Source organism: Rattus norvegicus, chromosome 3, assembly GCF_036323735.1.
Source record: "Rattus norvegicus strain BN/NHsdMcwi chromosome 3, GRCr8, whole genome shotgun sequence".
Classification (NCBI taxonomy): domain Eukaryota; kingdom Metazoa; phylum Chordata; class Mammalia; order Rodentia; family Muridae; genus Rattus; species Rattus norvegicus.
This window is the reverse complement of record NC_086021.1, coordinates 145,782,150-145,854,238: the sequence shown is the minus strand read 5'-3', so window position 1 is coordinate 145,854,238 and position 72,089 is coordinate 145,782,150. Positions and strand designations below refer to the sequence as shown.

Genomic DNA, 72,089 nt, shown 5'->3' with positions numbered 1-72,089 from the left:
GCATGATGTTGAGAAGGTGGGGGAGGCACTGGCCCGAGACAGATGGAGAAAATGGTGGATGGATGTGATCAACAGACACTGTATAAATGTATACATCTTTCAAAGAAAAAGAGAGTATGTTAAAAATGAGTGTTAATAAATAAATAAAGTCAATGAATTATGAAGAACAGGATATGAGGTTGGGAGAGAGATGTGCTGAGGGAGTCCTGGGAGGAATTAGAGGGGGAAAATGGGGTGAATGTAATTATATTTCATTGTATATATGTATGAAAATCCCAAAGAAAAAACCTAAAATCTTGTAACTTTTGATCATTTATATTCAACTGATAGTTCACTGTCTGTGACACACAAAACACCTATTGGTTGCCTTTTCCTTTTCTTCGGGTTATTATTGGTACATGTTAATTTCTAAGTTGGTATCTATTGGCATAAGTTTATGATTTTATTTGTTTCATGTTTTTCTGTTTAAATTCCGCATCAGCATTAAATGTGTTTTACATACACACCATTGTGATTTTATAATATTCTATATTTATTAATTACTAATTACAATTACATTTTCACAAGCTTTGATGTTTCTGTCAAGGATCCTTTCATTTCAATCTACAGAATTCTAGTATTTCATTCTAGGTAGGTTAATACATTATGCTTTTATTTACCTAAGAATGCTTTTGAAATTTAACTTACATTTTTAGTTTGGTGGCAGGGTCAGTGCATATGAGGCCATAAAGTCATATGAGGTATGCTCAGTCACTCTCAACCTTAGCTTTGGGATGGCTTGTCTCAATGACTTGACTAGCTTCACTGGCTGGAGAATCCATGGGATTCACCTGTCTGTGCTTCCCCAGAGCTGGGACTGCAAGCATATACTACACACGCAGTGTTGTGTATTAATTTTTAATTTTTAAACCTAAAGCCTTTCATTTTATTTCATGTGTGAGTGTTTTGCCTGCATGTATATGTGCCTCAGGCATGAGTTGGGTGCATGCAGAGATTAGAAGAGGGCAGCAGACCCACGAAGACTGGAGCTGTGGATTTTGTGAACCACCATGTAGTTGTTGAGATTCAAACCAAGGTCCCCTGCAAGAGCAAGTATTCTCAGCGGCTAGGCCATCGTTCCTGCTTAGTACCAGCTTTTAGTTTGAGTTTTTGAGATTCAAAGTCAGGTCTTTATGCTTGTCCAGAAAGTATGTGCCAAGTGAACATCTCCACAAGCTCTCCCTTTTCAGAGGACATTTTTGCCTGGTATATTATTATTGGTTAGAATGTTTTATTTCATTAGTGTTTTGAGTGTCTTACCTATTACTCTTAGTAATTTTACTTCACGACTCACTGTTCCTCTCATGGTCTCCGTATGTAATGGTGACCTTTCTGCTTCTGCTTTACTTTCAGATATTTTATCATAATAAATCTTAGTTTTGACCTGCGTAGGTCATTCTTTTCAATCTTAGTATCTGGTGGTTTATTCAACTGTTTTTCTGTTTTATTTCTCAAATGTAGAAGTTTTTGACTATCGTGTCTGAAATAGGTTCTCCCTCTGCTTTTTCTTCATCTTTCCATTACAATAACCAAAGTCTACGCCTACATTGGTCAGCTTGACATTGTTCCGTGAGTGTTTACTGATTCTTCTTTCTGTTTCTGGTCCACTACTAAGTACATCTGCTGCATTTCCAGATGCAGTCAATACACTTTCCTAATCGAGACTTTGACTGTTTGTTTGCTTTTCTTGTTGTTGTTGTGTGTGTTTGTTTGTTTGTTTGTTTTTTGTTTGTTTTTGATGTGGTGATTTGAATGAGACTGTGCCTCTGCCAAGCTCGTGTGTTTGAACACTTGCTCCTAAATTGTCAGACCTACTTTGGAGAATGGTTAGGAGGTATGGCCTTGCTGGAGGAGGGGTGTTCTCATGGGGGTAGGCTCTGAGGTCTCACAAGATCAGATGTAAGCTCACAGCTAATGTGCCAATGTCATATTATCCTCCCTGACACCGTGCTCTCATCATAATGATCATAGAGTCGCCCTCTGAAGCCAGCCCCCAATTAAATGCTCGATTTTATAAACTGCCTTGGTCATGGTATCTCTTCCCAGCGATAGAGTAATAACTAAGACACTTCGCAGTTCTAGTTCTTTCTTGATACTCAACTTGTTCTTGCTCTTCTGTGGATAGACCACTTAGGATGCTAAGCTCTCTCTCAACATACCGACCGTCCTTAATGTAACTGTTACTTGTAAATTAATAGTTCTTTGTTTCTTCATGATCGGTTTTGGGATGTTCATCTTATTCTTAGGATTAGGTCATAATTCCATCTTTCGTCATATCTATATTGATTTTTGGTGGTGATTGTACATTCAGGAAAATATCTGACTTTCACAGTATTGGATTTTTTACACAAGAGAAGAATTTCTCTAACCTGCCCAATTGGAGACTCTAGGGCCTTTCAAATCTATGAGGGAGGAAGTATGTCTTCTGTGGGTCTGGAGTATAATTTTTCAGAGTGCTTCTCTCTGTGTCTGTCTCCCTGTCTCTCTGTCTCTCTCTGTCTCTGTCTCTCTGTCTCTCTCTGTGTCTCTGTCTCTCTCTCTGTCTTTCTGTCTCTCTGTCTCTCTCTCCTCTCCTCTCCTCTCCTCTCCTCTCCTCTCCTCTCCTCTCCTCTCCTCTCCTCTCCTCTCCTCTCCTCTCCTCTCCTCTCTCTCTCATCAGCCTGTCAGCATTTCAATGCCTGCAGCAACTGGCTGAGCCCCAGTGTTCTTGCCAGCCTCTAGAACACAGTGTTTCTGTTAGAGCAGCATCCTTAGTCAGACAGGCAGAAAGCGCTCCTCCAGGGAGCTCCCTAGAAAGCTACATATTGTACTGTTTCATTTCCTCTCCAAAAGAAGCCAATGATCCATCATTTCCTCCGATTATAGAACTAAATGTCTTCTGGGCGCCACAAGTCCTGAACTCTTCTCACCAGTTCCCGTCTGCTACCCAGGGCTCTTAATGGGGAGAGACAAAGCCAGTCTCAGGCAGTTCTCCAAAGGCCAGAATGTTGGACTTTGCTTCATTCTTCTCTCCCTGGTGGAGAAGCCAAGAGCTCACACTCACTGCCCACTGCTTCATGCTGGGCTAGTTTACTGGAAGTACTGTCATGGGTAAAAGCAAGTGATATTTCCTACCCATTTGAGTGGGTCTGTTATTAGTTTTGAACATGCATGGGGTACTGAAGATTTTAAAGTGTTTTAAAGTGGTTCTTAGAGTTCCCCTGCTGTTTTTTTTTTTTTTTTTTACTGTTCAGCAAGTGGGTTTGAGGGGGATTAAGGTCTTGGGCACCACTTAACAAAAGAAAAGTCCTGTTAAAAAGGGGGGAAAGGAAAGATAGCAGCAGATTCTAAGGTCAAGGGGAGATTTTCAGAGACTGTAGATATGCGGACTTGTTTTGTGCTGCTGAGAATATTGCGGTATAGACGTGCATACGAGAGCAGTGTCTTTTAAACCTCCGTGTTCACGAGGAGCATATGGCAAGCCCATGGAAACAGATTGGCTCACAGAAGGTCACAGCTTCTGGTTCTGAAGGTGGTGGAGTCTGCGTGTCTAACAGGCTCCCAGGTGATCCCGGTGCAACTGACCACTAGCCAGCCTCCTGCTCTAGAAACTGATAGGTTGATTTCTGATGAAGAAAGAAAGAAAGCTGGACGCACAGAACATGAAGTTTGAGGCTTTCTCAGATTTACTGTTTTTTGCTTTCTTCAAAACATTGAGGGATACGGAAGTCAAATAGTTTTGCTATTATTTTTCCAGTAACCCGGTCTACCAAGAAGTGCTTTGGAAGGGCTCTGTAGCCCAGGCTGAACTTGGACCGGCATTCTTCTGGCCTTACCTTCCAGAGCGATTGAGATTGTCAGTACATTCAATTACTGACAAGAACGTCATGGCTCCCAGTAGACATCTTTAATTTTGGAGTGTTGGCAAACACTAATTTCATTCTTTTCTATCCTGTGTGGAATTGTCCACATTCTCCTCAGATTCCTTCCATGTTAGATGCAGGACCCAAACTCACTGGGCATTTTCTAGGAGCTCAAGATACTATCGTGATTACATGTTATTTGTCCATGCTTGATGCTTTCATTCACAACTTCTTCCGGTGCCTTTAAAGCCCTAATTGTCTCTCCAGGCAGAGGTTTAGAGCAGCTATACAGATTTCTCTGACAGGTTGAGTGAGACTTGAGAGAAACTTGGAGGACATGGGTCTCATCAGCTTGTCAACAGAATTCTAGCATCAGCTAGATTCTAATTTTTGCGGCAATTCACACAACAGGGAAACTGTGCCCTTGGTAAGCTCGCTTGAGTGCTAGAAGTTTTGAAACCATGGTAATAGCCCAGGGGTTTTGACAGAATCTGAGTATTGCCTACATGATCCACCATAGGAGGATTATGCTAGCTGGAAAAAAAATAAATACAGAAATAAAACAGCAAACCTGTGATGTGTAAAGAAAAATGTCAACATTTTTCACACTTTAAAACTTATCTCAAAGGGAAAGTTTTTTTCCTTCTTAAGAAAAATAAGCAACTTTTGGATAAAAAAAAAATAATCTCACTCTGTACAAGCTGCATCTGTTGAGGCGCCTGTCTTTTCTTGTCAGGTCTGCTTGAGTTAAGTTCCCAGTGTGGGAAAGTCAGCTTCAAGCTCTTTCGGGGTCTGAGAGTATAGAGCACACTGAACATTCAGACGCAGTTAACTGAACTGCAAATGAAAGGGGGTCCACTCTGAAGACTTTTCCTCTCTCTGTCTCCTGGTCCTTTGATGTGAAGAAAAGAATCTCGGCTTCCAGGGTGGTGATAATGGAATTTCTTTTCCAGTCAGACTCCTCATGTATAATCTAACCATGTCTTAATCCTTTTGACTTCCTTCAGGCTCCCTGATGCAGGCTTTGTGCTAACCACAGGGCCAGAACTAAGGAGGCAGTGTTGGAGAGAGAAAGCAAGCCAAATGTTTCACATAATAACAATGATAATAATAATAATAATAATAATAATAATAATAATAATAATAATGACAACAATAATCAAACAAAGCAATGTGGGGGTAGTGGAGGGTAAAATTTATAAAGTTTTATTTTATAAATTCTCTCATTACTCCAGTGGTATTCTAGGAAATCTCTGTTGATATTTTTAATTGATATTTTTGTGACAATTTCTACATACTAATGATAATGGGGATGAACAATTGTGAGAACCTGTAAAGTTTATATATGCATTAAAATATAATTTGCTTACAGTATAAGCTAATTTTATACTTGTATTATTTTCTATCAATCACGCTACATATCAGTTTAAAGTATGTTTGAGTAGGTAAAATAGTACCTAATGAAATAGCTAAAAGTGCACTTAAAACCAGTCCCTAAAAAAGCATTTATGAATGAAGATCTGAAAGTAAATGAGTTTGTTATTAGTGACATCTGATAAGTTATCCCGTTAATACCCTTATCATAATAGATAGAGTGCAGTGTCTCTGGAAAAATAAGAGATTCAATGATTTTAAAACCAAGGTTAAATCTTTCTAGAAATGTTAGCCCCAGTCAAAACTCTTAAGATTAAAACTATCAAAGGGTGGAGACAATCAAAAAGTCATAAAAACTGTTTCTGAAAACCATTAGGCACAATATAAACTCAACTGATCCTAAGTGAGCATCTATTGTGTACGCAATTCTCACTGAGGACAAGTGTTTCAGTGCAGTGCACTAAATCCACCACCAGACTGATGGCCCTTCATCAGTGCAGGTGTTAGCACCTGGATTCAAGGATGAGGAAGAAAGGGTTGGCTCTGAGAGGTAAGGTCAGGCCTCTATCATCTGCAGCACCCACAGTTCTGCTTCATGCAGGATGGAGAATGTGAAGTTGGAGAGTGACTTATTGGTTTGAGAGACAGAACTGGGGTAGCACTTCGAGTGGGTGGGAGAATGGGTACTGATGAGATTGAAAGATGTCAGAAGTAAGATAGACAATGACATCTCCTGGCAGAGGCTAGAAGCTAAAAATATGGCCCAGGACTAGAACTAATGAGACTCTTTCTCTTCTTTATACTCACAGAGACAAAAGGTGGGAGTCATCAGTACTAACTGATAAATTGAGATGTGTAAAAATCTTAATTATTTATGTCTGTGATTTTTCGTGGTCCAATGAAGTGACCAGTTATGCTTGGTGGTATTTCTGTATCACACACAGGCTCTTGAAAGGAAGAGAAAGAAATTACTCATTCATCATCATACGAAATAATAGGAATATGCAAGGCAGGTTTCTGAGGCCGTGAGCTAGTCAACGGTGTTTATTTATTTTCTCTTTATACAGGAAAGTATAGGGAACAGGGTCCTGGAGTCTGATGGCTCATCACTTGAGGAGTTTTCTGGGCACTGTCCTGGTGCTCAGTTTCTAGTATTCTTTTATCTCTTCTGTGTTTGTTTTGACTCTTTTGGAGATAAATTTTCCCCATTTTCATTTTGTTATTGCCAAGATAAAACATGTATTCTAGAGAAAATTGGCAGAACAGAAAACAATACCAAAAAGACCCTTAAATATTTTCATTTTGATATATATATATATATATATTACTGTGAAACATATGCATTATTATCTAAAGACTAAAGAGCTGAACACATTTTAGGAGTCTGTCAATTGGTAATGAATCTTGCTAGAAAAAAGTAATTTCAAGCAGAGTCTATCAGACATGAAGCGAAGAATGAAGTTGAAAATGTCAGGTCTCACTTGACTCCTCCAAAAGTTCCATTTCCCAGAATACAAAACAAGAGAATAGTCATGGTTTTACATCTGATATTTCACTGTATTTGCCACATACAGATAATTTGGAAGTTAAGATAACCTTGTGGGAATCTAGAAACCGTTTCCTGTCTTTAACTTTAGTTTTTTTTAGGAAATGTCTCTGAGGAATCATGTGTCCAGTTTAGTCAGCCCACCCAAGTGTATCATTCTTTCTTTGCTGCTATGAAGAATAAATCAAAGAAGGTACTAGGTGGGCTATGGTCTACTTCAGTCAAAGCAAGCGAAGGAGAGAGTCAGAGTAAGAAACAAAATAAATGTTTTTCAGCAAAAAGGTAAGTAAACTGATAGCGCCAGATATTTACAAAGGAAGCAAAAAGCTACTAGGAAAGAGCAGGAAAATGATGCACTGCACAGAAAGGAGAGCTGGACACAGCCTCTGGTATTGGAGCTGGGGCTGGGAGTGCTAGGAGCTTCTTTCAAAGTGTAAGCCAGAAGAAAGATGAATGGTACTATCTCAGATCAAGCCTACTGCCTTCGGCAGCCTCAAATCCAGTTGTGGGTTTGATAATACAGTGACTGCTCCAGCAGCAACAGAGAGCAGTCCCATTTGTCACACTTTACCACTGGGAGAGCAGCTGCTGGGTGCTGTCTTGAGAGATAATCTATTGTTACCTGAGGGATGTGAGGTCAGGGATTAACAACAGATCAAGGAAGCTCAGTTTGACCTTCTACATTCTCTAGGACAGCGAAAGCTCAGAGCGGCAGTCTCACCAAACAGGAGTACCAAAATAACAAGAGAAAGGTATACACAGTGGGAGGTGATATCAGACTACAAAGTGCATAGGGAGAAATAGCTAATCCTTGGAAACAAGAGAAGCTCTCAGTGGCTGAGAATTATCCAGGGTTTAATAGTTTTGAGCCTTAGTCAAGTGGGTTGACCAAAGTCCAGAGCCACCGATCTGTCCTTCACCATGGTTTTTTTTTTTGTTTTTTTGTAAATTCTTTAATTTATTTACTATGTATCATCATCATCATCATCATCATTATTATTATTATTATTATTATTATTATTATTATTATTTACTATTATCCATTCTTACTTTAAATAATTCTTAACTCCACAACACATTCTTTAGTAGTTTTGCTACATTTAGTTTTATGGACATTTTTGATCTATTTTTAGGCAGTAACTAATTTAAAGTGGACTTTTATACATTATGTGGTTTGTTGTCATAGCTGATAAGGTAGTTTGCATATTTCTCAATGATCCTGATGGATATAGCCTCCAGGAGTAGGTTGCTAAAGAAGAATATTCGCCTCTCAAAAACAACAAAAACAACAACATCAAAAACTTGAAAAAATTGTAAAAACTAACAGAAGCATAACCTATGACACAGAAATACAAGAATCATGAAGTCAAGCAGTACAATTCTGTTTCCATCAAATGGGTGAAAGTCAGGTGAAGATTTCTCAAATATTTTAGTAAAAATGATCAATGGTATATGAGTGCATATGAATGAGTGGGTGAGTTTATCCAGAAGAAATGAGACCAGTAAGATAGAAAAGGGCAGTAGAAAGGACTACAGATAGAGTCCAACAGAAGATAGAACATCAGGGTGGAGGACAAGCTTTTAAAATGCTATACTCAACATTAATAGGGCCTGATAGATGGAAAGCATTTCTACAGAGTCTAAGAACTCTGAGAAATAACCAAGAGACCAAACTGAGGAGACTATAGGATATAAGGCAGAATGCAGATAATCAGCAAAAATATAGAGAGTGAAGTTAATGGCATTAGAGCTAAATTTTTTCTGAACTCAGAGAAAGAAACAGGCATTCAAGTAAGGTTTAGAGCCCCAAGAGTCTCTGTATAACATATAGTCAAGGTGTCAAAAATTCAAAGTAGGGAGCCAGTGTTAAAAGGCAGAAGAACCAACTACCCTACAAAGTCAGAAACAGAAGAGCATCAGGTCTGCCTGCACCAACCCTGAGCGCTAGGAAAGCATGCAATAATGGCTCATTCTTTGAAGGTAAATAACTGTCAACCGAAATTGCTATATGCAGCAAACCTTTCCTTTGAAATTGAAGGAGAAATAGCATTTTAAGACAAGCACAAACTAAGGCTACTCCTGACCATTAGGTCAACACTGCACAGATATTTGAAGTGATATTATACATAGAGGAGGAGGGAAACATCCTTAAATTAAAAATAAGGAAAGAGGACATTTCATGAAAGGAATGTATGAACAAAAGGGAACTAAAAATGAGTTCATCATATTCAATATAGCCAACCAGCAAACTATCAAAACTAATAGAAAAGAAAGTAAAGAACAAAGACTAATCCAAGCGACCAGCAAAAATAGCCTAAGATTTACTAGAATGAACGAACATCTCTCAATAATAACTTTAAATGTAAGTGGCCCTAACTCATTCCTAAAAAGACACAGATATTCTTACCAGATTGAAATATAGGTCATAGGCCTGACAAAATTAGGTCAGTCAACATTCCTGAATGGAAGAGGGAACGGCTCAGGAGCCCCTACTCATATATAAAGAGTTATTGACAGTCAATAGTTTTGGGGGAATATGTAGTTAGTTTTATTTATTTTTTCTTTCTTAAAGTTTCATCCCTTTATAGATGTACTAGCCTCCAATAGATGGCCTCATACCCACTAATACATGGGTAACAGTAGTTGAACATGGGTTATAAACAACAACACCAAAAAAGATAAGTGGAAAGGGTAGGAATGAGGATTAATTTGGGAGGAGTTGAGGATTGTGAGTGAATATGATCAAAATATATTGTATGTGTTTATAAAATTCTCAAAGAATTTAAAAAATATATTTTAAAAGGCAAGCAAGCAAACAAACATAGAAAGAAAAATAGATCTAAATGCACACTCCTCTGCTAAAGTTACTCAGAGAATAAGAGTTAAAAGACAGGAAACAATTGTTCAAGTAAACAAAAGCTTAAAATAAGCTCAATGTAGTTATTGTAATGTTTAATTTGGTAGAGTTCAAACCTAAATTAGTCAGATGAGATAAAACAGAGAAAAGCTATCTTTTTCAGATATGTGAGTCATATATTAGGTCTTCTAATTCAAAATAAATGGACATTAATTGCCAGATAGGTTCTAAAATTATAATCATGAATGATTTTAACATCCATCTAAAACATACAGAATATCATTCCTCATAAATTAAAACAGAATTATGTATAATCTAGCTATATGACTCCATGCTTGGTGTGTATGTAAGTAAATCAATGTATCAGAGATGCATGCATAAGCAGGTTTATTCCTGCATGATTTGCAATGTCCAGGATTCCCAGCAAGAGTAAATGTTGCACATATGTACAGTGGAACTTTATTTCTAAGGGAGAGGGAGATAAGGCCAGTGATGGAGTGTATACAATACAAAAGCAGAGAGACTACCTAGGGAAGGACAATAAAGCAACAGGGAGAAGGGCTGTTGATGGAGTAGAGGAATAGAAGTGCTAGACAATAGGTCAAGAGCAACTTACATAGAAGCTTAAGGGAGAATGTTTAACTGCACTTGCTTAAAACAGGATACTGTCTGTCACAGTGGCATCACATGATGTGAAGTAACTGATCACATCACTCCTTCAAAAGGAAAGAGACACACTTGTGCTGAGCTTGCACTCTTCTTTTTATTCAGTCTGAGATCCCAGCCCATGGTGGTACCACTTGCATCTTGGGTGGGTCTTCCTTCCTCATTTAAATCTTTCTGTAAACATCTTCACAGATTCACCCAGAGATGTGTTTCTATGGTGATTCTAAGTCCAGTGAACTTGTAGAGAATAGTAGTGATTGCAGAGTTTCCTCCTCAAAGCCTAACCTTAGAAGCAATAGGCAGCTGTGGTAGATGGCCAATGAAAAATTCCTCCTAGCATCTAAAACTATTGCAAAACTTTTCTATCCCCCCTTCCCCGCCCCCGGAGCTGAGGACTGAACCCAGGGCTTTGCGCTTGCTAGGCAAGCGCTCTACCACTGAGCTAAATCCCCAACCCCAAAACTTTTCTTTTTTTTTTATTGGATATTTTCTTTATTTACATTTCAAATGTTATCCCCTTCCCTGGTTTTCCCTCCTGAACCCCATCCCATCCCCCATGCCCCTGCCTCTATGAGGTTGTTCGCCCACCCATCCACCCCCTCTCTCCCACCTCTGGCATTTCCCTACACTGGGGCAAGAACCTTCCCAGGACAAAGGGCCTCATCTCCCATTGAGCATCCTCTGTTACATATGTGGCATGGGTAGCTCCATGTGTACTTTTTGGCTGGTGGTTTAGTCCCTGGGACTTCTAGTGTGTCTGGTTGGTTGATGTTGTTCGTCCTGTGTGGTTGCAAACCCCTTCAGCTCCTTCCATCCTCTCGCTAACTCATCCACTGGGGACTCTGTTCTCAGTCCAATGGTTGCCTGCTGTGAGCATCTGCATCTGTATTTGTTAGGCTCTGCCAGAGCGGTTCAGGAGACAGCTCTATCATTCTCCTGTTAGCAAACCGTTGGCATCCAGGATAGTGTCCAGGTTTGGTGACTGTAAATGGGATGGATTCCCAAGTAGGGCAGAACTTTTCTTGGGCCACTATAGATGCTTTCCTCAAAGTCATTGAGACAGGTCATATTCTCAAGTCGTTACCCACAGCTACTGACTCATCAGCATAAATGTTCAGTTAGGAAATGACTCTTCATGTCCTGTTGCTCAGTTCTTCATGACCACACCTGAAATTGTGCTTAACAAGGTTTCCTTTCTTGTTCTGCTCACCTTCTATTGGCTTCTCCTGGAGCAACTTCTCTAACAATTTCCTCTCACGAGGTACTTCTGGAGAACTTACTCTAGGACAGGTGGTGTGGAGGAAACAAGAGAAGCTGGCATAGAGATTACCTTGCCTTGCCCGTGACCCTGCATACGTGCATCATATTATTTCCATGATCCACAAATAGGACACTTGTAGCTAGCAGCCAAGTCTTTGACTACTCCAAATAGGAGTAAATGAACAAAGTAGCTTTCCATTGAAATGAAAAAATTCTTTCTACTAATTTTGGAAGCTTGCTTCATGAAGTATTCTATATTTTTTAAGCATTAAATTTTTACTTTTCCTTGTTAGTTTTCTTAAAATTATACCATTGTTGTTCTCTGTGTTAAACTTTACTTATCCATTTTCAAGAATGGTGGAACATGCAAGGGATCAAGTTTGTGTGAGGATTAAAAATAATCGCAATAATATTAAAGGAAAAAAACTTATTAGACTCAAATTGCCTTAGGTCACAGCATTCAGAACTGTAACAGTGGAGATGAAAATTAGACTGAGGAAGAGGAAATTACATTATTTTTCAGGTGGAGAAATGCCACCACCTAGGAAGATGAGATTGAAGCTGAGTTCTGCTAGAACAGTCCCAATTAACTATCCCCATTTAAATATCCCCAGAAAAGTCTTAAGAGCATTACACTATAAATAAGATGTTTAAATTAGAGCCCAGGAAAAGTGAGAAGATAATGGAAGCAAGAAGCAGACTTAATCACAGCCTCTGTGCCTCCCCCTCAGCCCCCTTAGTATTTTGCATGTCAAGATATGAAAGGATAAAACGGAGCTGAGGTCAAGATTTTATTTTAGTTTAAAATTAATAGCTCCTGTAACTGTTAATTCAAACTGAGATTAGAATTGTTATCTGCTTGTTGCTGCTGATGCAAGTGGCAGGTACCTGAGCTGTTAACTCTTGCAGGAAATACTCCTTAGCTGCTCTTGCAAGGAACCTGAGCTGTTACTCCTTGAGGCATGGATTTTCTTGATCCTGGCTTCTTCTAAAGATGACATAAGTTCCAAGCCCCTCAGTTTCCTACTTCTTTAGAGATGAGAACTGACTCTGTTTCATTCTGTGGAAACTTAAGGAATTTACTTACCCTTTGTGTTAGTCAGCTTCCCGTGTTGTAGTGATAGAATTCAAGGCAAACAAAATTAAAGGAAGAAAGATTCATTTTGGCTCCTGGTTTTGATCCATGATGAGGCAGGACACCTTGGTGAGGAACATGTTGTGGACCAAAGATGTCAACCTCATAGTGTCTAGGAAGCAGAAAGAGCCTGCCAGCAAGGCTTCAGGAACACAGAGTAGCTTCCAAGTGCATGAATGCCCTCACTGGCCTGATGCCTGCACCTAGACCTGGTCTCTTTACATTTCCACTGACCTCCAAAAGCCTGTTAGGTTGTGAATCAGTAAGGTGACCAATCCACTGATGATATCAGAGTCCTCATAATGCAGTTACCCACCCCCTGAAATACCCCAACTGTATTTAGGAACAAATTTTCAACAGATGAATTTTGGAGGGCTATTTAAGGTCTAAACTATAACACCAATAAAGGATTTCTAGTATTATTCATCAATGTTGTAGACAAAAGTCTAGAGAAACGTGAATCTATGCAGGATGCAGTAAAGTCAAGAGTAGCATCCCTGCTACGGCGCTCTCTGTTTAATTAGAAGACAGGTAGTATTCTTTAGGAAAGCATTTCTCAACATGTGGGTCCTGAACCCCTAGGGTCAAATGACTCTTTCCCAGAGGTCACCTAACACCATTAAAAAACATACATATTTATAATTCATATCAGTAGCAAAATTCCAGTTATAAAGTAGCAAAAAATATAATTTTATGGTTGTGGGTCACCACAACATGAGAAACTGTATTAAAGGTTTGCAACACTAGGAAGGTTGAAAACTACTGCTTTAGGACCTTAGCCTTTTCCAAGGCCAGCTTATAACTTAGTACATATAGGGAATAGTTACCAGATAGTGAATGAATTCTGGCAGAGTTTGAATGGCAAACTTCATAAAGTAATAGAATACTATGAAACATCAGAAGGCTTCATCATCATCACCTACTTCATTGGTAGAAATAGCCAAGAATTTCATGGTAAGCAGTATTCAAAAGCCCCTTTTTTGTATCTATTCTTGAAAGTTAGATAATTGGCAATAAGTATGGTAGATAGGGTGGTTGGGTATAAAAACCTGGCTGAGTTGATACATCCTTCCTAAAAGTATAGGTTAATTTAGAGCAAGGAAAGACTTTCAAGTGAAAATAGTGGTGTAGCTAGTAAGCAAAACAAATTTTCAATCTGAACAAGGCAGGTTGTTAGTTAATTATGTTAATGACTTAAAAATAAGACTCTAGGGCTGCAGAAAATTGGGGAGATGGGATTCATAATTGACATGATAAGAGTTAATCCTTGAATAATCTCCTGACTGAGCAGAGCAACAAAAGTGTCCTATGGGGAAGGTATGGCTTTGGGATGCTGTGCCTGCTGGGACTATGGAGAAAACAGAAAAATGTGATGGGTTTTGAGGCAGGAAAGGACTAACATAGAGAAATAACCAGGCTTAGAAGTACAATTCCAAAGTCTTGTTAAGGAGTGCGTAGAAATGCGACTTCCCAGCATATCCAAAGCACATGTGTTGCCTTCTGCACAGTGAGATGGGAAATGGGAAAGCTAGGCCTAAGTCTTGTATGTGTTTATTTTTTTTCTTTTGGGAAAAAATATTCCTATTCAATTTCTTGAGGCAAAGAAATTACACAAATATTGAAAAAAAAGGGGCATAATCTTACGAATTTGCTTATGGGTACACATAAAACAGTGGTTCTTGAATTGTGGCCACTGAACCAGAAGCATCAGTAGTGGAAGCCTGAGACATGTGCAGTTTCTCTGGTCTTTCCCCTAAGTATTGAATCTGAGATTCTAACTTTCCACTCTGATGGAGTCTAGCCATCTGTAGGAAGCCTCCAGATGATTCTGAGGCTCACTGAAGTTTGACAGCTACTGCTGTCATAAACTAGCTCTAAAACTTCAGTGTGTGTCAGTTACCTGGAGATCTTGTGAAGGCTAGACTCTGGGTTCCCACTGTACAGATTCGACAGGTGAGGGCCTGGCCCTGTGGATGTGGATACTTCTCAAGCTCTCTGGTATGAAAACACTGGTGGTATGAGTTTCGCACATGGAAGGCTGGGGCTGAAGAAGGCACTGAATTCCCCTAATGCTTTCTACTGATTTGATGACCTACATTTTACAGAAAGCAGTAACTTCTTACCTCTTTTACTGAGGAGTTTTACACCTTACATTTGTCCATTCGATGCTGCTGCTGCTGGAGAAATGGCAGAAAAAGATCTGTGATTAGCATTAGATGAATAATGAATGGCTCGTGATTCTGGAAAAATAGTTAGGATATGGGAAATTTAAGATGATGAATAATCCTGAATTAGGAAGTCCAACTGAGACAAGATGGAAACATCTTCAATGGTCACAATTTCTAAGTTTTCACTCCCTGCTTTGTGATGAAGGAGAAAGCTGCTGTGAGGAAGTAGGATGGTCAAAGTGGATCTTTGAAAATGAATGGAGAGGTGTGGGCCTGTCTAGCTGCCTTCTCCCTTCCAGTCTGCAAATGTGTAACAAGAAATGAGCATTAACACAAACTTGTGAAATAACTTTCTTCTTATTCCAGCATTCCTTAAATGCCTGTGAGCAATATAAAAACATCATCCTTAGAGGGGGGAAGTGTTATTTCTGAAACTCAGGATGCTGATAAGGAAGAAGGAGGAGGAAAAAGAGGAGGAAGAAGAAGAGGAGGTGGAGGAGGGGAAGGAGGAGGAAGACAAGGAGAGGGAGGAGGAGGCAGCATCTTGTTACCCCTTGTAAGACACAACCCCGCTGTTCTTTCTCTTGACATTGTAAAACAGGACCCTTCCATGGCAACCTCTTCTTTAAGAATATTTGTATTTGCCTTGTGCTCAGTACTCTGACTTTTTGGGAAGCAAAGTGACCTCCTTTCTTTCTGATTCTGAGTTTTATTTACTTGTGTCATTGCTGTGATAAAATAACTGCTTTAAAAATAATGAAAAAAAATTTTATTAGCTCATAGTTTAAAGATACAGTGCATCATGGTAAGAAGCCATGGTTGGGAGAGAAACAATAGCTCTACCAGCAAGAGTAGCTAGTCACTGTATATGTATAGTCAGAAAGATAAAGATAAATGCTAATGTTGGATTGACTTTTCCATTACACTTTTTCTTGGTCTAGGAACTGGGCATATAGGATGGTGCCGTGTACATTCAGGGCTTACTCTGAATCCTCAGTTAAAATGTTTTTGGATACACACTCACAGATATATTCAGAGATATATCTTCTGGGATTTTTAGGTCTCCTAGGTCTCTTGGGTGAATTCTGAATCCAGTTAAGTTGCCAATAAAGATTAACCATCACTCTTGTTCTCCACAGGGAGAAGATCATAATAAAGAATTCAAGTTTCATAAAAAAATTTTACGTACCATACCAACCTTTACCCTAGGCTCAATTTTCTCATTTGTACAGTATAAATAATCATATTTTATGGGACATACCTGTGACTTAGAAAACAGCAATAGTTGATGGGCATGTAATTCTTATGTTTATTTCTAATAGCAATAAATACATTGTTGAAAGAACTCTGTTTTAATTTTTCATTTCTTTTCATTTTATTTATTTATTTTTATTTATTCACTATACATTCCACTCACAGTCCCTTTTCCCAGTCACCTCCTCCAAAAATCCTTCCCCCTCCTTTTGTCTTCTGAGAGGGTGGAGGCCCGCCGCTATGTATTATCCCACCCTAGTTCATCAAGTCTCTGCAGGATTAGGCACATCCTGTCCCACGGAGGCCAGAAAAGGCAGCCCAGGTAGAAGGACATATTCTATAGACAGACAACAACTTTTGGGATAGCCCCTGCTTCAGTTGTTTGGAACCCTCATACCAAACTGTATGTCTGTATGTCTGCTACATCTGTGTGTGGTGGGGAATGGTAGGTCTAGCCCACGTATGCTCTTTGTTTTGTGATTCAGTCTTTAAGAGCCCCAAGGGTCCAGATTAGTTGACTCTATTGGTCTTCCTGTGGAGTAACTGTCTTCCCCCAATTCTTCCTTAAGAGTTCCCAAGCTCCATCCACTGTTTGACTGTGGGTCTCGGTATCTCTCTGAGTTAGGTGCTGGGCGGAGCCTCTCGGAGGATGGTCATGCTAGACTCCTGTCTGCAGGCATATCAGAATATCATTAATAGTGTCAGGGATTGGTGCTTGCCCATGGGTTGGGTCTCAAGTTGGGCCAATAATTGCTTAGCCATTTCCTCAGTCTCTGCTCTATCCCCAGTCCTTGAGAAGTAGTATGTAATTTTGATAAACACTATTGTGTAGTGTGCATTATATAGTACTATATATAATAAAGAGAAAGAAGAAATCAGTGAATATTCTGGGCCAATTCTGACTCCCTGTGCCCTCCAAAATATGTCTCTTAATCTCAAGAACCTGTGGGTGGGACCTAATTTGGGGCAACAATCATGAAAGATCTAATCAGGAATTCTGAGATAAAACTATTCTGGATCATCCATTTGGATTTCCTGTCTAAAAGTAGCTCTCTCCCTGTAAGAAATGCAAAGTAGAAGAAAGACACAGAGACCCCACAAAGGCAAAGGCAGAGGAAGGAGTGTCATAGTCATTTACCCAGAAAGCAAAGTACAGATGACAACCACAGCAACCTGAAGAATTTTGGGAGGATTCCCACATCCAGCATTTGGAAGGGCCTGTAAACCCACAGGAGAATAATATCTGTTGCTTTAAGCCACCTCAGTTCTGGAAATTTGTTACAGCAGCCACAGGAAACCAATAGAGTGAGTACATGGAAGTAAGAACACCTCGTTTCCTTTCCAGGGAATTAGGACCTGGCACACAGACAAATCTTACAAGAAGGTGAAATTTGTTTTTGGCATTTTTCCATCTCCCTATGTGTAGTGGTGAGAAGGCAGACAGTTTTTTTTTTTTTAACTTCTTCCAGGATTTTTTTTTCTGTCAGCATTTATACTCTGTATTTTTACTTTACCTGCTTCAGCTTCTACCAAATCCTGGCCCAAGTTTTACTGTGACAGTAGAAGCATTTTGAATAAGTCAGCAGTAGTGTATGCCATGACTGCACCTCTGTCTTGGATTGATGCCTTATAAGCAGAGCCAAAGGTAAGATTATTTTGCCTAAGTAATTTCTAGAGAGGATAATCTTAGGAGTAAGGTGAGGGGAAAGAGCAGAGTGAAAGAGCTCAGCAGAAGGGTGTCCTGGACTGCCTAATCCCATCTGGAATGAATGGCTTATTTTTTTTCTAACAGAAACCTTTTTTTTTCAATCTAGCATCTTCAGATTGGCAACAAGACCCAGCAGAAAGTACCAAGAATGGTCACGTACTCTCTCCCCTCCTCTTAGCTTCTGCACCACAGTGGCACTTTCCTCTAACTGATGAACTTAGCTGACACATCATCACCACCAGACGTCCATAGTGGGCACCATGGTTCGCTGCTGCTGCTATACATTTAGAGGTTTTTGTGAATATACAATGGAACTTGAGTTTACCATTACTTCAGAATATTTTCGTTGATTTAATCCTTGTGTTCTGCTCATTCATTTCTCTTCCCTTCTGTCTTCCAGGGGGCACTGACAATTTTTCATAGTTTCCATAGATCTGTCTTTTAAAAACATCACACAGTTGAAATTATATAGCATGATGCCTTTCAGAATGGCCTTTCTCTCCACCTAAAAATATACATTTAATATATTTAAAAATCTTTTGATGACTTAATAGCTCATTTTCTTTTAATATCAACTAATATAACATTGTCTGCATACATCAAACTTATCTATTGGTGTACTGTAGGGTATTTTTGGCGGCTTCCATGTTTTACTAGTTATGAATAGTTCTACAGAGAACATACATGTTTAGTTTTGCATATGCATACAGCTTTTTAATTCACTTAGACAAAAACTTAGGATTTAGTGGCTAAGTGTGATAATCAAAGTCTGAACATCCCTTTAATGCTGATTTCCTAGAAGACTAATTTTTTTGTAAACTGTCTGGGGAGAAAGTCCTAAAAACTTCCTATTTCCATGACATTCTTGTAATTAATTGTCCATATTTGCAATTATCTGCACGAGACACTGAACCTTTTATCTAAAGTGCTGACAGGGAAAATTGATAGACTAACTAATACAGGAAACAAACAAATAATATCCATACTGTGTTTTTGGATTAAGGTTGGAAATTAAAAACAACCCATGATCCACACAGAACATTGACAACATTAATACTTTTGCTTAAAGTCACAGGGTAACTCCTCAGCCCAGAGAATGAGTGAGATTCTGGGAAAATGAGTAACAATCCCAGGGGAATATGTAACATCCTTCTGCTTTGTCATTGAGAATCATTAGTTGAACATTTATTATTAGTCAGGCTAGTTTCTCAGACATATCAGGTGTTTGTAAAGATCCAACAGCCTAGGGAGAGACTCAAACTGAGAGAGTAACTTTATTCACTGGCAAACTGAAGGCTGAAACAAGAAGTTTGAAGTCGGCGGGAAATTTGAAGTCGGCGGGATCACTTTGAGGTTAAGCCCAGAAATTGGAACTTAGGAGGTAGACTTCCCCTTGGGACTTAGCACAAACTGACATGAAATGGTATAGTAGGAGGTCATGAATGAGAAGGTCACGTGATCAAACTTAGAGTTTGGATTACGAGCTCAGCATTCTAAGGGAAATGGATGGGAGTAGAATATACAAGGTTCACATAAGGCTCCTAGGCATCCAATAACTATTATGGATCTACAATAGTAGCTTTGTCCATAGAACAAGAGACAGGGGTATTCAGGAAGCATTTGAGAGACAAACTATACAAAGAAAGGTGACAGATTAACTCTTCAGCTGAGGCAGAGGTTAATACTCAACTAGTAGGTTTCTAGTTTTTCTGGTGAAAGGAATTAGCTGTGAAAAGGACATTGAAGGTGATGTCATGTTTCACACTTAAGTCAATTTGTCCTTTAGTGATATGGTGGACCTTACAGAAGAATTTATCACCAGAAATTGAATCTAGTGATGAATCTGTGTACAGAAGCTATCAGAAACTACAGCATGGTGGAAATGCATACAGATAATAGCAAACACCATGTATTCAGGAATAAGGGCTCTTGGTGCTCTTAAATAATGACAATCCTAGAAATGAGACAGAGCAGGATAGAAGACAGTGGGGGAGGTGGCTGAGGAACATGTGCTATCACAGAATATAAAAGATTGAACTATTGGAAAGGACTGTTTAAATCCAATGCTGAGCGAGGAAAAGGAAATAGGAAGACCTGTGCAATGCGTTTCCCAGGTTTAAAGACGTGAGGCTGATTGAGTGGTAGGATGAAGAGAGACTGAATTCTGCTGGGGGAGTGGGGGGAGCAAGGACAGGTGAATACGGAAAAGTCTGTGAAAAGTTTTACCATGAAAATATTGGCTCACATTTACATTAATAGTAAGAAATCATGACCACTGACGAAACATCAGATCTCAATCCATCATTGGATCAGGGAAGGGGTGATGCTAAGCTGTTATCTACCACCTTAGGGAAAAAAATCCATAATTTAGCTTTAGGAAAAGATTATTCACCCTGATGAGGATATAGAATAAAGACATGAAAGGATCAGAGATTTTACTGATCCTTGGCAACACTACAGTTCCTCAGATGAGCCCATGGAGCACGTAGTTAATATATGTATACTTTAAATAGTTTGTAAATAACTTTAAATACTTTATAAATAAGTTCAGAAAAAAATCTAGGCAAGAAATGAATATCAAAACACCTCCGCAGAGAAGGAAACATCTGTGTTTTTCCTTTAATAAATTTGTGTATAAATCATTTATATGTCTCTATATCAAGTGCACAAAATCCCAGACTCAGAAAATTACATTGTTTTCATAGTGCTCCTGAGCTATAAATTGAAAAATCAGGATGCAAAGCTTATTTTGTTTTATTTAAAAATTTATGTTCTTCCTTCTTCGACCATTCTCCTTGATAAATGCCTTCGTAAGAATGTCTGGTGAACAAATTTTACAAATAAGATACTCCAAAGAGGGCGGGAATTTTTAGATGAAGGACCCTGGAATTTGATTTTAGTCTTAAAAGATTAATAGGATTTAGATTAGGTGTCAGTAAACCCTGTGTCTTAGGGATTTATTGCTGTGCAGAGACACCATGACCACAGCAACTTTTATAAAGGACAACATTTAATTGGGGTTGGCTTACAGTTCAGAGGTTTAGTTCTTTATCATCATGGCAGGAAGCATGGCTGCATTCAGGCAGACATGGTGCTGGAGAAGGAGGTGAGAGTTCTAAATTCAGATTAACAGGCAACAGGAAGAGAAAGTGAAGCACCAGTCCAGCTTTAGCATCTGACACCTCAAAGCTGACCCCGAGTGACACACTTCCTCCAACAGGACCACACCTATTTTAACAAGTCCTTATCTCCTAATAGTGCCATGTCCTATATAGGCCAATGGGGGCCATTTTTGTTTAAACCACCACACCCTTGATCACATTTAATCCACCATAGTTCTGTATAGTCTATGAGTTAATGTCATTTTTATGTCCTCAAATAGAGATTATTACAAAGGTATGTTAAAATGTTCAAACAAGGGGAGATGGCTCAGCAGTTAAGAGCATTGGCTGCTCTTTCGGATGTCCTGAGTTCAGTTCCCAGCAACCACATGGTATCTCACAACTATCTATGGTAGGATCTGATGCCCTCTTCTGGTGTGTCTGAAGACAGCAACAGTATACCTGTGTACATAAACTAAATTAAATAATTCTTTTTAAAAAATGTTCAAACATAGTTACTCAATTGTGCATTTTGGTCCAGACATGCTTATTTGTTTCACCTTTTATAGACATTTTTGCTGACTCTCCATTCAGAAAATACAGGAGAGTGAGGATAAATGTCAGGACATTCACATCAATCCAAATCTCAAGTAAGAAACCAGGATGGGGGGCTCTGAACCATGCAGCCACTCATCCCCACTGAGGTCAGGCTTCAGAACAACTTCATTATCACCAAAGAGGTTTGGACAACAATTTGCTTCATAAACATTTGCATAATTACATCTTCAACTAAGTCCAGGGCAAGAATCTTTGTTTTTCCTACCTTTGTGTCCCTGTAGAATCTCACATATGGCTGATCACAGACTACAGGCTCAATCAATGCTAGTTAATAAACAGCCTCTTGCTGTGTAGACAAGCTAGTTAATCATCACCAGTATCCTTCCCAAGTCGATTGTCACACACCGGCAGCCACAGTCTCCCTTATGATGAGACTGAGATGTTACAGTCTGAGGGACAACAACGTCCACCCACTGTCGCAAATGGTAGGCGTATAAGGGAAGAAAATCCCTAGAAACTGCCTCTGCCGGGTGAGTAGCTAATTATAAGAGCGAAAATCCTAGCCAGTATGAATGTCAGAGCCTGAACTTCTAGCTGGATTGTGCTATTTTAAATAAGACAGCTATGCCCACCTTGGCATTAAGGACGTTCAGCTTACAATATATAGCCCAAAGCTGAGCCTAGGAGGTACAATCAATGGGTGATTGATGAGATGCTAGAGACGCAGATTCGATGTGTGACACATCCAATCATCCAGGACAAGAACGTTTGCCAAAATGTCACAGCACCTGCTGCTACCTGATGTGCAGGATGCAGGAGTGTTTCGAGGCAAACGATGAACCCATGGACACTACTTCCCCTCCCCCTGCGCCTGGCTGGTGCTCAGAAGAAGACAGCCAACACCTGCCATCGGTGAAGACAAAATGGAAACACTGAGGGGCAGGCAGCGTGAGGAGAAGCAGGATGGCAGCCTCTCGGTGCCAGGAGAGGGAGAACAGGTGCTCCTCCTCTGAGGGCGGCTGCTCCTGGTGGGGCCCTGGATTCAGGCCACAGCTCTCAGCCACGCACATGACCGCCTCTTGGCAGCTGAGTAGCAACAGAGACACCACCGAGAAGCATTCTGTCCCCTGGCAGCACAAACTAGAGGCCCTGCAGGACGCTGAGATAAAAAGGCCTCTCAGCACTGCTTCCTTTGCTCTCCAGGCAAAGGTAGTGCAACTTCCCCGTGCGAGTTGATTTTTAAGATCCTAGGTCGGTCCCCCAACACTTCACTGAATGATCGACTTGTCAGCTAATTTGATTGTTTTCCCTCTTGACATTTGCAAGACATAGATTTTTCTGTGTTCTTTCTCTCCTCTGCCTACTTTGCCCCCTTGGAGGCTGTCTGGGAAGGTATATTTCCCTCCACACTGTTAGGAAAGACAGGGGGTGGGGAGGTGATACTCCCAGCAGTCATTTGTACCTAAAAATAAGTAAATCAAGCTAATATGCTAGAGATTCAGAGAGAGCATCGGAAGGTTACTCACCTGTGCAGGGAAATTGGTTGAGGCATTTCCATTTTCCTCTCAACAGGGTATATATAAATTTTTCTTCTTCCTCGTGCTCGCAAACCCAAAAGACATCCTCGGCCAGAGTTGATTAGAGGTTTATAAGAAGAACCCCACCCAAAAATGTTTGGAATGCACCGACTTCTAATGACTCTGTTCAGCCCCTCTCAACCCTAAGCAGAATTCCCGAAGCTAACACAAATGATCAGATAAGGAAACCTGGCCTTTGAAGCAGTCAAGCCGGTTCTCATTCTCACCATAATTCCTGGAGGTCACAGATTGGAGGATCTAAACAAGGTGGGACCAATGAGATTAGATGACCATTTCCTTGCTTCCTACGTTTTGAAATTCCGGGCCACTTGCTGGAGAAGGCCTTTAAGACAGGAGATCAGACGACAGATCTACCGGGTGAGTAAGGAACATGTACTTGAAATCTGTGCTTCCAGTGGAAGGGGAAGTCCTTGGTCCTGCCAAGACTGAACCCCCGGTGAACGTGATTGTTGGGGGGAGAGTGGTAAGGGGGGGAGGATGGGAAGGGGAAGCCCATATAGAAGGGGAGGGGAAAGGGTTGGGGGATGCTGGCCCGGAAACCGGGAAGGGGAATAACAATCGAGATGTAAATAAGAAATACTCCAGTTGAAGTCTGTGCTTTGGAAACAGAGGTCAGACTATCACCAGAACCCTGTTAAGGATGGGCATTCATTGAAGAGAAAACAAAGAATTCTGAGGAAGCAAAAGCAGGCAAAAAAAAAAAAGGAGTATATATCATGATTTCATTTGTGTAAACAAAACGAGTTTTCCTTCCAATACTGCAATTCTGCTGTTTCGAGATAATTTACATTCCCATTGGTGAGCTTTGACGAACATATATGCCTAAGGAACCCACTATTTCTCAAGTATCAGGATTTAGCTTTATCCCAGGATAAATAGGAGGATAAATAAAAGGTCAAAATAGGAGGATTATCAGCCTGAGAGCAGTCGGGACAGTCTCCTTTCCAGATTACAGATGAGTACATTTTTAGAGTGTCAGATTAATGAAAGCATAGTATGTAGCATATGTCGTCTTTTGCCCCTGCCTTTGCTGGATCAGAATGCTGTCTGCTGGAATATCTACGCAGTAGTATAAATCAGTAGGACATGTCAGTAACTGGTTCTACTGTGTGGTTAACATTCTATTATATGGCCCTAGCACAATCTGTTTATGTATTCATATGTTGAGAGACATGTGGGGAGCTTCCAATTTGCGGCTCATGAATTAAAACTGCCGTGAATATCCCTATATACTTTATTCTGGATGAGTATGCGCTTTTATTTCTCGGAGGTAAACACGTTTGAGTGAATTTAATGGAGTATGGAATAGGTCAATGAGTTTTAACAGTATTAAGAGCCACCAAAATAATATGAGGAAGGACTTGCACTTTCTTGTCCTGCCAGTTGTGTCTGGGACTGTCCCAGGCCCCCACTGTGTTTTAGACTCCTCTACCCCTTCACCGTAACTGTGTTTGAAATCTTCAGTGGCCCAGGTCAGATGGGTTGCAATTCTTAGTACTCTAAAAGTCTTCTCTGCTTTAGCATTGCAGTGAGTAAGAAGTAGTATTTCCTCGCAGACTAACTTTTATTTTTAAGCTGTCGCATTCTGAATCTTAATCCTAAATTCTAACAGAGCCTCATCTGGGCTGTGCAAGGCAGGAAGGGTTATATTTAGAGTCAGTCTGCATGTTTCCATCTTAAAAGAAAAAAAACCCCCAAGCAGCAATTTGAGTTCAAAATTCCTCCCAAGAAGTCTAGTTTCCCTAACAGCTGTTTATAAATATTTACCTTCACATTTTTAATGATGACAATGTATACAGCACAAATACCAGGAGCTTTAAAGTATAAATATTCATCACAGAGGTTGCTGGCTGTTTCTATGTAGGACACAGAACTCTGCCTCCCTCCACCCCTCGGTGGAAAGCTTTCTGGGCTTCTCTGGTGTGGGTTTTTCTATTGTAGGGCCATGATGTAAGGCGAATTATTTTGCCTCATAATAAAGCATAATATCCTGTTTGATACACTGGGACAATAAAGAGCTACCTCCTGGGCACATAACTAAAACACAAAGCTCAGTCTCTGGCTCCTGGGAAGTGTATAATAAATTCAAAATATTCAAAAATGTGGATTTTTTTTCCCTGAGAAGGTTTAGCCTCTTTTGCCTTTCTTTCTCTATCCAGCGTAACAGCAGAGATAGTGTGTTGCTTAAGGGCACCCAGAATAGTGTACCAGAAGCAGCTGGGAATTCTCTCATCCAAAGACACTCTCAGGAGGAATATATCTTTGGAGTGTGGGACCTGGAGAGATTACAAAGCTTTTGACATTTCACTCGCAATTCCTGAAATAGTGTACAAAATGTCTGAGGATATTTTCCGGGGATCCATAGTTTACAACAGTTTCCCCAAGATTCCTGGTTTCCCTGACCTTTTGCAGATCATGATAAAGGAAGGTAGCTCTTTGACATGCTGTGGAGAAGATGCGGGGAGAGAGAAAATCGAGATTTTCAGCCCCACCTCTAATAAACGAACTGTGTGCGAGTAACTTGGATGTTTAATGCCTTGGTTATGGTGAACTTAAAACAGCCATAAAGAACATCTGGGACGTCATAGGATTATTGGAAGAAAGGAATATGCTGTGTGACTGTCACCTGGTCAATAATAGAAAATACATGCCAAACACATGTGCTCTCTTCTACTTTGGTGACACATTTCCACATTGTAGAAGTCTCGTTTCTATTTTGATCCCAGTCTGTATCTTTAATTTTTTTTTTACCTATAACAATTTCAACTCATAAATCTTTGTAAAAGTTTATGTCAGATTTCCCTCATGCTTAAACTCAGTGTTTGGCAAATCTTAGCTCTTGTGCCAAATCTAGCCTATGGGTTGCTTTTGTTAATAAAGTTTAATAAGAACAGAGACCTCACTTGTTTATATATTATGTGGAGTTATTTTGCACCATTGTGCAGTTGACTGATCCCAGCAAGTTACTGTACCTCTACAAGGTCTTTCCCAGAACACCAATAACTTACAGTTTATATCCTCCCTTCGTGAGACTTTCAGCCTGAGCTCTGGTAGGAAGTGTGGATGGAGCTGTCATCCCCTATCTGGGTTGAAAACAAAACAAAACAAAACAAAACAAAACAAAACAAAACACTGTGCATCCTGGCCTGATTATTTTCATTATGAGAGGCCAAGAAATCAACATTTTTTGATCATATCAATATCTCCAGCCTTTATAAAATCAAGAATAAACACTATTTGGATCAAAAGAGAACTCATGAAACAGAGATCTCCAGATATTTTTCTAAACATTTATTTAAAAAAAAAACAGTTTGAAAATAGTAAATAAAAGGCTAAATATAATAGTTAAAAAAAAGAATGCAAATATACTATGCTGAAAGAATTTAATGGAATTTTATTTCATTCAACAGAATCATTTGAGATAAACATCTATTAATAAATAATATAATAATCAAATTATCAGCAAATACAAAGTGCATGTGTGTGTGTGTGTGTGTGTGTGTGTGTGTGTGTGTGCACGCATGTATGCCTGAGCACACACATGCTATATGCAAAATACTATATATGGGAAACACTTAAAAGTTATTCTTTTCCTTTTAAAAATTCATTTATTCTTTAATCTTTTTACACTCCAGATTTTATCCCCTTCCTTGTCCACCTTCTGACTGTTCCCCATTCCATACCTCCTCCCCACCCCCTGTCTCCATGAGGATGTCCCCACCTCCTCATATCCCATTCCACCAGACCTTTAAAGTCCTTGGGGCCTCCAGTCTCTTGAGGGCTAAGTGCATATTCTGTGACTGAACCCAGACCCAGGAGTCCTCTGCTGTGTATATGTTGGAGGCCTCATCTCAACTGGTATATGCCGCCTGGTTGGTGATCCAGTGTCTGAGAGATCTTGGGGGTCTAAGATAATTGAGACTGCTGGTCTTCCTACAGATTGCTCTCCTCCTCAGCTTCTTCCAGCTTTTCCCTAATTCAACCACAGGGTTTACCAGTCTGTCCATTGGTTGGGTGTAAATATCTACATCTGACTCTTTCAGCTGCTTGTTGGATCGTTCAGAGGGTAGTCATGATAGATCCCTTTTTGTGAGCACTCCATAGCCTAAGTAAAATATGTCAGACCTTGGCGCCTCCCCCTGAGGTGGATCCCACTCTGGGCCTGTCACTGGACCTCCTTTTCTTAAGGCTTTTCCCCATTTTTGTCCCTGCAGTTCTTTCAGGCAGGAACAATTATGGGTCAGAGTTTTGACTGTAGGATGGCAACCCCATCCCTCACCTGATCCCCTGTCTTTCTGCTGAAGGTGGGCTCTACAAGTTCCCTCTCCCCATGGTAAGGCATTTCATCTAAGGACCTCATAAAACTGGAAAACTTCTGTAAGGCAAAGGACATAGTCAATAGAACAAATTGGCAACCTACAGATTGGGAAAAAAATCTTCACTACCGCCACATCTGATAGAGGACTAATATCCCAAGTATATAAAGAACTCAAGAAGCTTACTACCAAAAAACCAAGCAGCCCAATCGAAAAATGGAGTATAGAACTAAACAGAATTCACAACAGAGGAATTGCAAATGGTTGAGAAGCAATCAAATAAGTGGTCAAAGTCCTTAGTGATCAAAGAAATGCAAATCAAAATGACCTTGAGATTCCACCTTAAGTCAATAGGAATGGCTAAGATCAAAACCTCAGGTGACAGCGAATGTTGGGGACGATGTGGAGAACACTCCTCCATTGCTGGTGGGATTGCAAATTACTGCAACCACTTTGGAAATCAGTCTGGAGGTTCCTCAGAAAATTGGAAATAGATCTACCAGAAGATCCAGCTCTACCACTCTTGAGAATATACCCAAAAGATGCCCCACCAGGCCACTGGGGCACATGTTCCACTATGTTCATAGTGACCTTGTTTGTGATAGCCAGAAGCTGGAAACAACCCAGATGTTCCACGACAGAAAAATGCATACAGAAAATGTGGTTCATTTACACAATGGAATACCACTCAGCTGTTAAGAAGAGGACATCCTGATTTTTGCAGGCAAATGGATGGAACTAGAAAATATCACCCTGGGCTGGAGAGATGGCTCAGCAGTTAAAAACACCCGACTGCTCTTCCAGAGGTTATGAGTTCAATTCCCAGCAACCACATGGTGGCTCACAACCATCTGTAAAGACATCCGATGCCCTTTCTGGTGTATCTGAAGACAGCTACAGTGTGTACTTATATATAATAAATAAATAAATCTTTTAAAAAATTTAAAAAAAAAGAAAATATCATCCTGAGTGAGGTAGCTCAAACCCAAAAGGACATGCATGGTATATATTCACTTATAAGTGGATATAAGCCAAAAAAAAGTTACAAAATACCCAAGATACAGCCCACAGAACTCAAAAAGGTCAACAAGCCAAAGGGCCCAAGTGAGGATGTCTCAGTCCCACTTGGGAGGAAGAAGAAAGCAATCACAAGGTGGGGTGGTCGGTCTGGAGGAACATGGGGCATGGATGGGAGAGGGGACAGGGAGGGGAAGTGGGGAACATGATTAGTTATTGGGTCAGGGAAAAAGATTGAAGCCCTGAGGGTCAGCAAAAAGAATGAAAACAGAGACCTGGGCAGTGAGAGATTCTCAGGATTCAATGGAAGGAACCCTAGATGAAATGCCAAAAGTGATTCTTTTACTTTCTTTTTCCCAACCCAGAGTATCTTGATTAAAATTCTTTGAGACCTTGTTTTCAGAAGAAATCCCCAGACATAAAGTAACTAGCATATCGTTGATGATGTGGGAGACTGTGTACACAAATCTGCCAATACTGTGATACACAGCAAGTCTCACTGCTAACATGCACAGAAGCCAAGAGTTTTGAAAAATGAAAGTGCTTTATTACAGGTTGGTCCATTGGGAAACAAGAGCAAACTCAAATCTGTCTTACGGATGAACTGGAAGCAGGTGAAAAGACGTAGGTGACTTGCAGTAAGGAGAACTTCATAAAATTGCTTTGAATTGGGGATTTTCCATCCATGGAGTTGGTTTTAATTGGTAAATTTCCATTCTCACTCATTCTGGTGCCTTATGAAGCTTTTGATTACACTCTCTGTTTCTGATTTAGCTCTGCCAGTCTGATGTTTGCTTTCAGGCTGTTTGTTGGATTATTTTGTTTCTTCTTCCGAGTCTCTTCATCCATGAAGACTTTTACTCCAACAGCTCTCGAGGTCGTTATTCGGGCATGTCTTTTGTCAACTAGTTGCCTATAGTATAACGATCTCAGAGGACAAGAACAGTGAAGAAGAGGTCGATACGGAACCATCAAAGTCACAGCAGCTGGAGGATGGGGAAAGCACCCAGGTGAAGGGCACCAAGGACTTTTACTATGTATACTAACCTTTGACCACTTAAAAGCTAAAATTCATTCAGCATAGGCTACCATGTAGCGTAAAGTTTTTATTAATGAAGCAAATATTTGATGTTGGAGGAAAAAAGAAATTGTTTTCACACAGAGCAACACCAGGCTTTCTAAGAATGAAAATGTTCTCAAGCGCAGTCGTTAAACTTTATTACAGAGGTATAAGCAAAAACATTGTGTCCCCAGACAAATAGCTCAACTAAAGTCAGAAGACATGATCACATCCTTGGAGTATGTGAAAAACTAGGGCCACAAGAATCTGATGTTACTGATTCAGTCAAAGTTCATGGCTAACATAAAATGATAGCGTCATGGCTTAAAGCAGTTTTAAAAAAACTATTTTTTTTACTGGTAAATATACATTCTACAATATATACAGCCTTAACATTTCAGGAAATATGGTACTAGGTAATAAATAACATATTTGTTTTAAGGAGAAATTATATTGAAAAACACCTGATAAATTAAGAAATGTAGATGATGAATCCGCCAGGGACACTTCGTATAACAATAGATTTATGCTGCTTAGAGCCCAGTGGAATCCTGGGAGAGTCTTGAGAATAAACTGGATTTTAAATAACTCTAAGGGGTAAACAAGAAAGCAGGGGCCTGATTTTAGATTGGGTTTTGTCAGGAAATTGGGAGACATTTATCTAGGAGTTAGGAAGATTAACCTGAACTAGACCATAGTTGGAAAAGAACAGTGAATCACGGGAGTGGGGTGGGGGGTGGCTTAGTCATTGTCATTGTGCTGAGGCAGTACCGTGACACTTAGTCACCGTCTTGCTGCAGAAGTGGCCTGGGCTCTGTCTTATTCTCGATGGAATGGTGATGTGGCCTATCGTGAACAGTATTTACTTTCAGGTGGCACCGGGAAGGCCACCCGCTGTAAAGTATGCGTGCAATCCATCTGATTTGAAGTTCAAAGTTAAAGGAAGGCCTGAGTTGTGTCTCAGTGTGTGGGAAGTTGTTCAATTTTTGTAACCTCTCTGAACTTCAGTTTCCTTGACTATGAAACAGATCTAGTAACACATACTTAAAATGATGAATGAGAACATAAAGCTGGAATGACAAATGTAACACGTCAAGCATTCAGAGACATGTTGATCCCCTTCTTTGACCCGGCATGGGGTGGGGGACAGGGGAAGCTGCTGAAGCATCCTGGGCCTTGCTTGATCAGGAACTGGGTGTGTGGGAATACAAATGATTTGTGTTCCTAGATGTTTTTGTAATGGCCAAGCAAATTCCCAAGCAGAATAGTTATAAGGATTCACACAGCTGGATCCGGGAGTCTCCAAATACATCTGAGGTCCTGCTCTTCCCAAAGCAAAGTCTGAGCCAAACATTCCTGGCAAGTGATTTATTGCAGAAGAGTTCCCTGGAGAGACCTGCAGAGGATTGTGGGAATTCATCTAGGGAGGGGGAGAAGCCAAGCCTGGGTGTGATTTTGAGTGAAACCTCAACCTCAGCTTAATCAGACGAGGTCTCTGAGGCCTAAATTACATGTCAGTTTGTGCATCCCAAAGGCAAAAGAGTTCTGCCATAATAGGGTATCACTTATGAGCTTCTGTGGGACCAGACTTTGAACATCTGTAATGAGTGAAGGAGGCAGGTTTTAATATCAAAACATGCAGAACCTGGGAAATGGGAAAACAATGTCAAAGGAAAGATATGTGGACATCTTGAATGACCACTAGTGCATGTCCATGCTGTGGAAATATCTTCAAATGGAGTATAGCGAACTTTTTCACAGATGTCTTCTCTAGCCTACTATTGTTGGTGGGTCACCTATTACTATACGCTTCTACAGAAGTGACTCTTCTAGAATCTGTCACTTCTGGTGCATAACACTAATTGAAAGGCTAGCATTTCAGAGAAATATGTCAGAGATAATATTTAAAAGATGCCATTCTGTCAGGCTTGTCGCTGGTGTGTGACATGACTACAGGAGCCCTGTTAGAAGTAATGAGGCGAGATGAGCTCAAGTCGCTGGGTTCATCCAGCAGAGCGAGGCTCAAGGATTGAGCTAATATTATTACTGACCATAAATGTTGTTAGGGGGATGAAGAGGATGTTAACGCCACTAAGAATTACAATCAAATCTCAATAATGACCAGCGAAGCAGCCTAATAAATTGTAGATTATGTGTGCCATGCATATTCATTCTGTCAGAAACCTCGACTTCCTGGCTGCTAGAATTTCAAGGGCTTATGCTACAAGCACTGGGCTTAAAGCCACATGTAGGAAGAGAAAAAGATGATGAAGGAAAATGATGCTGGGAATTCTGATAGGATTATTCAAGTCTTGTGCATTAAATCTTCTTATCTCGAGCCCTCCTCCCCCATTTCCACTAATGGAAAACGGTGTAAGGATGCAGTTACTACGGGGTAAGAAATCCCAACTTCGAACACAAACGCTGTGAACACAGCACATCCTCCCTGAATCAGGACTGAGAGGGAAACCAGACTGGCTTCCTCTGTTACTTGTCATGTACCATGGGACAGCAGGTCTCCCTGTCTCGTTTCTCTGGCTGCCAGAATTGCCAAGTAAATTTTGGAAAAACGAGAAGTTCTTGTCACTAAGAAAGAGGATGCCATGTGTGTGCATTTGTTAAAAATAAATTTGCTCCCACCAAATCTCATCCAGGAAAATCTAAGGAAAACCCTTCAGGAGAGATACTCTCACAGTTTAGTTGATTTTCACGTTCTGAGGATCTCCCAGCAGCCATAGTTTCTTTTGAATTGACCTCTGATTTCTGAGGATTTTAAGACTACTCAGAGAAGTCCATTGTAGAGGGTGTCTCTCCTTTCCTCTGGGTTGAAGATACCAGGTGACGGACAGCATCTCCCAGATGGAATTTTTTCCTCACTGTGCTTCCTTTGCTCAAGAAGCTGCTGCCCCCTAGAGCCGGACAGGGGAACATGCACACACTTCTACAGTTTCCAGCCCATCCTACTCCCAGATGAAAACAAGCAAACAGCCTTTTGAGGCTTTTCTTGGATAATATTAAATTCTTTGCATAATAATGATATGACGTCCACCCATCTGTTCCGACTCACCATTTTTATTCTCACGAGAATACAAATTTATCCACAGGAAATGATCTACAGTAGTCCCTGCAGTGTCTCTTCCAGAGATCCTACTACCAGTAAGATCCTGAATTTCAAACTTCACCATGATGCTTGGCTCCTTGAACATAGCTTTGGCTCATTTCAGCATCAAGGTCTGGATTTAGAAGAGGGGATGTTTTCAGACCACCTTTGTGCCCTCACAGCAGTCTCCCTCAGAAGCCGGGACAAGCTAAAAGGACCACAGCCTCTGTGAGAAAACTCAAAACTCAAGTGGGTGGCAGAGTAGGGCTTTTATTTTTCTCAAGGATGAGTCCTCACTTTCCTAGCCTTATGTGTGGTCCTCTCGAATCCTAGGAATCCTGTTGATGAGGCTGAATCACAGGGGCTCAGCCTCACATTCTTCCCTAGGTCTCGTGGGAGCTCCTGTGACTCTTTAGGCATGGATCAGTGGGGATAAGGATCCCATCCAAACCCTCCAAATGTGCGGGAGTTTATATTAACAAACAAACAAACAAACAAAAAACAAAAACAAAACAAACAAAAAGAAGGAAAGGAAAGCAGACTCAGAGAAACCTGATTCAGGACTTCATTATGTCCTTAAAGATATGGATTAGGCGCAAGGTTATCTGAATAATTCACATCCTGGTGTTTCAAAGTTTTCTGAGAATCTCACTACAATTGAAGAGTGCACCATTTTGTGACAGTTTATTATTTTTCTGCTGCTCTCCTTCCCTTGCCCATCATCATTACTTCAACGCCCCCGCATGCAGATATTGAAGATACATGTATGCCTGGTAGCGCGGGGGCCAGAGGAGGTCCTGGAACTAAAGATACAAATGGATGTGAACTACCATATTTGGGTTGGAACTACAACTGGGCTCCTGTGTAAGAGTAATGAGTGTTCTAGTGTGCTGAGCTGTCTTCTGAGTTTTTAAAAACTGACAATATAATTGTATCATTTCCCAATTTCTTTGTCTTCCTTCAACTCTCCCATATAAATTAACAGCTTATTTTTATTAGTTATTGTTTTGTACATATATATGTATACAAATATATTTCTAAATACGTGAATGCAAGCTGCTACATCTGTATGTTACTTGTCTGTATGTTTACAGAGAGTTTTCTGTGAGATGATGTCACCTAGAAATATCAGAAGCAACAACCATAAAATCTTCCCATCATGCCTACCTGAAAATGAAGTTCTGCAATAATAGACATGAGGAAGTAGACAGGGGAATGCTCGGGAGGCCTCAACCCTACACAAAGAACTGTGGGCAACAGAGAAATGCTGAAACAGGATAAATTGTCTTCCCCAGGGAAGAGCACACCAATTTGTTATCCAAAATGCAATGCTATGTTTAAGATTTGCTTCAGAAAACAATGTGTTTACTGAAAATAAGACAAGAGATCATAGAACAGAAGGCCGGTGAGGAAGCCCAGGCATGTGTACAGATGCTATCTAGGATTGCATCTGAAGTCTGCCTTAGAGTGGGGGCACGCAAGTGTCTCCAAGTGAAAAAGTACAGTTTTGAAATCAGATAATTGAAGCATAAATCCAAAAATCAATTTCTTCATGTGAAAGACTTTCCCCATATTAGCTAAAGACATAATGAATATCATAATCCTGCATGCTGAACATCCAAAAGACCCAAATCCCTAAAGTGGGATATCTCTAAAATAAAAACTCACTAAAGACCCAAGTCCCAGAAATGTAATTCTAGAAAAGTAATTTAAAATTCTTTAATAGTAATTCATTTACATTGTAAAGGGGTAAAAAGAACATACACACACCCCATTGTGTGTTCTGGGGTATTTGCAAAACCAACATAAGGTAAAAACAAGCATTTTGCAAACAAGCATGCTCATGGCACTTGCTAGTAGAAAGTGCAATGAAAAGATGAACTGCTGTCATAAAGAAATAAGACTCAAGCAAAACGAATGAGAAGCTGACTGCACCCAGTTTCACTACTGCAGTGTACATATGTGTAACATGTTTTGACAAGATAGGTCAAACCCTGCAATGCTCATCATCGTATATGCAACACCCAAAGAACTGAGATCTCATGATTCTTCAACTTCTGCACATGGAGGTGCTTTCTAATGTTGTATGGCCAACTCACTCAGTCTAAATGTTCTGGTAAATGTATTTTGGCTGAACTGAAAACTCTTAACTTCATTGACAATATGTTGGAATTCATTTTCAGACACCTAATTGTACTTGACTCAGAGTCTATTATTGTGATATGCAGATTTAATTAAAACCCATTCTTTTCTGCAAAGTCCTCAAAGCTTTGCAGTATGTTTTTTAGAAGAGTTTTCAGCCACTAATATATACATGTTTTCTAGAACATTCAGATCTAGACTTAGCTTCATTTCCTATTGCTGTGATAAAAAATAATAAAAAAACAATGTACAAAGAGCTTATTTTAGCTCTCAGTCTTAGATAACAGTCCATCACAGCAAAGAAATCAAGGCCACAGGAACTTGAGTCAACTAGTTAGATCTATGTTCAAGAACAGAGAATGAATATATGTATGTTTCTATTCAGCTCAGTTTCCCCACTCAGATAGGATCACCTAGCTGCCTAGGGAATGGTGTCACCCACAGTAGGCAAGTGCCTCTACCTCAATTAACCTAATTAAGACAACAAAACCACCACTTCCACAGACTTGCCTATAGGCCAATCTCTCACTGATAATCTCTACCTGAGGGATTCCAGATTGCATCAAGATGATAAACAGAACTAATGACTGCAGATCTGAATTTATTCTTCACTTAAAAACAGAGCAGAAAAATTTGAAAGTGTCAAAGTGTATTCCAGTAGCCATTTTTTTTTGCATCATTAAGTACTTTTGGATCAAAAGGTTGTGAGACTCTCAAATTCTTTTATTTTCTAAGTAATAAAGCCATAGTGTGATATGTGAAGTGTGTGTGGGGGTGACATACAAGCAGAGACATTGGCAACTCTTACAGATGATCAAAATCACAGCAGTCCTTTCCCCAGAATTTTGGCTCTCTCCCTCACATGGAGCCTCCATCAAATCCCAGTGGGAGCTGCAGTGCCTGGGATCTTGACTTTCTGTAGTTTAATATGAAGGAATTTAATCACTTGAGGTTGTGATATTTATGGACTTTAGACTTTAGGAATTTTGGACTGTTGAGATTGCAACATTCTGGACTATGGAATATGAAATTTTATCTTTTAGGATTATGATAAAGTTAATACACAAAAGACTTCAAGTTAGTTCAGTGTGCCCTGTATTCCTGTAATTTATCCATATATGTCATGGTGGAGGTTAAAACAAAACACAAATTTCTGTTAGTTTGTCAATAGCCCTACTTCAGAAAAATTAATGTTTTGTGGGAAAGAACAGGGAAAGTTATAGTGTTGAGTTTTCTTTCTCCTTTTCTCTTTCCTACTTAGGTATGCTGAGATTAGTGACTAACTGAATAACTGTCAACCAGAGGCAAGCTAGGTTAACATAGAAAACCAATCATTACAGTTCTTCCCTTGCCAGCCTGGTAGCTGCACATGTCTTTAAATCTATGAACTCCCAAAGAAAGACAATGACACCAAAATATAGTTCTCACGAAGTACAGTTATCTTACCTGCAGTAAAAAAAAATTTTCATTTTCTCCAGAAAGGGTACAAAAAGCCCTTGGTTGATGTACACTATTCCTTCTTGATATAGTGACACTTAAATATAGTAGTCTAGGGTTAATTACAATGTATTTTAGGTTGATGATAAGAGATCGAAGAGGGAAAAAATTTTGTATCTAAAAATGACAAATATATTTGTTGTGCTGGAGATATGACTCAGTATAATGCTTGCTATGGAAGCATGAGGAGCTGACATTGAATCTTTGGCACCACATAAAAGGCTGGCTTCCATTGCATACCTATAATTCTAGCTGAAGAAGCAGAGACATGAGGATCCTAGAGGCTTGAGGGGCGGGGGGCAGCCATTCTAAACAAATTTGTAAACTGCAGGTTCAATGAGAGATAAAAAATAATGGAGAGGTGAATTGAGGAAGATACTTGATCTTGGCCTCTTGCTTCCGCACATAAGTGTGTACAAATATATGTATGGGAGTACACAAATATATTTGTACACATACAAAAAATACTTGCTCTGTGTACACATATGTAAAGATACATGTAAAAAGTAACTACTGAAAACTTACTTTCTACATTTGATTAAGACTTAATCAGTGCTTCTCAACCTTCCTAATACTTCAACCCTTTAACACTGTTCCTCGTGTTGTGGTGATTCCCAACCTTAAAATGATTTATGCTGCTATTTTATAACTGTAATTTTGCTACTGTCATGAATTGTAATATAAATATATTTGGAGATACAGACTTGCCAAAGTGGGAGCAGGAATGACTCTGACTCTTAGGCCTTTTCTTGGGACGTTTTTCTTCTTCCTACTGGGTTGCCTCATCCAGCCTGGATATGGGGACTTGATCCTCGTCTTATTGTAACTTGTGTGACCATGTTTGGTGGATATCCTTGGGAGATCTGCTCTTTTATATGAAGGGAAATGGAAGAGAAGTGGATAGGGGATGAAGGATGGACCGAGAGGAGTGGAGGGAGGGGAAACTGCAGTCTGAATGTAGTGCGTAGGAAAAACAAAAACAGTAAATAATGTGGTTTCAATCACATAGCTAGAATTTCCATGTAACTTTCTATGTACCATATTTTGTTTGCTCTCGACAGGCAACTCATTTGGTCATGGTTCTTTGCCCTCAGAGTTGGCTCCTTGCCTAGTCATAGTCTTTATTCTGGTAGATTGACCCAAACTTTGATTCCTGAAGATGTGAACTATTAGTAGTCGTCACTTGGCTGAGTTGTTTCTGTTTCCTCGGAATTAATCTCAGTTCTAAGGACCCTAAGGTATTTCCTGCATATGCACGGGAAATACTGTTTGTTTCTTCCATTGTGCTGTTGTAAGCCAAACCCAATCACCCAATCAGCACAATATCCACTCCTCTTCTGGTGATTCAGAGGTATGGTATGGGAATCCCAAGTGGCCAGCTCTGACATCTGCTTCAGTGGAATATTGTTGGGTCTCCTGATAGAAGACTTTCTCCCTTTGGAAATAAGATCTCTATATCAGACTGATAAAGCATAAAGCCAAAGGCATGTGGCAGAACACTTTTGCATAGATCATATGTAATAAAAGTGAGGGGTTCTACTTCTATTTCTACCCCTTGATCCCTGGGATGTTAAATGTTTGCTGCCAGAGCATCACAATCTTTAGTAGATAATAACCTAGATATCCATCAAAATGGATTTAGTGCTGCTGGGTGGCTGGGATTATATCCAAACCTCGAACTGCTCATTGGGTTCATTAGACTTGTGTTTTAGGTTCTTGGGACATCTTTATTCAAAGTCACATATTCTTCTGTGCTAGTTGAAGGTCTTCTATTCTCTTATGTAGTTACCATCTCTTTAGTCTACCTCAGCTCAGTTTTCTCTTCTTTCTTTTATGTCAGACTTTCTTCTTCCTTGCTCCTTTCTCCATAGAATCAACAGGAATGAAAGCAATCTAAATGTTTTTCTTTTTATATTTCTCAAGTTCCTGGTCTCAAAGAGAAAGGGGAACAAAAGGTTCTGGAAGGAGTCAATAATCAATATTAAAGTAGTTATTTCTAGGTCAGATTATGCTCCATCCCGTGCATGCAGAATGTCTTAACCCAAGCTTTGAGGCAAAGTCCTCATGATGATCATATACATAAAGCATCTCAAAATAGTAATTTTTGAACATGTACTCTTTATCATTTCCTTTGTGTTGTGACCTCTTACCTTCTCAGTTAGAGGCATCTACATTGCCTTGGGATAAGCAGATCATTAGAGAGAAATGAAAAGAAGAAACAGCCAATACTCAGCTGTCAGACTTCCAAAACAGTCTTTTGAGAATCAAAAGAAATGGTTTGTGTGTGTGAATGTGTGAGAGAGGGCAGCAAATAAACCGTAATCATAGACTTAGAAAGAGAACAGAGAATCTTTAGGTCAAAATGGCATTTCTGTTTTAGCTAGCCATGCAGCAAGGAAGAAAAAAAATATTTTAAATGTGTTTGGAATCAATAAAAGGCAATCATTTCTAGAGACAAGGAATGAGATAGAAAAACACAAAAGCAAACAGACTAGAAGGTGAGACTTACTTTCCTTTTTCTTGGAGAGTGCAGAAAGGAGTGGCTTCAAGGGTTTGGTCACTTAAAAAGGACAGTCTTCCACAGGGTGTGTTAGGGGTGAACTGTATCATGTAAAGGAAATTCAGTTGCCATTCTTTAATTGAGGATAGGATTCTGGGTGAGTGGAAACTTGAAAAAATGAGTAAGTAAACAAATGGACACGTGACTGCTCTGAGGCTACACCTACTGGGCTACTCAAGACACACCTCAGATTATGTGTACCCACTCACAGAGACACCTGGGAGACAGACAACAGATTTTATTGCAAGGTGTTTTTAAAAGGAAATTTTAACAAGTAACTGTAAAACAGAAAGAATAACATCAATAAAAGCACCATATATGAAGTATCAGACACAAAGTGCACCAGATCATGAGATGTAAATGATCTATTAAAATACCAAAAACCACAACCAGTCAGCATGAAGAGTTGAGGAGCCCAGTGCCTATGGATATCAAATGCAGCAGTACCCAAGGCTCAGGAAACTTTGTGGATGAGGAAGCAGAAAGATTGTAAGAACCAGAGGTTCAGGGTGCTTGCTCTGAGGCTGTATGTCCCAGAAATTTCAGAAGCTATATGTATAAATTCTCACCATCATGACTAGCTAAACATGTGCTGTTCAAGGCCCACACCAACGAACCTGCCAAGGTTCAGAGGGAAAAATCCCAAGAGGCCTCAACCCTACAGGAAGAACAATTAAGCCATAAAGGAAAACTGAGCCCCGCAGTCCAGACACTGCCCGGACCTGAAAGGAATCGGTCAACAATTCTCTGTACCCAAATCCCGTGGGAGGGAGAGCTAAACCTTCAGAGGGGCAGACACGCCTGGGAAGCCAGAAGAGACTACGCTCTGCCCACATTTCTGACTCCAGAGGAAAACACCTAATGCCATCTGGGACCCCGGTGCACTGGGGCTCCCCGAAAAGGCAGCGCAGACCCTCCTGGTTGCTGCCCTCACTGAGAGCTCAAAAGCAGACCCCCACAAGCAACTTGAGCCGCGGAACCACAGGTAAGACCAATTTTTCTGCTCCAAGTGACCTGCCTGGTGGAATAAGGACACAGGCCCACAGAAACAGCTGAAGACCAGTAGACAAGAAAGACTACACACCCAAAAGCAGAACACTTTGTTCCCATAACTAGCTGAAAGAAAACAGGAAAACAGGTCTACAGCACTCCTGACATACAGGCCTATAGGACGGTCTAGCTACTGTCAGAAATAGCAGAACAAGGTAACACCAGAGACAACCTGATGGCGAGAGGCAAGTGCAGGAATCCAAGCAACAGAAACCAAGACTACATGGCATCATTGGAGACCAACTCTCCCACCAAAGCAGACACTGAATATTCAAACACACCAGAAAAGCAAGATCTAGATTTAAAATCACATTTGCTCATCCTGCTGGAGGACTTCAAGAAAGACGTGAAGAACTCCCTTAGAGAAATGCAGGAAAACATAAATAAACAAGTAGAAGCCAATAGAGAGGAATCACAAAAATCCCTGAAAGAATTCCAGGAAAACATAATCATACAGGTGAAGGAGTTAAAAATGGAAATAGAAGCAATAAAGAAAGGGCACAGGGAAACAACCCTGGATATAGAAAACCAAAGGAAGAGACAAGGAGCCGTAGATACAAGCATCACAAACAGAATACAAGAGATAGAAGAGAGGATCTCAGGAGCAAAAGATTCCATAGAAATCATAGAAACAATGGTCAAAGAAAATGTAAAACGCAAAAAGCTACTGGTCCAAAACATACAAGAAATCCAAGACTCAATGAGAAGATCAAACCAAAGGATAATAGGTATAGAAGAGAGTGAAGACTCCCAGCTCAAAGGACCAGTAAATATCTTCAACAAAATCATAGAAGAAAACTTCCCTAACCCAAAGAAGGAGATGCCCATAAACATACAAGAAGCCTACAGAATTCCAAATAGATTGGACCAGAAAAAAAACTCCTCCCATCACATAATAGTCAAAACGCCAAATGCACAAAATAAAGAAAGAATATTAAAAGCAGTAAGGGAAAAAGGTCAAGTAACATATAAAGGCAGACCTATCAGAATCACACCAGACTTCTCGCCAGAGACTATGAAAGCCAGAAGATCATGGACAGATGTCATACAGACCCTAAGAGAACACAAATGCCAGCTCAGGTTACTGTATCCTGCAAAACTCTCAATTAATATAGATGGAGAAATCAAGATATTTCATGACAAAACCAAATTTACATAATATCTTTCTACAAATCCAGCACTACAAAGGATAGTAAATGGTAAAGCCCAACATAAGGAGGCAAGCTACACCCTAGAAAAAGCAAGAAACTAATCATCTTGGCAACAAAACAAAGAGAAGAAAAGCACACAAACATAATCTCACATCCAAATATGAATATAACAGGAAGCAATAATCACTATTCCTTAATATCTCTCAACATCAATGGTCTCAAATCTCCAATAAAAAGACATAGATTAAAAACTGGATACGCAATGAGGACCCTGCATTATGCTGCCTACAGGAAACACACCTCAGAGACAAAGACAGACACTACCTCAGAGTGAAAGGCTGGAAAACAACTTTCCAAGCAAATGGTCGGGAGAAGCAAGCTGGAGTAGCCATTCTAATATCAAATAAAATCAATTTTCAACTAAAAGTCATCAAAAAAGATAAGGAAGGACACTTCATATTCATCAAAGGAAAAATCCACCAAGATGAACCCTCAATCCTAAATATCTATGCCCCGAATACAAGGGCACCTACATATGTAAAAGAAACCTTACTATAGCTCAAAGCACACATTACACCTCACACAATAATAGTAGGAGATTTCAACACCCCACTCTCATCAATGGACAGATCATGGAAACAGAAAGTAAACAGAGACATAGACAGACTGAGAGAAATCATGAACCAAATGGACTTAAGAGATATTTATAGAACATTCTATCCTAAAACAAAAGGATACACCTTCTTCTCACCACCTCATGGTACTTTCTCTAAAACTGACCATATAATTGCTCATTAAACAGGCCTCAACAGATACAGAAATATAGAAATAATCCCATGCGTCCTATCAGACTACCACGGGCTAAAGCTGGTCTTCAATAACAATAAGGGAAGAAGACCCACATATACACGGAAGTTGAACAATTTTACCAAAAGTGATCTGCAGATTCAATGCAATCCCCATCAAAATACCAATCCAATTCTTCAGAGAATTAGACAGAACGATTTGAAAATTTATCTGGAATAACAAAAAAATCCAGGATACCTAAAACTATCCTCAATAATAAAACAACTTCTGGGGGAATCACCATCCCTGAACTCAAGCAGTATTACAGAGCAATAGTGATCAAAACTGCATGGTATTGGTACAGAGACAGACAGATTGGCCAGTGGAATAGAATTGAAGACCCAGAAATGAACCCACACACCTATGATGACTTGATTTTTTGACAAAGGAGCCAAAGGAAAAAAGATAGCATTTTCAGCAAATGGTGCTAGTTCAACTGGAGGTCAGCATGTAGAAGAATGCAGATCGATCCATGCTTATCACCCTGTACAAAGCATAAATCCAAGTGGATCAAGGACCTTCACATTAAACCAGATACACTCAAACTAATAAAAAAAAGTGGGGAAGCATCTTGAACACATGGGCACTGGAGAAAATTTCCTGAACAAAACACAAATGGCCTATGCTCTAAGATCAAGAATTGACAAATGGGATCTCATAAAACTGCAAAGCTTCTGTAAGGCAAAGGACACTGTGGTTAGGACAAAACGGCAACCAACAGATTGGGAAAAGATCTTTACCAATCCTACAACAGATAGAGGCCTTATATCCAAAATATACAAAGAACTCAAGAAGTTAGACCACAGAGAGACAAATAACCCTATTAAAAATGGGGTTCAGAGCTAAACAAAGAATTCACAGCTGAGGAATGCCGAATGGCTGAGAAGCACTTAAAGAAATGTTCAACATCTTTAGTCATAAGGGAACTGCAAATCAAAACAACCCTGAGATTTCACCTCACACCAGTGAGAATGGCTAAGATCAAAAACTCAGGTGACAGCCAATGCTGGCGAGGATGTGGAGAAAGAGGAACACTCCTCCATTGTTGGTGGGGTTGCAGACTGGTACAACCGTTCTGGAAATCAGTCTGGAGTTTCCTCAGTAAATTGAACATTGAATTACCTGAGGACCCAGCTATACCTCTCTTGCGCATATACCCAAAAGATGCCCCAACATATAACAAAGACACGTGCTCCACTATGTTCATAGCATCTTTATTTATAATAGCCAGAAGCTGGAAAGAACCCAGATGCCCTTCAACAGAGGAATGGATACAGAAAATATGGTACATCTACACAATGGAATATTATTCAGCTGTCAAAAACAATGACTTTATGAAATTCATAGGCAAATGGAGGGAACTGGAAAATATCATCCTGAGTGAGGTAACCCAATCACAGAAAAACACACATGGTATGCACACATTGATAAGTGGATATTAGACCAAATGCTTGAATTGCCCTAGATGCACAGAACACATGAAACTCAAGACAGATGATCAAAATGTGAATGCTTCACTCCTTCTTTAAAAGCGGAACAAGAATACCCTTGGCAGGGAATAGGGAGGCAAAGTTTAGGAAAAAAAAAAGAAAAAAGGAAAACTGAGGGGAAGATGCTAACAACAACTTAAGAGAACGCTTAAGAGGGCACTCTGTAATCTTGACTTGAGAAAACTTGGGAAAAGACAACTCTAATGTTTGGGATGGACTGCTTGGGGAAGGCCCAGAAATGTTCCCTTCCATGGTCAGGCCAATAATACATATTTTAATTGTTTCTTTGTTTTTAGTGCTTCACAGTTTTTTATTGGAGATAGATAAAGGAAAAAGAAAGCGTTGTTTATCCATGAACAAATGCTCAACCATGAAAGCATACATATGATAACTTTACACAGATATAGCAGGTTATATTTAGGAATATATATATATATATATTTATTTACATACACACATATATTGCATATACTAAATAAGAATTAATAAAAAAGTAAGATGGCATGAATTTGAAAGGGAGCAACTAGGAGTATATGGGAGGAGTTGGAATCAGGAAGGGTGAGGGAGAAATATAATTATATTATAATCCCCCAAATTTTTAAAAATGAGAAAAATAATGAGGTTAAAATGTGCCTTTTCCATAAAATAAAAATAGCACCCAAAACACCATCCTGTGAACAGATGTAAAATAAAAATATGAAAAACAGATAAATACTAAGTAAAAGCTGGAATCTAGGAAATACATAGCAAAATAAGATTAAGTCGGCATTACTAAAATAAAAATGGAAACTATATGATTATGGGAAGGAGTACATGGCAAAGGCCAGTATGCCAGTTAATAAAGTTGTGAGAATTCAGACATAAACCTAATAAGAGCCTGCTGAAATAAATGAATGATTAAGAAGTCTGAAAGTACTGGAGATTTTTAACAAAACTCTTACAAACAAGTGACTTAAGCACCAAGAGTGAGCTAAATGGTTTAAATACCAACTTGAACTCACATTTTAGTCCAGTCATTCCTGGGATACCTCACTGGTCCATTTTATCTTTTTGAAAATATTCTGTGTATAATATTCAAGTACAAAGCATAGGCATACAATGAATTATTAAAAACAGTGAGAACTGTAATCACTCAATTCATGATCAAAATATACCACAATCAAATTCATAAGGCTTTACCCCAGGAAAAGCAGAACAAGAAGAATGTTGTCTGAATTGACTGGTGAGCTAGAGTGAGGACGGGAGGAGGAGTGGAGAGCAGCCTGTGGTGACAGGTTTGGCCCCAGGAAGCCAAGAGAAAAGTAAGAAATCAGCACTCAGAGAACCACGCCCTGTTGAAATGCCAGGCACCGAAGATATATAAAACCAAGCCATCACCTCTCGCTAGCTCTGTGTGTCTCCAGGGAGGGGAGCCAGAGCAATTCTCATCTCCCACAGTGGAGTACCAGTTAAGGGTATGCTGACAATAGTTGTGACTTATGCTGTTGGACTTCGCCTGACTCATTCTGAACTGCCTTAAATGGTCAATCACTTTCAGTGGTAATACTATATGATAACCTTGAAAAAAAAGTGATATCTGTAATTGCTTGGAATTCAGTAGTGGTGTTGAGGTCAAAGACCAGAACTTCAGAGGTGCAATTGACCTCATTTAAAGGAAGCTAGATATAGTATTATATGTTCAGGATACTATTATTTGATAGAAATAGTTTTCTTTCTAAAACTGAAAGTAAAAAGAATGAAGAAAATATGGGTTTTCTTTTTTCTTTTTCAGAAAAACACAGCTTTGATTTGTAGCCCCATGGAGAACACCCCACACTTCTCAAAATTTCAGATTTAAAGATTTTAAATTCTTTAAACTTAAATCCTTAAATTTAAACTTAAGAAGATTGCATAGATCCCATACAAATACTGTGCCATTTTATATAAATGCCAGGAGTACCTTCTTATTTTGATAGTCACAAGAAGTTCTATATTGAATCTCAGTTGATATCAGTGTATGTCATATGGTGTGTGTGTGTGTGTGTGTGTGTGTGTGTGTGTGTGTGTGTGTGTGTGTGTGTGTGTGTGATACACATGGTGTTGTGGGAAAAGTTAACTATTTTGAGACATAGGTCGCTCACTAAGCCAGAAGACCCCAATTTCACCCTTAGGCTAGGCTGGTTAAGATGACAAGGGTTATCCACAAAGTGAAATGTTCAATGAGAGAAAATTAGGTTATTTTTCTAAATGAGATAATAACATGATGGGTTTAAGAGGAAGTTGCCCTTAATCTACTTCCAAAGGGCAGTGAACGAAGTGAGTTCCATGGGAAGAGGGTAGGTAGGGTTGGGGCTTTCCACACTGAAAACACATTCTCACAGTTGGCAGAATTTTCTACTTGGTAGGAAAATGGAAGACAGTGTCTGTCTATGGTTTATACACATGAAAGAGAGTACACTATGTCCTTAATAACAGTAGTCTCAAAATTTATACTTATAATCTTTAGATATTTCTCAGGGTGGTTCTGATGTGGAAATTTCATTTAAGCCATAGATATCCAGACTCATTTACTTTTGTTTTTTATTAACTTTAGATTTTAGTGCTATGCCTCTAGAGTGCTTGAAAGTACCTCGTTTATTCTGCTTTGTTTTTTACATTTAAGATACTTATGTTATGTGTCGAATTCTTATACCTAATCTCATTTGCAAAGCAAAACATTTATCTTTGACTGTTCTCATATTCATATCATGTGGTTATGGCTTGCTGATTTTCCAGTCTCTCATTTATTTTATAGAAGTCCTTATGATTCACACTTTGCTCTAAAACTACACTGAGTCCTTTTTAATTAACTTCATCTTGGTTTTCTTTCCTCCAAAGTTTGGCAGAAGATTACAATCATTTTAGTCAGGACTCATGTCCCCCTTATGGAAGAACTGCCTTTCCCCTTCTGGGATATCTGAGTCCACACAGAGCAAATATCCTCCCAAGTCTTTCTTCAACTTTTGGTCTTCACCCCTTGTCACTGCAATCGGTTATTAAAGGAAGAATGAATGCAGTCTGGTATGTTCTCTCTCGAGTACACCAACAGGACCTAAAGCCACTTTCCAGTTCTAACAGTGGTACTCTACAAGTCTAGTTCTAGATTGTCCTGAGAATAGGAGGCAGAACCATGCATCTGAGCAATAATGTTCCGTTTTATAGTCTACAATAATGTTTTATGATTTGCCTAAGCTCATGTATCAGGAGAAATTACTGCAGTCTCCTACGTGTCTGCTCACCCCAGCCTACATGTAGAGGATCAGGAAATATGTAAAGTATTTAAAACTGATGAAAGACAATTTTCTGCTTGAACAGCAGAAATTTGATTGCACATTGCATATAATGAATACCCACACATGGCAGGATTGTAAAGGAAAGATAAAGGACTTAAAGGGCGTTTGAGACTTGTTCAGCTTTTGAAGTTTTACAGAATTTGTTAAGTCCTTGTCAGGCAGACTTAGCAAAAGGAAGGAAAAATCTGCTGTCGTCACAACAATGCCTTTTCCCCCCCATTTTGTCTGGAAGGCACTGCGTTTGACTCTGAAGAGTTCAGGAACTAAATAAATATAATTTGTTTGTGTATAGAGAAAGTCCAAAGATTTCTAGACCAAAGGATTCTGAGAGTGGAAAATGGGACAGGATGGTCAAAACAAGATTAATACCTTCATATTCTAATATTGAGTGCTGGATGGTATATTTATCAAAATCAGAGTGCTCACTGAGCATAGAAAAAACTTCAAACATAAAATGTAAGACAACATCATGCAAAAGTTTCACATATGTATACAGACCATGAAAAAAAATGAAAGACTGTTTTTGCATTTAACAACTTATAAACAGCAAGCAGTGATAAAACTGTTACTCATCAAATATGTAAGACAGAACTTCTTAGAAAGTAATAACATCAAATACTATGTCAAAAAGGAAAATGAAAGCTGGACTTTCTGATAAGGAAAAACAGCAGAAGAATACAAACCCCCTCCCCCAAACAAATGGAAACCAAAACACAGAAAGGAGGAAATAACAGTGATAATTAATTATTAAAAATGAGACGAATGTAACACAGCTCTATCAATAATTCTATCTTGTATTTTGTTTAACAGATAACATAGCTATGCAAAGCTTCTGCGTGTCAAGATGCGGGGAATATAACTATGGAGACGACTGTAGAGAAACATGTCCCTGTATCAGACAAGTGACAGGCCAACGCAAGTTTTGAAGAATTATGATTGATTCCTCAAATAATTTTTCAGTTTTTATTTAAAGGAAAGTCTTAGCATTTGATTTTGGTTTCTGAGATCCTTCCAGACTGATTTCCACAGTGGCGGTCCTAGTTTTCAGTCCCATTAACCGCATGTAAGAGCTCTCTTTTCTGAGTGTCCACCTCGTCAAAATTTGCTGTCATTCATATTCCTGGGCTTGGTCATTCTGACTGGGGTAAAATGAAATCTCAAAGTGGCTTTAAACTGCATTTTCTTAAATGTTAAGCATACTGAGTACTTTTTACAAGGCCTAAAGGTCATCTGTATTTACTACTTTGGAAACTTTGTGCTTAATTTTTATTCCCCAGTTTTAATTAGGTTGCTTGTTTTCTTCCTGTTTACGTTTATAAGTTCTCTGTGCATTCGAGATATATAGACGTAGTCACCCTACCTGTAGGCTGCGTCTTCGTTCTATTGACAGTTGTTTCCTTTACTGAAGGAAGCTTTTTAATTTCATGAGATGCTGTTTGCTTATTGTCTCACTTCTGCACTGAAGGGATTCTATTCAGAAATTTCTCCCTGGGCCTGTATGTCGGGACACCCTCTCTACTTTTTCCTCTAGTAGTTTCAGAGTTTCTGGTCTTATGTTGGGTCCTCAATTCACTTGAAGTTGAGTTTTATATAGGGTAAGAAATAAGAGTTTTACTTTTGTTTTCTGCGGGTTGAAGCCCCGATTTCCCAGGGCTTGAAGTTGATTGGGGCACAGGAAGTGCACCATGCTGGTGGAAGAGGGAGGAAAGCAATGGTGGGCAGACATGATTAATAAACATTGCAAAGTTCAAGCAATAAAATGATTATTGAAAATAAAGTATGATAAATGTTTAAGGAATAGACAATTATAACTCAGAAATGATTTTGGAGTCTAGAAGGAGCTAATAGTAACTTATGAATTAGAATTTTCTGGTGGGCTCAGATCTTTAATCCCAACAGTGGGAAGTAGGGACCCAGGATTTTGAAACCAGCATGTTGTACAGTGCAGTTCTAGGACAACCAAGGATAAATGGTGAGATTCTATCATTAAAACTATTGTGGAAGCATGTCTCAAAGCAGCTAGTAACAAACATTTTGACTATATTGTACTTATTTCTTGCCTGCGAGATAATTATTTGAGGCAATTTGTCAAGACAGATGGAAAAACAGTTTCATTATCATCACAACAGCTAAAAATATATACATTTCAACAAGTATTGCTAATAGGATTGAATTCTGACAAGAAATTGTCATCTGGAATAGATGTAAAGCAATGGGAATTCTCATAGCGGGGAGGGGGAGATAAATTGAAATTATTTTGGAAAACAAATTAGCACTGTTAGAGAATGTGTGCACCCTGTAACTGCACAGTCCTATCTGTCCCTAGATGTGTGCATCAACTCTCTTACATGTGTGCATCAGGTTGCATTAAGAAAAATCTGCTCAGAAAAGCCTAGGATGGTTTTCAAATTTGTAAAATGAAGCACTATTGGTTTTCTGTTACCTGGCAGATGTCCACAGAACACAGCACTGCTAACACTTTAGTAACTGGCATGCTTCTGTGAGTACGAAACCTAAGTTCAGAGCACCTGAAGTCTGTGCTTTTGACCTCATGAGGGTGAGGCCAAGAGGATTTTCAGGCAGCTGTTGTGTCTTTTATGCTCGTTGATAGTTGAAACAAGTCAGCTTCATGCAGCTGTGGACCAAAACACTCATTCCTTTGATGACCATTTTTAAAATTACTTCTTTGAGAATTTCGTACAATGTGTTTTTATCAATTCAGCCTTATAGATACCACTTCCCATCAACCTCTCACAGATACCTACTCAGACGACTTAAAAAAACGAAAACAAAAACAAATCAAAACAAAACAAAAACACCACACCCGTCAAGTCAAATTTGCTCTGTCCATACACTTATTACATAAAGGCCTTCCACCAAAGTATGGTCAATTTACAGGGGTCCATGTTCTCAGAGAAAAGCAATGCCTCCTCTCACAGATGTTATCAATTGCCAGGAGCTCCTTTGATAGGAGCCCGACTCCCCTTTCTATGTTGAGATTTCGTCATTAGGACTCAACTTAGTACTAAGTGCATTTAGCGGAGCAGTAGTAATAGGTTAGTTGAGAACTATTCTTGACTGCTCTGGAGGTCACCAGCAGTCCCTTGCCACATGACTGGGACAGAGTTTTGATTCTGCCTGACATAATTTCATGTCTCAACCATAAAAATCTGACCATGCATGGTAATCTCCAAATTTGAAGTGAACGCACAGGTCTGAATTCTGTGTTGTTTCTGTCGTGGCTCTTGTATCAATGTTGGCTGAGCAAGTGGAGACAAGGTACGTGCATAGGGTTGGTATTCTTCTTTGGAAACACCCTGAATTCTACTTCATTCATACTCCATCAGCCGAATAAATCATTATCTTTTGTTAATATGTGACTGAATAATGTCTAGCACTGAAAATAATGCATGTTTAGTGTCTTTTCTTCAGAAAGTCATTATTTCAGGTTTTATTTTTGAGATTTTTTAAAATAATTTTATTTTTCTTGGATATTTTATGTATTTACACTTCAAATGTTATCTCCTTCCCCCTGTTCCCTCCCCTCTCCACCTGCTTCTATGAGGATGCTCCCACCCCCACCCACCCACTCTAACCTCAATGCACACACGCACACATTATCCTACATTGGGGAAACAAGTCTTAACAGGATTAAGGGCTTTTTCCTTCCATTAATGCTGGACCATGCCATCCTCTGCCACATATGTGACTGGAGTCATGGGTCCCTCCATGTGTACTTGGTGGGGACATCATCAATGCCTTGTGCTTTAGCCCCAACCACTATTGGCTCTGTGTTGCCACTGGCCCCAGTATCAGGATCTGGGACTTGGAGGGCAAGATCATTGTTATATGAATTGAAATTGTATTTTAATTGCGTCTCACTCTTCTCTCTTCCAATTTCTATATACCTCCTCCCACTCTTCTTCAAGTTTGTAACATATTTTTTCATTAATTGTTATCACAGGCATCCTTAGGAACACACGCGCATGCCTGCGTGCGTGCATGTGTGCATGCGTGTGTGTATTCCCAAATATTCTGTTTGGTTCATATAATGTTACTTGTATGTTTGTTTTCAGGGATGACAATTTGGCACTGGACAACCAACTGCTGTGCATTTACCTGGAGAATTTAAGCTCTTCTGTTCCCTACTTTTCTCAGTTGCCTGTTCTTCCTTGTGGAAGCTTAAGGCCTCACGGTCTTTTCTTTTAGCATGTTTGTTGGTGTCTTTCTTGTTCAGCTTGTGTGGGTGGTTTTGTTGGTGAGACTTTGCCTGTACAGTTTCCAGGGTTAATCCGAGAAAAAAATATAATATAATATATATATATATATATATATATATACGTTCAAACACTATGTAAATATATGCTATGTATTTTGATATGATCCATTTCATACTGAAATATTTTAAAATAGATTTAAATACAGTAAAATAAAATAATGAGAGGTGTATAGGCTCGACACAAAAACATGTGTTGAGTAACCGAAATAATAACTTGAGTGAATGAAGGAAATGCATTTTTCAGTATAAGATCCATTTTCATGAAAATGTCAAAGATATAGTTTAAAATGTCAAATTTGTCAGAATTCTCTGCTAACTTTAACAATGCATGTGGTGGCTTTCAGCTTCTTACAAACAGATCAGTTGTAAGTTCTTTCATTGTTTCTCTGAAACGTCTTTCGTTTTTAATCTTTCTCTGAAAAGTACAACTAACTTCAGTAATTGGCTAGCATCTCACTGCCCACCTGGAGTGAGTTCCCAGTTGATGGATGGGGCCTAGTACTCTCCTGGTTCTGCACTGCGAGGCGATCTCCAGCTACAGCAATGCCACACAATTGGTTTTGCTGCAACCCATGACTTTAAAGAATATGACCGGAAATGAGGCCTCTAATTTCTCAAATCATGCCAGTGAATATAGCATCTTCTCAGCTTTATATCCTAATTAAAAGAGTGTCATATCTAGAAAGGGTTTTAAGTGACAGTGTTTATCAAGCTGTTTGCTTAGTGATCTCTTTAGATGCACTGTTATAAAAAAACTGTCTTAATTAAGGTTAATTGAAACATAATTAAAGTCACTGCTGATGGAAAAGATCCCATGAGTGGTACCACTGTGAGGATCCCTAATGTTCATACTGGTAGACTAAGGCACTGCAAGAAACCAAATGTCAAACCACGCTTTGCTTCCAACATAGGATATGCCTTGTGCTCCTACCTGCTTGGAGGAGTGAATATTATTCATGTACTTGGAAATCTCTTGTGCAATTCATTTTTAAAATTATTGTATATATTTCAGATTTATACCATTTATGCTTTGATGTAGGAAAGAAGTTAAATGCAGCAATACCAAGTAACACATCTATCATTTTACATAGTTTTCTTTTAATTTGTGTTGTAAAAGCACTATTTATAGTTTTATAAAGAGTCTCTGAAGCCGGATGTGATACTGTTCAGCCAGGGTCCTAGCACTTGGGGGATGAAGAAGACAATCAAGAGTTCAAGGGCAGCCTCAGTTACACATCAAACCAAGGAGACATAAGGTTCTACTTTAAAAATCAAATCAACGAGAGAAACAGAGTCCTCATAACATTTTCTCTAAAGTGCATCTTCGTTCATACCAACAGCGTGAATGAGTTTCCTTTTTTCACATCCTCACCCGCACTTTCAATACCAGCTCATCACTATTCTCGTCCCTGCCTCTTTGTTTATTTCAGTCATCTATTCAGGCCTCTGAGGTATGATGTGCCATCTAGATATGGTTTTAACTTGATTTTATTAATTGATTATAAATGCTTTATAGCCTTTAATGTGCTTATGTAACATTTTTTGTGTTTCCTTCATAGGAATATCTAAATACTTCCTTTTCCAGTTTTAATTGAACCATTTACATGCAGACATTGCCATTGACTCACACTGTGCAAACGTCCTTATCAAAGCCGATGTCATGCAAGGAACAGGCCTTATGGCTTTTTTCATTTATTTTTACTTTTTCATAAAATATCTTTGATCCTATTCTTTTTTTTCTTAATTTTTTCTAGCTCCTCCCTATATTCAACTCCATGCTCTCTCTCTTTTCTTTCTCTCTTTCAAAAAGAAAAAGAAAAACCAACTTAAAACACAAACAAACAAAAAGTCATAAAACCCCTCAGAGTCTTATAACGTATTCAGCTTAAATTTAGATTTTTAATTCATTGTGTTGAATTTTGAGGCTGATGATATTTCACTTTCATTTTTCCATGTATGTAGCTTTGTCAGTCCATTTATTGGTAACACTACCAGGTCCCTGTTGGGTTTTCTTGACACGCTGTTAAAAACTTGACTTGCTGATTTCATATGTTCTTTTTATATGTCTATTTTTATAGCATTACTACATCTAATCATGGATAATTTAAATGTATCTGTTCATTTATGTATCCTTTTTATGTTTTAAATATGCATGTATTTTATTTTATGTATATGAGTGTTTTGCCTACATGAATAGCTATGGCTACCCGCCTGCTCAGCTCTGGAGTGTCAGATCCTCCAGGACTAGAGTTACAGATGGTTGTGATCCAACATGTCTTCTGAGAACTGAACATAGATAGTCTACAAGAGCAGCAAGCACTCTTAGACACTTATCCATCTTTTCCTTAACATCTTCATTATGTTTTACAATTTCATTGTACATATCTTTTGGTTACCTGCAGGATAAAATCAACTAAACCTACTGTGTGAGCTTCTTTTCTTTGCAAAAAGAGAGAAATGGAGTGGGTAGGAAGGTGGACCTAGAGAAAAGAAACGCTCTTTTTTATTGGTCATCTCTAATGTGGTGGACTAAAAAGAAGACAGTAACTTGACCCCACATCTGTCTGACTAGAAAGAAAAGAGTAGCTTAGCCCCACATCTGTAGCATGTATAAAGCATGATAGAGGACACACTAATGGTGAGAGAAGTCAGAATACTACTTATCTGCACATTTTTCCACACAGCGTGAAAGCACCTACCTAAGAACTGACTTAGAAGCCGCAGACTACAGATCTCTCATGGGTGGTAAGGGTAGGGACTAGTTTAAAGTTCTTTTGTTTTTTAATTTTCCATTGTATTTTTCATTAAGATTTTTGAAGGATGTAATATAACTGACTTGCATCAAAAAAAAAAAAACCCCACAAATAACATTTAAGTCGAAATATATTCAATTCCTTGTAAAATAATTCAGTTGAACCATTTTTATGAGTTTATAAATATCTTGACACTAATTTATGTGAAGACCTAGAAGAAATGGATCTTAGAGCCGTGCTTGTTTAAGACTTTATACTGAGTATGACTGGGTAAGATCGTGTGTTAAATTCTTCTTTCTTGGATTTCTGAAGCAGTTGCACATCTGTTCACTCTTCTCTAGTTGGCTGTTGCTTTATCATTGTTTCAGAAAATATCTCCTTTCTGCTCCTCAGAGAGTTAAAATGCTCATAAATTTGTAAGGTAAGTTTTTGGCAGGCCCAATCCAGTTTAGCCTTCTGACATGTTTAGATATTCTTCAAAGAATACTTTACTGCTTGAGAGAACAGATTTATGGCTCAATAGAGAAAGAATAATACATGCCATGAGGCACATTGCTGGTTTTGTGTTCAGTTTGAATATGTTGGGTTTTTAGCCGATGAACCTTTGATAAAATTAGCCCTTCATTTTTTTTCTTGGCTCTCATTGCAATCCAAAATGAAAAGCTCAAAGCCACCAGTAGTGTATGTTTCAATAAAGTAGCCATATAAAGTTCTTTTCAAGGTAGGCAGTTGATGCTGCTCATTTGGGGACTGAGCGGTTGTGACCACTAAATGCTTGGCCTTTCATTACATGATAACAATGAAAATTTGTAAAAATTCCCATCTCCAAATGAAGCTGTGTTATTAATTAGAAGTAAGAGGTTCAGTGTCTGAGCTGGGCTGCCAGGTGGGTCTCTTTATCTAATGCTGCTTCTAACTTGTAAGACATTGGATCACATGCTCAGAAGGCCAAGAACGTATCACGAGACAGGCAAATGTTTTTAAGCTATTTATAAATTTTAAATCTAAAATGATTTTTCAGAATTTTATTTTTCAAAACGTTAGTAAATATGTGGAATTTGGAGAGCATATATCTAAGCTAATGGTGTATGTCATCATCCCGTGAGCCGCCAAAATTTACAAGTTTGTAGGAAATTGAGAAGCAATTCTAGGCAAATTTGTGTGCCTCTTGCCCTGCTGAACATGACTAAATATCCTTAATGACCTTGAAGGCTGTTCAGGATTTCGCCATCACTCCCTGTAATCATTAAAACAATGCTCTCATTGAGCTGACCAACAACCCTTAACGGAAGGAGGCATTGGCTGGTATGCCTTTATGCTGTGACACACTCCACTTACGTATTGAACAGAATCCTGAGAAATCTGTTCACTATTCACTCACCACATACATCTCAAAGTATAGCACGAGGACACTGATGACTTTTCCAGTGTCCCGATATTAGTGTTCCGTACGTCAGAGTTGCTAGATGGAGCATCTATGGCGGGGGAATGTGTACATAGTTCTTAAATCATCTTATTGTGGAGTTTCTTTCACAGGAAGCTGTTAGGAAAAAAAAAAAAAGAAAACACTTTCAATGATGTCATTCCCCTTTCTAATTATAAAGGAGTACAATTCTTTATGGCTCCTGATAAAAATGTCAAGAATTAATCAGAACAGTGCATGTTAGTCCTATTTTCTAGGTAGTTTTTGCATACAAATTAAATAATTCTAATTTACATAACTGAAAGAATGCTAATAATTAGAGAAAAAAATCTTGACCATTAAAATTTTCTTTCCCGATGGGCAATACAGTAAGTGGAACATTTCTTTGAAGTAAGACAGGAGAAAGACATTAGATTGAATCATCTGAAATTGCCATTTCTGTGGGTCAGTACTTGTTGCGTATTGGCAATTTCATGTGGTTCATCTAAACAGGTGACAGGCAGATGCTTTTATGCTATTTATAAATTTTAAATCTAAAATGATCCTGTAAGGACAACTTGTCTTTCACATGAAGGCTGAGATTTCCCAGAGAGCCATATTATAGTGATTTGAATTTAAAATAATCTGTTTGTGAGAAGGCAGAGAAAAGGAGAGATGTAGCCCTTATCTCCTGTTAGACTGGAAAACGAAGTGCAGAGCCTGTCAATGGAGTCGTTTTATGAACTCCCAACACACATTTGAAAAGCAAGGGTATTCTTTTTCCTGATATCCAAGATGGATTTCAGAGAACTGCATTAAAATGGGAACCGTTTGGGGCGGCTTTCCCCTTTATAGTTGGTTTCAAGCTACAAAAAATCTTTGTATAGGTCTCTGCATTGGCCTAAGGATGTACAAAGCTTTGTATAAATTTTTGCATCAATTTTGTGCATTAAACGGGTAACCGTGATGGGCTTTTGTTTATTGCTCATTTCAAGATATGCAAAACCTTGTTCTTATGCAATTAAAATTGCTCAATTGCAACTTCACATTGAAATGAGACCTACATTTCCATAGCCACTTAAACAGTATACCAAACTATGCCTAACTTCAAGGAAATCTATTTAAATTGTTAAAAGAGTTTAAATGCTTTGAACATAATTTCTATATCAAAATATTTTCGTAGTCATCAGTAATCTGGATCCTTAAATATCTATATACTATATCTGAATAAACGAGGTGTGTGTGTGTGTGTCTATATGTGTGTGTGTGTGTGTGTGTGTGTGTGTGTGTGTTTTGAACTCACATCCATAAGAAATTTCAGATAATGGTTAATCTGAGTTCATACCTCTAGTGTTGTTCGTTTTACAGGGCACGTTTTTAAATGCAGGCACTTACAATTAAGAACCAATTCAGTCCAAGCTAATAATTCAACTTTAAGAATTATACAGGTAAAGCTCTGTACTTATATGGCAACATATACTTGATATATTACTATCTAACTATCATGTAATGTCCATCTATCAAGGTTTTGCATATTTTCCTTAGACAAAAGGATTTACACCATATCAATGTCCCAAGTATCAAACGTGGGCTTTATATGCCTCAACTAATTTAATTGTCACAGCTCTACTAAGAACTATGATTCCCATTACCTGTCCATGGCTATGAAGAATCAAGTAGTTTGTGATTAGAAGTCAGATCTTACATATCATAGTACAAGAATTGCTCTGAAATGCATAATGCAGTCAATTTAGACACTTTGAAATGTCCAGAAATAATGTTTTATATTTTAGTAACAACCTGTGAACTTTTCTAAAGCATCGATTCTTATTTAGAAAATGAGGGTAATGGAGAAACTTCTGGACCAATCATCCTACCAGGAATACTGAGATTCTACCCTATGGGAGGCAGAGTGGATAAGGAAAGTTGCAGGTTGTACATAAAATACAAAAAGCAGTTTGAAGAGTAGCAGATATCCTAAATATTACTGTTCTACTATAGATTTCGTATTTCCTTTAGAAGAGAAAATCAAATGGGAATCAGGAGATTTGAGGAAATTTTGACATTGTTTTTATTTGGGTGAGCTCCACAAAGTAGAAATATGGAAGAGATGGCCAGAAGTAGGACAAGTCCTGATGAAATAACGGAGAGTGAAGAGGATGGAGTTTGTGGAGCCTGAGTCACCACTGTACACTGAATGTACTGTAGAAAGAGGCTTGCTGGGAAAATAAAGATGAAGTATTTGAGAATACACTCTTTTTAGCATATATATCACTTGAATCTGGTCACTCTTCTTTTCCCAGAAGCCAGAAGCCAGAATGTACATACTTGTTCATGAATGAACAGGAAGAGAAAAGTTCTTAATTGCAGTCCCTCTTAGCTCAAAAAGGTTTTCTACTTCCCGATTTTGCTTAGTGAAGATCTTTTTGCCATTTAGAACTTTTTTAATGTCACAGCTTTATCCTGGTATTACCAGCATCACCTGCGAGCTTGCTAGAAACACAAATCTTTGCTCCCCATCTTCGACCCAGTGAACTGAAAGCTGTACTTTAATAAGACCATTGAGCAACGTTTATATACATTAAAGAATCATGGATGCAACAAAAAGATAAGTGCCCAGAATGAAGGTCTGACTGAGGGCTTGAGTCTTGCCGCTTCACAGACTTTAAAGAAAGACAGACGTATTTGCAGAATCTCAGAAGATAGAGCTCAGAGAGCACGAGGATACGACTTAGGCAAATCAGAGCTTCAAAAGTGATCCAAAAGTAAGGGAATTTGCAGCACAATCCAACAACACTTGAGCAAGCTTGCAGCTCAGCACAGAAATAAATACATTGAGATTAAAATAGTTTAGGAAAAATGTTGGATTCTCCTACATTATGATGTTTTCATTCTTCCACAGAATTTTCTCTTAAGGACATCTTAAAATTATCTTAAGCTTATTGTTACCAAAGGTAATGTTATGAACAGCATTAAGTCCCGTGACTTCTCTCTTCTGAGATATGATACTAAGTTCTTTTTTTGTAGATGGCTTAGAGGTTTTATTAGCGTGCTGTGTTTCCAGATTACCCCATGAACCGTTGGTTTGAGTTAGATTTGTAGACTTATTTGGGCAGTTTTTACATCAATGACATGTATTTGTCATGAGGAGCTGTATGTGAAAGTCGAGCATTGTAGGCAGGCAATTCCATTCTGATCAGTTTGTTCCCTCAACTTCTAACAGCGTGTATCAAGCTTGTTCTTATAATCAAAGCATGAATCCCCGAGGTTTTCAAGGCCAGTCCTCTGATATTCAGTCCAGTACTATCTCAGTGACTTATCTACTCTATTCCACTGACCAAAGCAAGCCTCATACCAGCACAACACACTCACAGGTGGAGAAATACATAGGAAATGCCCTGACCTCACACTGCCATCACAGCAACTATCATGATGAGGAAAGTTAGTTCCCTTTTCCTAGTCAATCTGCCATGATTTTAAAAAAAAATCTGGAGTCTTTCAATGAGAGGGTCCATGTTCCATTCATATTGATTTCTCTAATACCATCTTGTTCAATACACATGGCGTTTTCAACATTTAATGAACATCTTGGAAAAATTATACTTGATCTTATTTTTATCTCTAAATAATCTTTGAAATTCATGACCAGAATCCAAATTCTGTTGAAATGTGATGCTTATCGTATTCATGAGGGGATCAGACCATGTCACCTTTAATGTGCTACTTTTGCTTTTGAATTATTCTGAGATTTTTTTTTGTACAAAAAAGGAACGCTCTGAAAGCAGTCTCTTTAGCTGTCTCCTAGGAAGGCAGAGATTTCCACTGTGAAGACATTTTCCTTCTCAGTACCAAAAAGTGAAGGACTCTAAGTTTGCTCATTTTCATTTTAATGATGTCTCCCTCCCTAGTCTAAAATTGTTGAGAACTCCAAGATTGCTCATCATTGAGGATGACACTGAACCATGTCCACATAAACAGCTTTCCTAAACAGCACATCTGCCATCCTTTCTCTCACATAGTCCCCTAGCCACAAGGTATAACTCCCTAGAAATGCAAAACCACTTTTCTTTATCTAATCGCCTCTCCATAACTTGGCACCTTTGTTAAAAGAGGATAGATAAGATGCAGGTCTCTTCTGAGTCAACCATTTCTTGATATTTTTTCTCCTGCTTCCCCCAAAGCACTTTTGCACTTAAAGTTTTTCTATAAATTTGTCTCTTATCAGTTTAATTTATAAGCCTCAGATGCAGAAACTAAAAGGAACAAGGAAAAGACTGTTTTCCTGTACACTTATAAAAATTGTACTCACTAGGCTATAGAAAACAAAATATTTTTGTACCTTTATTGGAAAATAAGCCTATTCTATTTTAGCAAAATTTCTCACAAAATTTTCCCTTAATTGATATTATAATATAATTTATAAAGAAGACTTTTGTAGAAACACTTAAAACTTAATAGTATCAGCTGTCAGCTTTACAGAGCCTAAAGATATGAGAGAGTCTCAAATGGCAGATTGCCTCCATCAAATTGACCATTGGACACTTTCACGGGGGATGTTTTTGATTTGCTAATTGATTTAGGATGGCTAAACCCAGTGTGGGTAGAGCTATTCCTAGTCAGAAATTCTTGGACTATGTAAAAAAAAAAAAACAAACTGACTTTTCAATTGTTCAGAATTGCATTGTTCATCCTGGATCTTTTTTGCTTCTATATGAAATTTAAGGTTTTTTTTTTAAATTTCTGTGATGAATTACATTAGGATTTTGATGGGCAGTGCAATGAATCTGTAGCTTGCTCTTGGGATGATGAACAAATATTTTTCCATTTATCCTAATAATCCATGAGTATGAGACGTCTTTCTATCTTCTTTACTGTTTTCATATTTGCATTGAATAAGTCATTTACTTCATTAAATGTATTTATTACATGATAATTCATTTTTCATAGATAATTGTGAATGATATGGCTTTCCTCTGTTCTTTCTCTTTGTCATATGTAGCTAAGAAAGCTACTGACTTTTTTGTTTATTTTCTATTGTAATTTGCTGAGTGTGTTTATCAGCTGTAAGAGTTTTCAGGTGGTGTTATGGCCTTTTATAGAATCATGTCATATACAAATAAGACTATTTTGACTCCATTTCTCCCCTGTATTTCCTTAGCTTGTCTTATGCCAGTAAGAGTCCAATGGCTAGGTTGAAGAGGAGAAAGCAAAAATGGACATGCTTATCTTTTTCTTGATTTTAATGGAATCTCTGAAACTTCTGGATGTAACGCCATCCCAGATTTCTAGTTATACCACAAAACTATAGTAACAAAAATAAAACAGCCTAGCGTAGGCATAAAAGCAGGTAAGTTCAATCATAGAATAGAATTGAGGATCTATATATAAGCCCACACTCCTAAGGATACTTGATTCTTTACAGTGAGATCAAAATATATACTGGATAGAAGACATTAACTTCAACAAATAGTACTGTTCAGATTTAATAATATTGAATGTAAATTAATAAAACCAATTTCTTGTCTTTTACTCTGTATAACACTCAACTTTAAAAAGATCAGTGACCTCAACATAAAACCTGAAACCTTGACTTTCATAAAGAATAAAGTATGGAATATGCTTGAACTCAATGACACACACACACACACACACACACACACACACACACACACACACACACAGGATTTTCTGAATAATTCACTAGTAGTGCAGACATAAGAATAGCCAGTTGACTAATGGAACCACATGAAATTAAATGTGTTTGCACATCAAAAATACCATTGTTCAAGTGAAGAAGTAGCCTATGGAATGTGAGAAAATCATCTATGCATCTGACAGAGGGTTACAATCTAAATATACAAGGAACTGCAAAAGTATAAACCCACAAAAACAAAAGACCCAATTTTAGAGTTCCAAAAAAGATGAAATATATATGGTTGAGAAATATGTTTTAGAAGTTCAACATATTTAGCTATCCAGGAAATGAAAATTATAATGACGTAGAGATTTCATCTTATATAGTCAAAATGGCTAAGGTTAAGAAACATGACGACAAGCACTGGCCCAAATGTGGAGGGAGAGGAACAGTTAGTCAATCCTCGATAGGAGAGAGCTGTTGCAACTTTTCTGGAAATCAGTGTGTAAGTTCCTAACAAAGCTAGAGAGAAGATCTCCCAAAGATCCATCTCTTCCACTTTTGGTGCACATACACAAAAGACTATATAGCCTTTTACAGAAGTACTTGTTTATCAATTTTCATTAAGTTTCTATTCACAATAGGTAAGAAGTGGGAACTGACCAGATGTTTATCAACAGATGAATAGATATCAATACAAGATGCAATTGATTTATGAGAATATACACATAAGAAAAATTGAATTAGGAAATTTGCAGATAAATGGATAGAGCTAAAGGGAATCATTCTGAGACGTAATCCAGACTCTGAAAAAAACAAACATTGTATTTCTTCTCTCTCTCTCTCTCTCTCTCTCTCTCTCTCTCTCTCTCTCTCTCTCTCCCTCTCTCCCTCCCTCCTTCCTTTCCTCCCTCCTTCCCTTCCTCTTTCTTCATTTTCTTTTTTCCTGTCTCTTATCATTGAATCTTTAGATATGTACATCTCTTTTGGAATACTTATAGAGGTCAGGAAATTCGTAAGTGACCATGATGAAGGGATGTTTTCAAGAGAGAAAATAAAAGAATACAATGATGTAAAAGAAGAAATGCCAATAATGGAACAGGATGCCTTAAAAGTGTTAGGGATGAAAGAGTAGGGTAAAGGAGAGGATACAGGGAAGAGAAGGCTAACACCAAAAAGCTTTTGAAACTCATATAAAACACTACCACTGCAGAAGCTTCAGAAATATATATATGTAAATTAGTTGTAAATATAGTTATCCTATAATGGGGAAACAGTACCCCTAAGACCAGATACAAAGTCCAGAATGAGTTGTTGGCTAGTAATGTGCCATAGACCCTCCATCATCATTATTAAAGACTCTTAACATTGCCTTTGGTTACCCTGCAGGATTTGATGCAGATTTTCTGTTCCTGAAGACGTCATATACTTGAACCACAGACCATGGGCAAATCAAGCTGCTCTTGACTTGAAAGTTTCACCACTAGCTTTCATGGTGTTAGAAGGTGCTATGCATGTGGTGGAGGAGAAAATAATCAGTAGTCTTACTCAGCTGTGAAACCTTCTAGGTGCAATAACAACCTGCCTGGTAAAAATATGCTCATTGGTCTAAAAATAGCAAAAATGTCATTGGAGTAACCAATGACTTTCTGATTAGATTTAAATCCCATTTCACAAGAACCAATACTAGACTGGACCTAGATTCTGAGGGGAGAACCTACTTTAATGTGCTTATGGGAAAGAGAATTAAACCGGTTCCTATGAACTTGTCATTATACCTGTAAATTGATACATCTCTTCACCCTCATCAGAGAAGCCCCTCTTTGCAGCAGGTATTGACTAACACAGAGAGCCACAACTGACCAAGGTGCAGAGAAGTGGCTGAAGAATGCTCAGCTTTAAATGAGCCATCTATACAGTAACTGCTCCCCCCCAAGGTTCAGGGATCATTGTAAAAAAGGGGTGGAGGGGATTTTTAGAGCCAGATGAAGTAGGTGACTACACAGAAATTGTGTTTTCTGGACACAGCAGTACAGTTGGACATAAGAACTAAATAACGTTATGCCAGGTTGCATAAGACCTGAGCAAGCAGAAGCGAGACAAAATGAATGCATAGACGGTAAAGATGTGCATAATCATCTCTCCTTGATATGTTTTCTCCCTGTGTTCCTGCTTCAGTTTCTGACCTGAATTCCCTCAGTGTCAGATTGTCATGTGCAAGTAGAAAATGAAATATAAACCTTCTTCCTTAAGTTGTTTTTGGTCATGGTGTTTATCAAAGGAGGAAAACAATAACTTGGATATCAAATGGAAAGAAAATTAAGGTATAGTGATTTATAGAATACTAAATTTTTGGTAAATACATTAGGAAGGTAAAATTATAACTTATGTTAAACATTTATGTTTATATTTTATAATTTATATGTATGTGTTTCCAAATATGTGTGTGAACATGTCCATGTGTATATCTAGTTTAAAATATGATTTTAACAAATTTAGTGTATTTTAATTTTTAATATATTTCTATTTACCAACTTACCCTGTAATATAAATGTGTAGATAGGTAGACACATAGATACATAGACAGATAGACAGATTCATAGATACATAGCTACAGTAATAGTGACAAATATGAAGATGGATTGAGATAAGGAAATCACTTGTCTTTTTAAAATAAACAACACACATTTCCACATAATTATTAAATCAATCTCTTGCATTCTGGCAGGACCACAGTAAAATTATCCAGAAAGTTTATGCATGGAAGGGACTGAAGATTTCATTTTTTAATTCACGTAAGTCATTTCTTCTGGAGAATGTTACTAGGAAGATCATTTCATTCCCAGCCATCAGAGCAGTGCCATACGGGGACAAAGACCTCATAGTGCTGGCATCACTTCAGAAGTTAAGAAAAATCCTGAAGAAAATGGCCCATTGGGAGTGGTTTTTTGTAGATGCAGAGGCGGGGAAGAGGACATAGGCTCCCAAACAAATCTTAGGAAGCCTAGCGACTTCAAACAGTGGGCAAAAGCTCTAGCTCTCAGTTACACAGGGAATACAGACATGGAAGGGGCTATCTAGAAAGGATGTTCAGTGGAGCTAGCATGGCTCTGATTCGAACCCTTCCCTGTGATGTCACTACATTTAGGGTGAGAGGTAGCAGAACACTGACAATTTCATTTTATCACCACTTTCTACCTTAGTCCACAGATCTCTTCTTTGTCTTCTTTTTTTCTTTTCTCATGTTTCATTTCCCCCATCTGTTTTTGTCCATATTCCACCATAGGAATCACTGCTAATTACCCATTGATTAGCATGTAATCCCTTCAAAATGCTCTTGATTTTGAAGGTCAAAACTTCCCTTATGGTTGAACACCATCCCTATCAACTTACTCGTCAGTATTCTCTTCTAAATCATTTTAAGTCCATCCACTTTAGATTCTTTCCTCCTGATTTATAGGCACGGGATGTCAGGGACTTTCTTCGGGCTAGTTCATTTAAATATTAAAACATTTCATTAGTGTGCAACTGCCTTTATATCTCAGCCTTCATGGCCTGTGCTTTTACTAAATTAATAGTCAGCACTTCCATAGCATTTGTGATTTTTCAAAGCAATGCACAAATATTAATTAATGCTAATGCTACCCTAAGAGAATGCTGTAACTAGCTAACTGACTGAACTTTATCTTGAATTATTTTAAAATAATTTTCAACTTGGGAGGGAAGTTGAGGGGAGCATACAGGCATCTGTAGTGTTTGGTGTCATGTGCTGCTGCCTAAATGTAATGATGCAGCAAACTGAACTGAAGCATCCACAGAGGATATTAAAGTTGGATCCATCTAGAATTAATCAGCTTGAAGAATTACCTGTTGCTTAAACTGCAGCAACCAGAACAGTGCTTGGAATACACATGTAGAGAGAAAAATTGCTTTTATTCTGAGCATCTTTTTTTCTCCCTCGACTTTAATTAAAACCTGACAATTCTGTTATCCCTTCTTAACTTTTTAACATTAGTTCCAAATGCATGAACGATCATAAATGATTAATAGATTAAAAATAAGATTTGCTCTGAAGTCAATTAGTAAGCACTTATTAATGCCCACTGAGTACCAAACTCTGGCTTCTAAGACAAAGAGAAGAAAATAAGACGAATACAAACAACCTGGCATTAGAGTATTTTCAGATTTAGCTCTAAGTCAAGCAAACACATAAAAATTTAAAGGGAAAAATATCACTCTGAGTCTATATAGTATAGTGAGAAAGGGAGGAATCCTCTACAAAGTAGAGTGGGGAGGGTGATCCTTGTGGATGAAGAAAGAGTTGTATGTCAAGGAAGCATTATATTTGAAACTGGGAGCTTTCAAATGAGCCTTGGGTAACCTTGAAACATAAAGAGACCCTTGGAATGGTCTTGTACAGGAGGTAGTGAGATCAAAGGTCAGCTCTAAACTAAGGGTCATGATTAATAGATAATGAAAGTTGGAAATTTCTGGACTCAATGGGAGGAAAGAGATTCATTTGAGAATGGAGTATAACTAGAAAGTAATCATCAATGATCAGAGCTTAAAATCGTAATTAGTCAGTCTAAATGAACATAACCCTTCCAAGGGACGTGTGGCAGGGTTTAACCATTGACAAATGCTATTAAATGTGTTGAGTGCTACTGAGTTTTGTGATGACCTTTAAATTGTTGTTCTAGTCATCTTATAATGTTCATTCTTTGAATAGGCAAGATCAACAGGAGTATACATGTTGGTACTTGAATTGTCAGGTAGATCCTTCCCTATGATTGACATCCCCAAATGAAAACCTGACAACCAACTGGCTGATTTTCTGGCCACAGGGCACACCATTCTCTTGTCAGACTAGCTGGTTTGGATTCACCATGCTTACTTTTAAAACACTGTAGTTACAAGGATCACTGCACAAAAAGCCAAGGGTTCCATTCTAGTATGTCTGGTCCTATTTGTGTCCATTTTAGACAACCTGGCATTAAGTATCAAGACACAACGGATGCAATGTAGAAGTTGTGGTTGTTCCTTATATAAGGTTTGGTACTGGTCTCTGGTAGGCAACTGCGTTAGGGGGGAACTAGAAGCTGTGCTATGATTGGTATGACCATAATCCTTCATTTTCTCCTTGTTATGTAGGCAGTGTCTGTTGGAGTAATCTGGCAGGCACCTCCATGTGCTGTTCCTGGTGCTGCAGCATTAGGCCAATAAAGGAATTCATTCTTCCCAGTGTAGTTTTGTCTGTCGTGACTAGAGAAATTGTCATAATATAAAAAGAGATGAAGAAGACAAAGAGTTTTGGATGTATTAAAAAATAAAACATAACAAAACCAAACCAACCAAACAAACAATAAAGCACAAAGGAAGGAGGTGGATGAGACAGAACAGAGCCAAGAGTCTGAAAGGCAGAAAGTTCAGGGAGTAGAATGTGAATGACTGTAGGCTCTGATCGCTTGAAAAGTCACAAGGACTAAGCGGGCTAATATGTGAGGCAGGCTGAGGTTAGGAGGATGGCCCAGGCACTTGGGAATTGGGAGGGATCTCCATGGCCTTTGTTTCTGCTGGCAATGCTCCTATGAGGTGATATGGAGATTTAGATAAAGTGTCACACCAGAAGCATGTGCATTGGGCCCTAGGTAAAGCTGGCATAAAAGTTGAAGCAAATGATAAGGAAAAGGTCAAGTCTGTTCTTTTAAATCTTCGTCGGATCACCTGATTAAACATTCTACTGTCATTGCCCTCAGTGTGTATTTTCCTTTAGAAAGAGAATACGTGTCACGAGGCTTGGATTTCCCTTTCTTAGCTTATGACAGATTTCTCTAAATGACCTTCCTGTGAGAATAAAAATAAACACACCAAAGCACTGGAAAGCTGAACAGGTTCAAATTTATTACCGAGCTGACAATGCAGTGCAGGTGGAAGAGGAGGGTTGCATGTGCTCACAAAGTAGCGATCAAACCAATGTCAGTTTGTTATCCATGAGAGATGAGTGGCTATATTAAAAACAGTGGTATCCCTAAACTTCTCTCGTGTCCTAAGGGAAAGGCTTTCATATTCTTTGGGAGATACCAAGGAAGCAGAAATGGATACTTCAGTTCTGAATAGTTAGACAAATTTAGCTGACATCTGAGACTACAGTTCTTCCAACACAAGAAAACAAAGCTGATGGTCCACACACATTGTTGGCTTCTCATTACAAGGTATGAGACTCCCATGTCTTCAAAGGATATGATGTAGGTGTATCTAGGCATGAGAATTTCTGACAGGAAAGAAAATGATGCTCACTTGCCGTGGGAAACTAAGTTTGAGAATCTGATTTTTCCCTTAAAATGCAAATGTTCTTTGATATTACTGAGGCGGTGTCTTTTGGAACCATTTCAGGACCAACTCCACTTATACCGTTATCCACCACCAGGTTATTCAAGGATCTGCGCACAAAGCAAGACTTATGCTCTATCCTAAATCTGCCAGCAGCAACTGTTAAGAATACAAAGTACCAGATAAACAACTTCCAGTAATAACTTGGATTTAAGATGCTGTTGGAGAAAGTTATGATATAGTCAGAACTTATTCAGCCTGTGTGTTTAATAAACTTCCTCCAGCCCTCACCCCTTTTACTTTCCCGCTGTGGAGAGAAAATGAAGTCAGTTTTTGTCCTTCCTTGGATTCATCTTGTAAACTTCAGTACGAAAAATAAAATAGAACATGGATTTCATATTTCAGGGGGTCCTGCTTAAAGGTTTTTGAAGCCATGTGAGATACTATGTTAAGATGCAACAAAGGGAAGAAACTGGAAATTATAGAAGCTGATATTTAATACTTAGGGAGAACTCATCCAATGTCTGTGTCAAGGGGACAGAATGTTTCATTAACAATTAAACTAGCTCTGGAATATATTCTCTATTATGCACCTAAATAGAATAAATAAAAGTAAGAAACATTCAATAATGATTGCTTTGACTAAAGTAGTGACATGACCAAATTTTGAGAATCTCATAAAGGACAACACAACAATACATTCCACTTGTTCAAGACATGAGATTTGTCCTCTGTCAATGCCCATAAAACATTACAATAAAAAACACAAAAACCTCCCCAAATTGATCATGCAAATAATGTCACTATGTAGCATCCGGAGGGAGACTCCACTATCACTGCACATTACAAAGGCTTAATGTCAATCAACCAGGTTGTTATGTGCTTTTCTACTCTCTCAAATATCCCTTACTTAGTAGTGTAATCTCTAAGAAACGCTTTATTCTTGTTTTTTAATCAGTTCTAACTGTGGAGAAATCTACTTTTAAGATACTAAATAAATATATCGTATAGTTAGAATGCTTAACTGAGGGCTTAAATGAAGGAATCTATATAAAACACATTAATTAGTATGTAGCTTTCTGATTCTTCAGAAAAATAGAAGTCATGATATTATAAAACTATATAAGCCCTCTTCACCCTTTGAATCTCCATTCGGGATTTGAACATGTGCAAGAGAATAAAGTGGATTAGAGTAAGTAACTTGCTGTCGTCACTGTGACAAAAAAATGATTTTCCTCTGGATTTCTGGGCTTTGTATCATATCATAGGGAATGATGGCTAAGCATTCTGGGAATTGAGATTTTTGTAGCGCTCTTGTGTGCATGTAACACACCTTGGTTAGATCCATACCATCACACACACACACACACACACACACACACACACACACACCAATAAATTTAAAAACAAACAAACCAAAATGTCAGTAAGATTTCCCAAAGTCGTGAAGTTAGTGCTGGAATAGTAATGATATCCATCTCCTTTGGCTCCATATCGAGGAGTCACTGTTTTACAAAGTTAGATAAAAAACAAAAGTCCTCCCACTTGGCACAAACTGTAGATGAGTCTGACAATGTATTTAATGTACTCATCTCCACTGCTATTACTGAAATTGTTTCTGGCTTGTGCTATTTTGCATCAGATGAATTGGAAAGAAAACAAGCTATTGATTTTCCAAATCTGCAAGTCATTGAACTGTTGACAGTCAGCAGCACTACAATCGTAGTTATCACTAAAACATTCCTCTGACCATGAAGAAGAGAGGTCACTTTGATTCCCAAGGTCTGTGTCAATATGGTTCAAAGGATGACTGGAATTAGCAAGGTAAAAGGAGGTGCAAGGTGGGCTAATGAGAGAGAAGGGTATTTTCATAAAATATGTTCAGACACCGTCAAGAAAGAAAATGTCTGGCAGAAAGTAGGTCATGGCTCACTTTGTTACTATTATTTTTTATGTAGAAGACTGTAGACCTTTTTTTTTTTTTTACTTTTTTTTTATTAACTTGAGTATTTCTTATTTACATTTCGAATATTATTCCCTTTCCCGATTTCCGGGCAGACATCCCCCTAACCCCTCCCCCTTCCCCTCTATGTGCGTGTTCCCCTCCCCATCCTCCCCCCATTACCGCCCTCCCCCCAACAATTACATTCACTCGGGGTTCAGTCTTGTCAGGACCAAGGGCTTCCCCTTCCACTGGTGCTCTTACTGGGCCATTCATTGCTACCTATGAGGTCAGAGTCCAGGGTCAGTCCAGATCTTTTAAGGAGAAAGCTACCCTCAGTAAGGAATGGGAATCACCCTCAAAGTCCCATTATAACAAAGGCATAGCTCTACAGATGTATATTCTGGAAAACACTTTCAAGTCTCTACAAATCACCCTGAATATCCCCACTATTGAGAGTGTGACCCGCCAAGGTGATCTTTAGAGATCAGAGGGTGACATTATTAATACGCAAAGGGTTCTACCTTACTTACACATTACATATAAACCTAAAATCATATGCTCCCTGAGAAATAATCCAACTTTGAGCACATCAAAACTTTCCAAATTCTAAGGGCAAATGTTACCTGTTCAAATGAAACTACACATTTCTTCTGCAAGGCTCCAAATAACAAAGCGTATAAACTAAACCATGAGGCTGTGACCCCATTTCACAATCTCCTCACAGTAAATTCACCTGATAAATTCCTCAAATGACATCAGCTGCTAAATCCATCTGGAAGAAAGAAAAAGGTAACCTTCTTTAATAATCAGGCACTGTTGTTTTTAGGACATGTTTTACAGAACAATTTTCTGTGTTTTTGCAATAAAGAAAATTACTTTGACCTTGGTTCACCCAAGTTGGTTAAAAAGGAAAGGAGAAAAACAATTCCTAACCACAAACTAGACTCGGACAGAACTTTTGGCTGTGGGTCATCTGTCACTGAATCTGCAGTCAGGACATGGCTTTGGTTTATGCTGAATCTAGGCAGTCATAAGTTCTGCGTGTATCCAATTAGATTCCTGTTAATTATGTCGGTCTTCTTTCTATGGCAGAGAAAGCAAAAACTCATCCAGATTTCCTTTAGAGAGCAGGGTGAAAATGCTATTTTTATAGCATTAATTAACCCAGTTATTGAAAATCAGAGGTTTATATTTAGAGTTTTGGCCAAATGAAATTAAACCAGGATTCGTTTTTCCAAACATTTTTAAATTGAACAGGGTTCTACAAAATTTTAAGTCCATAAGTAGCACCCTATGGACTCCTTCTTTCCAATGTGGTACAGGACTATCAGAAGCAATGGTTTTGGATATATATATATATATATATATATATATATATGCATATATAATGTATATTCTCAGTGTCGAATATTTTCAGTGATTTGAAATTCAAACTTATCTGATGATTTCTTTGGTCTAGGCATCTTTTGAATTTTACATTTAGTATCATATGTATATGTTACCTACACACGTACACATTACCATATGTATATTTTATACACACATGCACACATTAATACACCCAGTCCTCATAGTTTCCATTTTGCAGATAAGACATGGGGGCTCTGAGACATTAGTAACATCCTAAAGATACGGGTTTAGCGTGTGGAAGAAGTCGGTGAGAACCCCTGCCTGATGCTTTTAGACTCCCTTTACATATTTGTCAGTTTCTTGTATTTGGGGAGGCAGAATATCTTTGTTTATTTCAGGCTGTTCTTAAAATAGTTTCCCACCACAATCTCTGCCTCCCTGTGCTCCTCAGCCCTTAGAGACCTCACCTTATCTTTCTGCCTCGTCACATCTGTGACCAAGTCGTTGTTTCACGCTCTACTGCCAAGGAATCTACTCATCTAAGACCACAGAAAACCTACACCCTGCTACTTTAGAACTATAGCAGCAGGATTGAATAGTTGTGACAGACTATGTAACTCACAGATTCTAAGATACGAAAAGTCTGCTATATGACCCTCAGATATTGACCAATATCAAATGGATGAGAGCTACAAGGAATGAACATGCTGTGTTTACTATGGATTACAACAGCGAGTGCTGGAATTCTTGCTCAAGAGTCTCTTTCCAGTTGTACATGTAGTAGCGTTTAGTACCTTGAAATTATCTGTGATGGGAACATTTTCATCAAGGGGTTGGCAAATGACACAAAAGAGGCATCACACACACATGCCCACGCACACACACACACACACACACACACACACACAGAGAGAGAGAGAGAGAGAGAGAGAGAGAGAGAGAGAGAGAGAGAGAGAGAGGTTAATGTTGTGCCAGCATACCACTGATCATAAGCTAGATGCCATACAGTGAAGAATCAGGATTTTTAATGGAAGGTAAGAAGCGAATGGAAGTGACATTCTTTCAGAGTTGAGATTTTCTAGTATATGTGCAAGTTCATTGGAACTAAAAATTGTGCTACTTTTTTTTTAGTTTCACAAAATTTAATTAAAATTAAGTACTAGTGATGCTGGAGTTCTCCTGAAACAGGGTCGATTTTTCCAGATCATAGCTTGTATGGACAAAGTTCTCTTGTGGCCTGCATATGGATCTGAAGTATGAATGATACTAGATCCTCTAATAGGGGACACTTAGCTCTCTTCCTGGTTGCTATGGCATTATGGATATGTTCCACTTCTTAGCAGATTCTCTCCAACATCTTTGGACTCAGTATTTCAGTATCCTCCAACATCCTTTTTAACAGGAACCTCTTTTATTCTTCCAATAGGAATAGGTAATGGGCACTATGGGTTAGTAGTTTAGATTTGATAGCATTATGAAAATGTTTTTCTTAAAATAAGAAAGTTTGAAAATCATATATATGCATGAATACATATATGAATTCACCAGAATACAAGATGATCATATTTGTCTCTTCTTGGCTATCTATGCCCTCTGTGGCCAGCGTGAACAGAATGACATTATAATTAGTAGAATTTTGTAGAAGTAGTAGTTTATGACTTCGAAAGACAAATCATAAGACATATTTGGTGACTGCCTTGTGCCATGGGATCAATAAATCTCAGGGATGCCATCAATCATGCCAGAAGT

At 38.7% G+C, this 72,089-nt stretch overlaps 1 long non-coding RNA gene across 1 annotated transcript; it reads left to right on the top strand.

Moving 5' to 3' along the window:
- The first annotated feature begins 22,505 nt into the window (after window positions 1-22,505).
- On the top strand, window positions 22,506-69,106 carry LOC120101698 (uncharacterized). The gene is made up of 3 exons (XR_010065403.1): window positions 22,506-23,463; window positions 47,457-47,709; window positions 50,723-69,106. It is a non-coding gene; the product is annotated as an uncharacterized LOC120101698 (long non-coding RNA).
- The last annotated feature ends 2,983 nt before the right edge of the window (window positions 69,107-72,089 follow it).